The 72,089-nt window shown below is 30.6% G+C and overlaps 7 protein-coding genes, 1 non-coding gene and 1 pseudogene across 8 annotated transcripts; 5 read left to right on the forward strand and 4 right to left on the reverse strand.

The window, feature by feature from the left end:
• Positions 1-12,415: 12,415 nt before the first annotated feature.
• On the forward strand, positions 12,416-14,746 carry LOC124934981. The gene is made up of 4 exons (XM_047475458.1): positions 12,416-12,769; positions 12,906-13,116; positions 13,177-13,325; positions 14,543-14,746. The coding sequence occupies exons 1-4, from the start codon at positions 12,416-12,418 to the stop codon at positions 14,744-14,746; spliced, it is 918 nt and encodes a 305-aa protein (XP_047331414.1).
• Positions 14,747-20,810: 6,064 nt separating this feature from the next.
• Positions 20,811-29,403, forward strand: LOC124919153 (tobamovirus multiplication protein 1). The gene is made up of 13 exons (XM_047459320.1): positions 20,811-21,188; positions 23,113-23,163; positions 24,201-24,234; positions 25,668-25,754; positions 25,845-25,896; positions 26,300-26,474; positions 26,600-26,695; positions 27,297-27,357; positions 27,881-27,945; positions 28,152-28,226; positions 28,325-28,400; positions 28,747-28,910; positions 29,002-29,403. Exons 1-13 carry the CDS (start codon positions 21,078-21,080, stop codon positions 29,023-29,025), a joined length of 1,071 nt encoding a protein of 356 aa, XP_047315276.1. The 5' UTR covers positions 20,811-21,077; the 3' UTR covers positions 29,026-29,403.
• On the reverse strand, positions 29,393-30,125 carry LOC124919154 (glucan endo-1,3-beta-glucosidase-like). Its single transcript, XM_047459321.1, has 4 exons — positions 30,050-30,125; positions 29,943-29,983; positions 29,627-29,861; positions 29,393-29,552 (listed from the first exon to the last, which is right to left on the reverse strand). The coding sequence occupies exons 1-4, from the start codon at positions 30,108-30,110 to the stop codon at positions 29,512-29,514; spliced, it is 378 nt and encodes a 125-aa protein (XP_047315277.1). The 5' UTR covers positions 30,111-30,125; the 3' UTR covers positions 29,393-29,511.
• Positions 30,126-31,404: 1,279 nt separating this feature from the next.
• TRNAL-UAG lies at positions 31,405-31,484 on the forward strand. Its single transcript has one exon. It is a non-coding gene; the product is annotated as a tRNA-Leu (tRNA).
• A 189-nt stretch (positions 31,485-31,673) lies between these two features.
• Positions 31,674-32,650, reverse strand: LOC124919155 (chlorophyll a-b binding protein AB96). Its single transcript, XM_047459322.1, has one exon. It carries the CDS (start codon positions 32,585-32,587, stop codon positions 31,796-31,798), a length of 792 nt encoding a protein of 263 aa, XP_047315278.1. The 5' UTR covers positions 32,588-32,650; the 3' UTR covers positions 31,674-31,795.
• An 8,842-nt stretch (positions 32,651-41,492) lies between these two features.
• On the forward strand, positions 41,493-49,892 carry LOC124919156 (annotated as a pseudogene).
• A 2,155-nt stretch (positions 49,893-52,047) lies between these two features.
• Positions 52,048-53,349, reverse strand: LOC124934989 (uncharacterized mitochondrial protein AtMg00810-like). Its single transcript, XM_047475463.1, has one exon. It carries the CDS (start codon positions 53,347-53,349, stop codon positions 52,048-52,050), a length of 1,302 nt encoding a protein of 433 aa, XP_047331419.1.
• Positions 53,350-56,753: 3,404 nt separating this feature from the next.
• On the forward strand, positions 56,754-57,708 carry LOC124919158 (chlorophyll a-b binding protein of LHCII type 1-like). Its single transcript, XM_047459323.1, has one exon. It carries the CDS (start codon positions 56,821-56,823, stop codon positions 57,610-57,612), a length of 792 nt encoding a protein of 263 aa, XP_047315279.1. The 5' UTR covers positions 56,754-56,820; the 3' UTR covers positions 57,613-57,708.
• An 11,189-nt stretch (positions 57,709-68,897) lies between these two features.
• Positions 68,898-70,583, reverse strand: LOC124935018 (probable purine permease 10). The gene is made up of 2 exons (XM_047475485.1): positions 70,547-70,583; positions 68,898-70,006 (listed from the first exon to the last, which is right to left on the reverse strand). Exons 1-2 carry the CDS (start codon positions 70,581-70,583, stop codon positions 68,898-68,900), a joined length of 1,146 nt encoding a protein of 381 aa, XP_047331441.1.
• Positions 70,584-72,089: the final 1,506 nt, after the last annotated feature.

Below are 72,089 nucleotides of genomic sequence, written 5' to 3' on the forward strand. Positions count from 1 at the left end.
CTCCCAATGCTCCAACCTTTCTCTATTGAAAGCTTATTCAATGCGAGACCATAATCGGTCACTTGTTTGATTAATTCCAACAATTAGATCATCAAAAATTTCTATATAAACCCGACATAAGAGTATATCCTCATTTAGGTTATAGGTTGTTGATCGGACATACATTCTTAACAACAGATGAAGGTAATATGTATTTGACTGAATTCAAATGGTAAGATGTAGTGAATTATATGTTACCCTCCATGTCAATATATAAGTGAAATCCTAACACTTACCATACTTAATACACTGAATTGGAAATGACCACACACTATAAAGTTGGTCTTATTTCTCCACTCAAATTAATTGAAATGACCATACACTGAAAAGTTGGTCTAATTTCTCCACTCAAATTAATTGAAATGACCATACACTGAAAAGTTGATGTTATTTCTCCACCAAATTAATTGAAAATGACCACAAACTAAAAAGTTGGTCTTATTTCTCCACTCAAATTAATTAAAATGATCATACACTGAAAAGTTGGTCTCATTTCTCCATTCAAATGAATTGAAATGATCATACACTGAAAAGTTGGTCATATTTCTCCACACAAATTAATTGAAAATGACCATACACTAAAAAGTTGGTCATATTTCTCCACTCAAATTAATTTAAATGACCATATAATGAAAAGTTTGTCATATTTCTCCACCGATCTGGATTGTAAATGACTATATTACCATTCTATTGCAATTACACTACTATAAATACATAACATATTCTCATACCATTGTTAAGTCATTCAAAACTTATCACATATATTTTTTACTATCCATAACTATAAGTCTCCATAATAAATTTCAATGTTAGTGATTCATCATTATCATCATCTTCTTCTTCTTTAGATGATATTATGATTCATCAAAGACAACAAAATTTATGTTGTCTTCACAAAAATAACAACATGATCATCCAACAACTTCTTGAACAACAAAGCCAACAAATACTACATCGTGGTTCCGTTCATGGATATATTGTCATCAATCGTGATTGTGAAAATGCCAATTGTATGTTATACAATGATTATTTTTCAGATAATCCAATGTATAATGATACCATGTTTCGTCGGAAATATCGAATGTCTCGCTCATTGTTCTTTCGAATTGTTGACGCAGTGAAAGATCATGATCGCTACTTCCAACAAGAATCGGATAATGCAGACAGACTTGGATTATCTCAAATAGAAAAAATAACGATAGTTTTCCGTATATTGGCAATTGAAAGTATGAAAAAATTATGTCACACTATGGTTGAGATATTTAGCGAATACTATCTTAGAAGGCCAACCTGAAATGATATTTCTAGACTTCTCAATATTAGTCAGCAACGTGAATTTCCTAGAATGCTAGATAATTTAGATCGTATGCATTGGAGGTGGAAAAATTGTCCAACCGCGTGGTCAGGACAATACGCAGGCCGTAGTGGAAAGTCTATCATCATTCTCGAAGTTATCACAAATTATGATCTTTGGATATGGCATGCATATTTTGGTTTGTCAGGCACCAACAATGATATAAACGTGTTAGAGTCATCTCATATGTTCTCAGATCTAACTCAAGGTATTTCTCATCCATCTCATTATGTAATTCAAGAAAAAGAATATAATATAGATTATTATTTAGTTGATGGCATATATCCAAAATGACTTACTCTTGTGCAAACAATTCATGAGCCACGTGGTCGGAAGAAAAAAATAATTTGCAATGAAATAAGAAGCATATAGAAAAGACGTTGAACGTGTATTTGGAGTTTTTTAATCACGTTTTTCCATTATAGCAGGACCGATATAATATAGGAGAAAAAAAGTGTTGCATGATATAATGACTACGTGCATAATTTTTTATAACATAATTGTTGATAATGAACGAGACCTTAATGCACATATCGAAATTGAAATGGAAACGCATTCACCAGAGGTCGAGATGATGATAGATAAAAATACTCGATTTCAAGATTTCATATCTCGGTACGGATAAATAAGAAGAAATAACATCACATTGAACTTCGTAATGCATTAATCAATCATATGTGGAAATAGTACATCAATTATGAGAATTGATACATTGTTTATGTTATGTGTACGTGTACCAAGTGTTTTTTTATTAATAATGTTTGTTTATTTAAATGTATTATTGAATTATTTTGTTGTGTATAAATTATTGATATATAATTAATTTTATCTTAATTTTATTAAATAAATAAGAAAAGATTGGGGTTAAATATGTTTTTTTTAATTAAAGGAGAACTAGCATGACACCCCACAACCATGGCCCCCGCTTAAACTCAAAACACTTCCAGATGAAATCGAACACGTGACATTTTGGTCTCTTAAACAGACTCTTATCACTAGGTTACCTTGGTAGAGTAGATTGAGGTTAAATATGTAAAGTTGATAAATATATAGATAATGGTAATAAGGTTAAAAAGTTAGTATAAGAAAGGAATATTCTAAAAATATTATTTTGAGTTTGGAAATGTGTTTTTGGGTTGAAAATGAATTACTGTTTGATGTGACTTTTACTGCATTTTAGGTTTGAAAATGAATTTTTGGGTTGAAGATGGTCTTAGACGACATTCTCTTTTAACACGTAAACAAATGAATAAGTGTGTTTCTTCAAAACAAGAATCTTGTCAATCGAAGATCACATAATTGCAAATATAGTATTTGTAGGCACATAAATAGTGAGACATGTAACCTAAGTCATATGTTGAATGAATGTGAAGCTCATGTTACTTCCCTTATCTCTCTGTTTCTTATCCCTGTTCTCACATATGGCATCTGACAAACCTCCTTTCTAAACTTAGTTCGTCGTCTGATTTGTTGTAACAAATTCTCTCTAGAGAATGACAAAATTAGTAAATTTCTATTCATAAAGTTTCCATTGGTGCTAATGAGTTTCCAACTTACCAAAACGTAATCAAATAATGAAATAAAATACTTGGTAAGCTTTGCAATTGATGGATGTCTTCCATTCTATCAAGAACTTTAGAATGTAAGGCCACACACTTGCTGATATTAAGTAGCTAAGTTCCTTTTAGGATGATAAATTGACGCGATTTGAATGAGCATTAGCATTACCACATGCAACAACATGATTAAAAGTGGGAAGCCATAGAAATTCACAAGAGCCATATAAATTCACTTTGTGAACAGAAACTTGATCAGTTACTAGAATCACAAGATGTATTTATTAACCATGATTAAGTTATAATCCCTTCCTTTACTTACAATTTATAAGTTTTGTTTACAATTAATTTAAAGAGAATATAGCCAAAAGTTCAACCTGATTTCATCTCGATTTATTCAATTTAAATGAGCAAAAACAAACATAAAGCATAGATCAACACATTAATATCAACAACATAAGTAACTCGAGAATATATATTTTACTTCTAGTTCCTAATCACTTGATTCAACTTAATATCATTACTTCTACTAGTTAATCGCTCAATTTCATAAAAAAATCTAGCATAGGATGAGTTTAAAGAAATTGAGCTCAATGTATAAAAAAAACAGTGCATTCATTGTAAATCACCTTTGACAATTTCAAAAAGAAAATAGACTACTAGTTTTCGCAGATATCTAGACACTTGAAGTGTAAGATCGACAAACAAAATTAATGCACACCAACAAATATTATTAAGTTATAATTCAATAAATTGTGCATCATTTCAGCCTATTTTTGTTTCTACAAAATTCTATAGGAGAAGAATGAGAGAGACAAATGCTCATTGGATTATAATGCATGAACATCCTTTTAATATCTTAGAAGAAAATTTTAATATGATGTTAAAATTGGAAATATTGGTATTAAAAAAAACATCACGTATCACGTGTCACCCGAAAATTTGATTGTGTGGCTATATATGAACAAGATGAAAAACAATTGAAGAATAAACTAAGGTTGAAATGTGAGTTTGACAACTTATATGTGGAAGTGTAAAATTCAAAAGATTGAGTATATGGTGGTGACAGGACATTTGATTTGACGGATGTTGAAAAAATTAGTCAAACTTTATACACAATCCTTCTCCATCTTCAAATGTGTCAAAATTTTGACATTCAAAACAAAATCTATTCTATTTTCATTGACAATGTTTCAAACAATGACATATCCATCCAATAAAAGATATTAACCACAATCCAAATAAGCATTGTTAACTAAAATATAATAGATTTTGTTTTCAATCCTTATTCTTTTACACATTTGAAGATGGCATTTGATATTTGTAGACCTCTATGAGGGGAGGAATGTGTATGAAGTTGAGGACTCGTTTTTGCAATCTCTCGTCAGAATCGATCCAATATTTTGTCACCACCATATACTCAATCTTTTGATTTTTAAAATTACACATTATTTGTCAAATTCACATTTTTAAATTTGCTTAATTGATCCTTCAATTTTTTTCTCGTATTCATACACAGACCACCCAATCAAATTTTATACGGTGACCTGAGATATTTTTTCCATTCAGACATTCTCAACTTTAACATCATATTAAATCATTTTTCTTCTAAAATAGTGAAATGACTCATGCTAATGAGTAGTTGCCTCTATCATTCTTCTCGTATAGAACTTTATAGAAATAAAAATAGACTTGACATGATACAATTAAATTGAATTATAACTGAATAATATTTTATGTTGTGCATTTATTTTATTTGTTGATATAACCTTACACGTGTCTAAATATCTTTGAAAACTATTTTTAGAAATTAACAAATGTGATTTACAATTTTTTAAACTCTTCCCATACGTCAAATTTCTTAATTTTTTTGTGTGGAAATGAACTCTTATCAACCTCCTCCATTTTCATTATCTAAGTTTTTTCAACCTTTTAAATAACATCATTAGAATGGTAGAATTAAGTATCAAGTTAGAATTATCATATTTAAATTAGAAATATTTGTTAATCATAACAAATGAATTTAACTAGATTCAATAGGATTAGTATCATCTATAATATAATTTAAATTAATTCAGTTAAACATATTTTAAAAAAACCCAAAACAAAATATATAATTTCGTAATTTTAATAAAATTTTCAGGATTTTCTAATACGATCAATTTTAATACATGTGTAACACTAGTTTTTGTTTATTTTGACGTCCAAAAAACATTGTCCAGTCTCCGTATATCGAAATTCGGTCAGAACCCTATGACTTGCCTTTCCACTCAAATTGTTTTTGTCGAGGAGAAGACACGGGATTTAAAATGGTAGGCTCAACCTCAAGTACTATTTTAGAAAATGTTTACTCGTTCTAAAACAATTCATCGATTTTTCTAGCTCATTTAAGAGTTGTCACCCACTTAATTTGTTTCGAGAGAAACTAAGAATTTTTTTTATTTTGGCTCGGTGTTTAGGCCACAGACCCGTCCAGATGGACGGTCTCTACTACGAAATAATTGACATTTCAAAACATGAAGAATTATTACACTTTATTTTAATTCCAAATCTGAATTGTTCGTCTAAAAATATAACCTACGTATAATCATTCATAAAATTATGTCTAGGATGTTCATAATTTTTTGGACAAGACTATAAATTGAAATGACTCTACAAAGCGTTGATAACGAGAGGGCTGAATGGAATCACATATCTAAATTTATCCGAAATTAGAATTTTTAATTACAAAATTTTTGTTTAAATTATGAGGACATGGATTTTTCTCATAATTTTTGAATTGTAAAACTCAAGTAATGAGCATCGAAATTTGGGTAAATTGAGAAACATTTTAAATCGTATACTAAAAATTGGTGAATTGTTTTATTTTGGTTAAACTAATTATTTTTGACTATTTTTATATTTTTCAGTTTTTTAAAAATTAGTTTAGGCATTTGTGATAGTATTAGACCACATTCTACTTCATTTGGACGGAGCATCTCGCAACACAGGACAGGAAGAATCAAATCTTAAGGCCTACTATTTTAAGGAACGGAGCCTCACATTGGACAGTTCGTCGCCGCCGAAGAATTTGTATATTGAATTATATTGTTTATCTTTCTTCCTAATGATATGTTATTAGTTAGATTAATCTTTAGATAGTTGTTCTCGAGACTCAAGAACAAACCTCAACTAAAGTCTATCAAACTCTCTACCTAAATTGAAAATATTAATTGATGATTAAATTATAACATATGGTTAACCAATCAATCAACTAACATTTCTAAGGCAATAGTACAAACAACATACAAGTAAACACCGACGAAAACACAAATAGAATATGAACAGACAAATCAAGTTTAAAATAGAAATTAAGTTTTCAATGGATGAATTCAATACAATGTTCAAGAAGGAGTTTATGACCGGCACAAAATAAATTCTTTAGGCTAAGTGAGGATGATAAGCCGATGACACTTCGACGAGCTACCAAGTCTCCAATGTCATCTCTTCTTTCTTACTGATCTTCCTTAATCTCCTTCTATGAGAACAAATTACTAAACTAGAGAGGGCTAAGAAGCCAAAAATAACATCTATGTCTTCTCTCCCAAAAATCTTAGGTGTCTCTTTGTGAATATTGCTTATTCATTGACACTTGAGGTTTTTCTTCATTCCTACGTGGGACAAATGTTTTATATTTGTAAATGAAGTTAGAAAATATCTTAGGATCTTAACGTGGGACAATTGGCTAGGCTTCTTATTCATCAATCCTTCACACTTGATTTTAAAAAAAAAAATCGGATCATTTATTAAAAAAATAATATTAGTATTTATTTTATTATACATTCGCCACTTTGCCTTATTTATTTTATTATATTTGTTTTCACAATTTTAGTTTTATTAAAATTTTCGAATTTTAATTAATTTGCTTCCGACTAATACGACACCGTTTTCAATTTTTTTATTTTTATTTTTAATCTTGTGCAATGAGCCTTCGATTTTTTAAAAACAAGTTTTAAGGCTCAAGATCTATAAACTACAACTTGAAATTGATTGCATTTAGTCTTAAGATTAAGTTGTAAACCTCCCATTAAACTTTTTTGAATGACTGATTGATTACTAGCCTACAATAAGAAAAACAAATTCAAGTAAGTAAGTTTTATTTATAATGAAACTCAACAAATAAATAACTTTGATGTAAACTACAACAAAACAATAAGAAAATAGATATTCAGATTATAAAAGAGGATGAAGAAGATGATGATTGGAAGAAAATACTCACGTATAGAAAGGGAAAAAGTTAGAAAGAAAAAAAATATGAGAAATGTGTTTATGGTTTCTATTATATATATATTTATAATATTTATAAAAGTGAGTTACTCGAACGGGAAATATAATGCTCGAATTCGAGCTCGATTACAAAATTGAGCTATTCGAACTTGGTCAAACTGAGTTCGAGTCGAGTTTTGACCAAGTTTCTCACGAACAACTTGACTCGTTTACACCGTACAGTACAATGAGCCTTATAAAAATAAATTTTCAACTCAAAATTTGTAAAATTATAAATCAAAGAGGGGGATTAAAATGAGTATCTTAAAAAAAATGTCAATAAGTTATTCATTTGTGTTGACATGTATAAACAACTTATATAAGAATTACCACTTATAACTTATTGTTTAATTTAATTATGTTTATAATAATACAATGGATAGAGAAAAATAGAATTGCTTCTAATATTGTTAATTTGATACTTTAAATTCAAATAGTTGGAACTTAGATCCTATCCTATTTAACTTATAATGAGGTCAAGTTCGGAAGGAGATATTTTTCAAGATTGGATAAAGCACTCACAATGTTGAAGGGACTATTAGAAGAAGTCTAAGTTCTATCACTCATAAAAAGTTCCTTAACTTTTGAGTAATCTAATTAAAAATAATAACTTGACCTTAAATATAAGGAAATCAGAATGGTAATCAACTAACCAATTCATATTAAATATGAAGTGTTCTAACTTTTTTTTTTCTTTTTCTTTTATGCTAAAAAGTTAGCATTACACTTACCGTCGTCTGACCACATTTTAACTTAAATTGTTTTAAGGGTAAGTTGAACACATGACATTTAACCTCTTAAAAATCATTCTTACCCTCTTAAACTTGAACTACCTTAATTTCTAACTTATTATCATTTATTATCATTGCCATAAAAAAAATTAAGGATAAACTATTCATACCTTGCAAATCTACGATAATTGGATTTTAGGAAACATAAATACTAATATTTACATGAATACGTATTTAGGTTATCATACCAGTTAATTTTTTTTTATTATTTAGTTGAAGAGAAATCGTCGATGTTTCGATGAGCGTAATCGTTTGATACGTATCATTTATAGTGCTATTATTATGACGTTTTTTTATATTCGTTCCAGAAAACAAATGGAGTTGGTGGAGAAGTTATTCGTTCTTCTTGAGAATATACCAACTCGATAACATGTTGGATAACGTGTTTGTATTTTTTTTATAATGCTAACATTATTTTTAAACAAACCTTATCAGTTTTAATATACAGGGAGCATTTTTTTTAAATAAAATAAAATACTAATAATTAAGTGGGTTAATTTTGTCTAACTTTTTTTTATTTAAGTATGTTATAGCCCAACATGTGGGTAGACCCGACACCGAGTTTGGGCTGCCCAACCCCGATATAAAAGAAATGTGATTTTTTTTCACTATATATAGTTTAAAAAATTGTTTTTGGTGTGATTTGAACTCATCAAAAATAATAGCTAGCCTCTAAACATGTTTGAAAAAAAGGGTCATCAATTTTTTTTATATAACATGATCTAAAAATTTATAAAAAAATCTTCTTATTTAAACACATCTTTATTAAATATAAAAAAATCACTCATTTTTTACATTTTATAATTTTCAAAACTGATTATGATGGTAACAATTACTAATTTTAGTATAACTCTATCATAAAGTAAAGAAAAACTTAATACCATTGAAACTTCTTAATGAAAAAAGTAAGTCTCTAAGAAATTTCAATATCTGTATTTGAAAATTTGGGTTTTTAGAATCTGAATTTTTGAATAAATTTCAAATCGTAACATTTTAAAAATTGTTTTGTACTATGATTCTTTCTATGTTGGACAGTAAATAGTTTATTTTTATATAAGTATTTTAGTAAATATTAGAAATATAAATAATAGTTTATGTCTAATTTTTCTTTTATTTGAAATTAATAAAAAAAAGGGCCGGTGTGGTGCCGAAACGACTATAAAAAACATATTTTTCAATTGCTTTCTTTAAATTTGATGAATAAATTATAGTGATAATGAATGAGGGACATAATTATATTGATGCGGTTATCAGGACAGATCCAGAAAGCAGGGATGTGTTTGAAAAAAAATCGGAATAAACTTAAAAAAATAATGAGAAAATTGGAATAGTTTTGATTTTTTTTTTAATATTAGATAAAGAAATATTTAATTAAATTTAAAAAAAATTAAAAATTATGAAATAATCCGCCACATTTTAACAGTTAAATATATATATAATTTTTTTTTGGGCGGACTACATAGATCCTCCTGTGTTCCTATGACTCATGTGTTCCTATGGGGCTAAAATATAGTGGAAGAGCTAGTTTCATGCAGTTTTTTTAAGATTCTTGGTGGAATTTTACTTATTTTTTAAACATATATTATCTCCTTATTATATCACTATCATTCTTATTATTAAAACACTTATTTATATCAATTTAAATACTTCTACTATATCTTTAAAAATTTTAATTTTTTTTCTCGACAAAACCCCAAAAATTCTACAAAAACCAATATGGAACCAGCCTTAAAAATTATTATATACGGGCAGTTGAGTGGATAATCAAAATATTTGACTATTTCTAAAAAGATAAGAAATAAATAATGTTAGAAAGCCATAAATCTGAAAAATTTGAGAGAGGGTGAATCACAACCTATTATGCAATGGAGGTTGTGGTTGAGTGACTCTCTAAAGCAATGAATGATGATGAGGAAGAGTGATTCCTCGTTGGTAGAGGAGGGTGGTTGAGTGACTCTCCAAAGTAATGAATGATGATGATGAGGAATGAACTAGTAGGCAGACGTGGATAGCTAGTGAGTCACACCGACCATCGGTTTTCACTCGGATCTCCATGCAACCACTAAGGCCGTTTCTTGCGACAGGCTTGGAGAAGCACATCAAATAGGTGGAAGATGATACTAGAGTAGACGCGGTCAAAACATTGTTGAATGCTCAAGTCGGGATTCTATTGCTCAAAACCAAGGTGGAAGCACTGACTTTAATGATCAGCAAGGGAAAGACAGACTACGTCCAATTCCTTAGGCCAAGGGAAGTGGCGGGAGTGGGTCATCGATTGGAGTTGTTGCTGTAGTTTTAGGCGATACTCAAGTTATGGGTAATAGAGGAAGCATGTCAGCTAGGAGTTTTGTTGATGCTCCTAAAATTGGTTGTTTTCAGGTCGGGGACAAACGATGGTTGCGGGTCGTCGATGGGGGATATTGTTCAGGATGTAGCGGGACAGTCTGATCCTCAGAAGGTTGGATCTCCATCATATGCGGATAAGGTGAATAGCCAAAGGAGAGCAATTTGGTCAGATTGGTCCAAGATGGTGGTTACAAGTACGAAATCCTTTGAGTTTGGTACAATGGTTGATCGATTGAATGTGGTGACAATCTTTGAGATCAAGAACTGTAAGCGCAGGAAGATCGAGTTGGGATTGGGTCACTTAAAACTTCCACATCGTTACTTGTCCTCATCATCATGGAAGAAAAGGTGTCTTGGACCAGGTCCACTTCGTGGTGAATTTTGGTTCGAGTTCAACTCCCGTGGAAGGTATGTTGCTCTATGGGTTGATTACCAAACTGTATTCATTATGCCTAATGATAAGAGTATAATTCCATTAGTGGAAGAAAGAATTCGACACCTTGAGAATGATAAAAATAAGGACAATATTAGTGGCACAACGTTTAATAACTTGGCTGATGAGGAACTTAATACTGAATATAAGTGTTATGGTAAGGAGGAGCGAGATTGCATAGAAAGGCTACCCAAACACATGAGAGTTCCAATAGTACTTGGGTCTAGTTATTTGGGCTACCCACGACCTGTTGGAGCATTGAGTGCTTGAAAAAAGCGGATGAAAAATTAGGTAGATATGAGGAGATTGACGAAAATACCGAACTAAAATGTAAGGTCGGATGGGCAAGAATTCGTGTGGGTCTGGTGGAACAAATGCTGAATACTATTGTCCTGCAACATGGTATGTTTATGTATAAGGTTGTGGTGTGTCCTGAATGGACTTTGAGAATGTCAATGTCAAGTTCTAATTTTTGTCTAAATTGTGGGGAGAAAGATGTACCAGTTCAGACTTCTCCTATACGGAACCAAAAGAGAAAAATATATTGGGTTCAACTTCGCAACCAATTGATGTAGATAATTGTTCAAATTAGGGGATTAAATTCGATGAGGCTGTGGTGGGTGTGGCAGATATTCACCAAAACGATGAACCGGGTAGCACAATGGAGAAGGAGGGTCAGGATTGCGAGATCGAGTGTAAATCACCGGGATTAACCTTTGGGTTGGTACATGAATCATCACCTTCTTCGAATTCAATTTACTAGTGATGTCTAAGTAGTCCCCTCTAGTCCTTTTAGGTTCGAAAATAAGTGGTTAATCAGGGACGACTTTGTGACGCGTGTGCAAGAATGGTGGGGGTCTCAAGTTCCTTCCGATTCAGCATCATCAAAACTTTTTATGAATTTGAAGAACTTACGTAAGCTACTAAAAAGTTTGTATGTGGGTGAATGTGCAATATTTTGTGTAAAGGCCAATGATTTATGTACTAAGATCAGTGTTCTAAATGGACGCCACCTAGGCGGTAGGCGGTCCAACACCGCTCCGCCTATACATGAGGCGGTCAAATTATTTAATTATTAATTATTTTTAATTAATTAATTAATTACTAATATTTATATATATATATATATATATATAAATTTAATAAAAAACTCTTTATCTCCAACTATTTATTTAAATTTTGAAATGACTCTTTACATTCCAATTCATTTCTTTTCTTCTTTTCCGTTTCTTATCTCATTCACCTCACTTTGCTTGATCACATACATCTTCTTCGATCTTCTACCTCTTCTTCGGCTCGTCTACCTCTTCTTCAATTTGTCTACCTCTTTTTCAGCTCGTTTATCTCTTCTTCAGCTCGTCTACTTCTTCTTCAACTCGTCTATCTCTTCTTTAGGTCATCTATCTTTTCTTCAGTATATTAGGTTATTTGAATCTATGTGCAGTATACTTGTTTATTTAGATTTTTCTTATTTATATAATTATATTAAGTTATTTAGTAATTATTTATAGATTATAAGATATTTAGAGATAAGTAGAAATAATTGACCTATTTAGTCTCTTATCTAAATGATTAATATTAGGTTATTTGAATGACGGAAAAAGATAAACAGTTAAAAGTGATTCAAGTGGAATTGAAGAGAAAATCTAATGATATCATTTGGAGTTATGGGGTGTTATATTCCAAAGAGAAACGAGATTGGATCACTTGCAAGTTATGTAAGAAACTTATTAAAGGAGGTGTTCATAGAATGAAACACCATATTGTTGGTATTGTTGGACAAGTTGAAGCATGCCCTAAAGCATCCGATGAAGACAAAAGAAGAGTCAAAGATTTTCTTGAAAATATTTATGATAAAAAACGTGCAAATGCTGAAGAGCTAAAAGAAGAGAGAGCTGAAGTTAATATAGATGTTGAAGATGATTTGACAATTGAGACAAATTCTGTAAGAAAAAAGTCAAAGCACCTTGGCCTATTGATAAGTGGTCTTCCACCATTGATCCAACAAAAGTAAGGCAACAAAGTATAAATGATGCACTTAAGCTGAAATTTACAAATGATGTGCATGCATATCATGGCAGGTTCCCTTCCATGCAATTTACAATTCAAGTTTTCGACAATTTGTAGAAGCGATTGGACAATTTGACCCAAGCTACAAAACTCCAAGTCAATATCTTCTAAGAGAGCCACTTTTGAAGCAAGAAGTTGAGAAAACTAAGTTATCTCTAAAAATACATGAAGAAGAGTGGTTGAAAAATGGGTGTTCAATAATGACCGATGCATGGACGGACCGTAAGAGAAGAAGTATTATGAATTTATGTGTCAATTGAAAATTAAGCACTTTATTTCTAGGTTATATTGAAGAATCAATGGAAGCTCACACTAGGACTTACATATTCGAGTATGTGGAAAAATATATCAATAAAATTGGACCTCAACACGTTGTTCAAGTAGCAACGGACAACGCCACAAACAATATGGCAGCAACTGAGTTTTTGAAGGTTAAACAACCTCATATTTTTTGGACTTGTGCGACTCGTACAATTAATCTCATGCTTGAATCAATAGGAAAACTATCAAAGTTTAGTGGAGTGTTGGAGAAAGAAAAAGCCCTAACAATATTTATATATGCACACATAAAACTTTGGCAATTATGAGGAAATATACTAAGAAAAGAGATATTGTGAGGCTTGGGGTGACTAGATTTGCCACCTCCTTTTTGACATTGGAAAGTCTTCAAGGAAAGAAAGATCAATTGAGACTTATGTTTACATCTGATGAATGGAGCAAAACAAAATTACGGACTAGTGTGCAAGGTAAAGCGGCAGAGGCTATAGTAACAAACATTTCATTTTGGAATGGGGTTTCTTTGTCTTTGAATGTTTTTACCCCTTTAGTGAAAGTTCTACGTCTTGTTAATGGTGACAAAAAAACCCTCAATGGCATTGTTATTTGGAGAACTTAAACAAGCCAAGAGATAAAAAAAAACTTCAAAAAAGAAGAAAATGCCATCCCTCTTTTGAAGATTATTGATACAAAGTCCAATGGTAGACTTGATAACCCTTTGCATTACACTACTTATTTATTGAATCCATTTTCTTACTTCAAAGATTCAAGCATACATAAAGATGCCAATATTATGAATGAGTTCTTGAATTGTGTTGAGAAAGTTTTTTCCTATCGATACAAATATGCAATCTATCATTTCCAATGTAGAATTGTTGAATTATAAGAACAAATCTGGAAATTTTAGTAGGAAAATAGCGATTGGAGCATATGAGAAGGTGGATGTGTATCATGATTTTGATCCGGGTAAATTTCTTATCCTTATTTTTATCCGTTAACATTTAACATACAAGTCACTTTTACCATTTATTTTTTTTCCTCTTTATTTTTAAGTTGGATGGTGGTCCAATTATGGTAGTGACACTCCAAACTTATAAAGAATGACAATGAGATTTATTTCATTGTCTAGTAGTTCTTCGGGGTGTGAAAGAATTTGAAGGTGTATGTATTTTTTATAAATTATAGTTTTATTATCTATTAATTATTATTATTTTTATTTATAATTTAATAATTGATTAGATACATACTAAGAAGAGGAATAGACTTGAGACATCAAGGTTGAATGATCTAGTATATGTCAAATTCAACGCCAATCTTATGAAGAAGAAAAGTAAAAGAGAAACAAGTGGAGATTTGTTTTTATGTTCTCAAGATAGTGAAGCTCAAGATTGGCTTATTGAGGGTGGTGATGAAGATGAGGTCGAGCGAGGTTCAGGACTTACTTGGAAGATGGTGGCAGAGGCTTCAGGGGGAAGATGAAGTACTAAGACCAAGGAGGAGTGAAATGAGCATCACCATTAGAGAAATTGACGAGGATTTAAATACATCAGATGAGGAACATGAAGAAAAATGTTGATTTTGAGTCCAATGATTAGAGAATTATGAATGTGGCTGATGGTGCATACATAGATGATTTAGAAGATTAATTATGCTTACATACTTATTTTTGTTAAATGTTACTATGTTGGAGAATATTAATTTGACTTTTTGGTAAAATGATAATTATAGAACATCTTTATTATATTTGTATTTAAATTTATTTATATTTATATTCAACCGCTTAGGCACCCGAGGAAGTAGGCAGTCACTTACCGCCCCACCACCGCCATTTAGAAAATTGACTAAGATTAATGTTCTCGATAAGGTGAAAGAGGTTCGTAATATTTTAGTAGAAGAGGTTAGCTCTCATATTTTGCTAGTTAGTAATCTTCTTGAGCCGTGTAAAGAAGAAGAAATCGGGGCTAGACAACACATCAGAACTACTTGGCTGAGAGTTGTGGATAAAAATAAAAAATTCTTTCAAGGTGTCTCGAAGGCACATGCTAGGAACAATGCAATTATTTTAATTTCGGTGTAGGGTGTTACTCATGATTGTGAGCCTGCGATTTTAAATAATATTGTGCAATTATATAAAGATTTATTCAAGGAACCACATATGGTTAAAACAAAGTTGGATGGTGTGAATTTTTCTACTATTAGTGTGGAGCAAAAGGACACATTGGAAGCTCGTTTCACGGAAAAATAAGTGGAAGCAACGATAATGGGTTGTGGGAGTGATAAGGCCCCGAGAAGCGATGAATTTACTATAACCTTCTTTAAAAAAATGTGATTTTTTCTAAAAAATGATATCATAGAAGCGATCGAGCATTTTATAAATTCTCATCATTTGACAAGAGTTGGAACTCTTCGCTAATTTGTCTAATTCGCAAAGCGCCCGGAACTATTGATGTGAAATTTTTTTGGAGTGACAATAAGAATGAGTATTTGGAGTGGCATCGCTAATCGAACAATAGGAATGCAGTATTTGGAGTGGAATCTCATTAATGTGGAAGTCTTTTTGTGGACAATACAGATGTTTGGTTGGCAATGACTCTTCGATTAGTATTTGGGATGACGTATGGTCTAGTGTTAGAAGTCTTTCTGTATCGTACATGGCCCTTTCCTCGATTGCTATATTTAGAGATGTTATAGTCAAAAACATGTTTAACGTAAGTTCTAATGGTTTTGTAATGAGAATCATATATAGAAGAAGACTAAATGCTGAAGAGTTAGCTTCACATGATAGAGTGTTGAACTTGGTGGGGGTGTAAAAAGGCGAATCCTTCTTTGTGTGATATTTTGCGTTGACAAGATATTGATAATTTAAGTTTAGTCATTTTACTCTTTAATTACGGATAATGCTCCTTACAATCTCATATGGGAGAAGTTGTGGGACTCTAAGTTTCCATTGAAGAGCTCATTCTTTGGATGGAGTGTCATGCATGGAGGGATTTTGACAGATGATAAATGCATGAAAAATGGTGTATTATGGCAAGTCGTTGTAGAATGTGTCATAAAGAAGCGTAGTCGATGCCTCACTTGATATTACACTATGATGGAGTGATTGCGATTTGTAGTTTATTATGGAACACAATTGGTATTCAGTGGGTTATGCCAGAATCCATCGTTAGTTATTGAGAAGTGTGGATAAAGACGGTGAGTTCGGTTGGTCTGAGTTGTTGGACCCCTATCTCACTTATCTTCTGGTGGATAATTTGGCTTGAAAAAACCAAGTAATCGTTATTGACCAATACATTTAATTCATAATTATATTATTATGACAATCGGGGAGGTTTTATTGGGTAAACCAATTGAAACAGTTGGTGAACTCATTGATCTTCTTGAATATCTCTATGCTCGTTAAAATTTGTTCTTTTTATTATGATTATTGGTGAAATATTTTGTGTTGTGTTTTTTTTAAATGTTTTCTTTCGATTTTTGTAATGTTTTTGTCGTTGAGCCTAAACGACTCTCATTTATATAATTTTGCATAAAACCATTTAAAAAAAATCTGAAAAATTCAACGCAATAAAAAAAAATGATATTGTTCAATGTTATTTTGAGAGTTTCAAAAAGAAAGATAAGATAATATTCAAATTTTATATTGATTGCCTTTTTTTCATAAAAAGAAGTTTAATTATTTGAGTCCCTTTTTTTTATAATTGCATTCTCATTTGTATATTAGAAGTTCCTAATCGTCTCAAACTTTCTCAATAAATTCATCATTGAGAAAATTATGACATATAACTTGTTATCCAATGTTTTTAATTGGATTTTTGGTGTTACATTTACGAAATCTAAAAAGAAAGAAATGCAAGACCCCATTTAATTATTCAAAAGAAGTGATGATGAGATTTACAACACATCATAATAACTAAAATTGTAATTATTCACAATTAGATAATAAATGTATCTATTATATGATAGGTCTTGCTTTTCTTCAAAATGAAATAATAATAAGTTATTGAAATGACAAGTCTTTATATATTAAAAGTAAAAAGGCATTTGATTATATTTTGTCATTTCACAAAAAAAAAAATGATAGAGTAGTAGTTAGGTGGGTATAGTTTTCTTAATAATTTATAAATTTAAAAAATGTTGATTTGGTGTTATTTTGAAAAATATATATATATTTTTTAAATGATTTAAAAGGTATTATTATATATGATAAAATAATATATATTTTTATAATAATATACTTTAATAATTTAATTAATAAATAAAATAATATTCTTGAATAACAGAGTGGATAAAATATTTTATTTTAGTTATTTTTTTACACATACTATATAGTTGTAAGTGTCATTATTTATATCTAAATCGTCTTTCTAAATTTAACAAGTGACTTGGTTTATTAGGTTCTAATTATTTGAGCTATTAAGTATGTTAAAAATAAATTTAACAATTTTTATTATTAACTAAATTTATTTTTTAATAATAGTTTATTAGTTTATATATATAAAAAAAAGTTAACTTAGACGTATTTACACAACTAGCTCACTTAAATATATGTGATAATAAAAAAAGTCATTTAAACATTTAAACATATTTGTACTATCAAAAATTGGTTCATTTAACCTCTTTTAACTCAACCATAGTTAATTTTTATTTTTTTATTTATATATTTATTAATTAAATATTAATATATTTTATTTCTTTCTTTTTTATTAATTAAACCAGTTAAATTTATTTCATTTTAATTTTTTTTTATTATTTTTATATTATTTTCTCTTTTTTATTTTATTTTTTATCAGTTTTTATTTTTCATAATTCTTAAATTCTCATTTTTTTTTTAAAAATTTAATAATTTATTTATAAATTTTTTGTTTCACTGTTATATTTTTTTGAAGAATTTATTTTTTATTTAATTTAATATGAATAAAAATATAATTAATAGTATTTTATTCATAACTTATAATAGTATTAAGGAACATTATTTTATCTAATATTTAATTATTATTCTTTTGTTGTTTGATGAATGCGTTATTATTATTATCTAATTCTTGATTATTAATTTATTTATTTTTGTGTTGAAGAATTTTTATTGTTGAAAGGATAAGTAATTGTTATATTCAATCATTATGACCAAGTAATTTTAAAAAAATTAATAATTAATGTTAATATAAGAAGAAGAAAAAACATAAGAAAGTAGAAGAAATCTAAAATTAAAATAATTAATAATAAATATATATATATATATAATAAAATTAAAATAATCAATAAATATTCATATAAAAATAATAATTTTTTTTATGAAAAAATAAAAATAGAGAGTTAATTGATTAATGAAAAATAAGTAAAGAGAAAATATATTAATATTTAACTAATAAATATATAAATTAAGAAATAAAAATTAATTATGTTTATTAAGAGCTAAATGAGACAATTTTTGATAATATATTTTAAAATGATCTTTTATTATTATTAGTACATATGTTTAAGTGTTCTAATTATGTTTTTTTTTTATATATAATATTTTTTTTTATGAATTAATTAATTTTAATCTGTTTTTATCGAGCCAAATATTATATTGAAATTTCATTCAACAATTTATATTTTATATATCTTTCTATCTCAAATTTGCTTAACATAAATTATTCAAATATATTTTTTTATTTAAAATTGAATAAAAGAAGAGTAAAATTATTTTGATATTTTTATTAATAAGTTAAGTAATTTAATGATTAAAATAATAATAATGTGATAAAAAATTATTATAAAAAATCTTAAGAGAAATTCAAATAATCCTAACCCAACATCAATGGAGCCAAGGATAAAATTACTATTCTGGTAATGTTTTAATTGCATGCGTATTCTTATAATTATGTAAATGGTACGATATTATAAGCAACAATTCTGTATGAAAATTGTATAATCTTTTTATGCAACACTTTATAATTATATACAAAATGTAAAATATGTAAATATATGGTTTGATTATAACATCTTAATAAAGTATCCAAATCATTTAATGTTGGGTTGGGTTGGATTTGGTTTATAATTATAATTTTGATGAAATTTAAATAGATGTAATTTTAAAATTTATAATTTTCGATCCTACTCTTTTACATCAGAATTTTAATTTAAATATATTTTTTAATGTTTTTAAACAAAATATCTTATTATCTTATTATTTATAACACAATTAACATGTTATATATATTTTTTTGTTTAAATTAAAAAAATTAAAATATTAAATCTATATTTTTTTTGGAATTAGTAAGTTAACCTTTTGAAATATATATATATATATTAAGAAATTAACATTAGAATCTAATGATATTTTGTTTTTTTTATTAAAAAGTTAATATATTGTATTGATTTTTCTTTTTAAATTTTGAAAGTAAATACATGAAATCAATATTTTTTTCTTTAACGAGAATTGAAACCTAGACATATTCTTGACACTTAAAGTTAAGATATATGTTAAACAATTATTTTAATAATATATTTTAAATTACTTATTATATTTTTTTAATTATAATTAATTGCTTATTCATGTGGAATTAAAATTAAAATTTTAATATAATTCTAATTCGAAACCCATCCAAATACAAGAGATAATTTTTTTTTTATAAATTCTTACAATCTTATTTAAATATGATAAAAAGAATATTGTATCAAAATAATGAAATATAACCAAATAAATATTTAACTAAAAAATTAAACCGAGATCATGAAACATAATATTAAATAGTGTAAATATTCTTTATATATTATCTTGATGAATATCTTGATGAAATTGTAAATCAAGAATTAATTACAAGAAAATTCCAAAAAAAGAGTATTCCAATTCAAATGATTCATGAGCAAATAAATATACACTTTCCTCCTTTATGTAACATGTTTAATTAATTTTTTTTCCCCAAAAGAGCATATTTAATTAAATTAAAAAATTAAAAATTTTTATAAACAATAATAATAACGGTTAAAAATAAAAATAAAATCAAATTGTCAAATTAAAGACTCCTTATTGTGGATCATTTAGAATCTCATGTATCTTCTTTTAAACCTCACAATTTAAAACTTCTTATTATTAAAATTATAAAAAAAACAAGATTTTATTTTATTATTTACTTAACATTTATAAATAAATAAATAAAAAAGTTATATCACTAATTTAAACATATTTAAGTGAAATTCAGATAATCGATTTTCAAGAGTCAAACCCATGATAATTAAATTAGTGATATTAATATTTTATTTATTTAATTTTTTTGGAATTTGATAATTTGACGATTTTATTTAAGATTTTATTTAAGTCACTAATTTAAACATATTTAAGTGAAATTCAGATAATCAATTTTCAAGAGTCAAAACCATGGTTTCACGAAAAAATTTCGATAATTAAATTAGTGATATTAATATTTTATTTATGTAATCTTTTTGGAATTCGATAATTTAACGATTTTATTTAAGATTTTATTTAAGTTGTTGAAATGGTATATTATATTATTAATAATAAAATATTTTATTTTTTATATATAAAAAATGTGTGAATATGATTTAATAAATTGAATTTGCTAAAGGATAAAACTCATCTAGCAAATGGCCTTGTCTCTCTCCTTTATAAGGCTCCTTCTCCTCTCTCTCTCTCTAGAATCTCAATTTCTCTCTCGGTCTAAAGACATTTAGTCGAATCCTGAAGCAGATCTCTCGTGAAAGATACCCTTTTGGGACGGTGGTATATTACGGTATTCGAATCATAGACTTGGACCAAGACTTTCTCAGCATTTTGCTCGGTCAATCATTTCATTTTCATGAAGAGAGATACTCATTCCTATCTTATTACAATGTAAATAATGGAATTGGAAGCAGTGTAATGTGAGGAAGAAGAAGAAGAAGAGACAGCGAAAACTCTCGAAGATATGTTGATGCTCGAATTGAGAGACGGTGATTGTTATCCCAAGATCTTGGTTGCTGTCAATATAGTTCTTGCTTGTATCGATGCCTCAATAGCAGTTCTCGCCTTTTCTCAGGTTCTTCTTTCAATCTTCTACCGCTTTCACTTTTATGCTTATGGGTTGGGAAGAAAAGGGATGATATCTTTTATTTATTGGATGGATAGGTTAGAAATTCTGAACCTAGTCTTTTTCATCAGACGAATTCTGCTTGAACGAAGTGCAAATGCATTTGCATTTTGACTGTCGGTATGAAAACAATTACAAACTAGACCATCTTTCTATGAAATTTCTTGGTGTATGGTTTATCTATTGAACCCCTTTTATGTGAGGAGTCAAGTGTATAGTTTTCTGTTCGAATCGGTTGGTATGCTAGTCTTTGTCTTGTACCATTGTGTCTTTGCCCATAACCTCTATGTCACTTTTTATATTGGAAGAACACCTCCTTCTGGCATTATAGAGAGCTTTACCATATTTTGCTGAAAGTGTTTGGCTTTAAATCTGTCAAGAACACGTGGCATTCAGATAATAACCAGGATAAGTAATGACAGTCTCCACCTGGACACTGTCTGCTCTCATCTGACCTCCTCTCTGAAGAAAGGATAAGAAGTTAAGTGTTTGGATGCTGCTATCATAGGATAGTAAGTCTGTCAGAAACATGAATAGTATACAAGTCAATGCACTTTGTCCACTGTTTTGTTGTCTTTACCATCTCATTTCATTGAGAACACCTTTTAAATTTGTGATTACGAAATATGACCTCCCTTATGGGTACTAGAAGATTTTCTTGATGCATGTTTTTAGCTAGTTTTTGAGATGATACATGTAGAGAATACAAAGAGATAATGGGATGTATTTGGTTGGCAATATTTTGAATTGAGTACAGTGAGTTGCTAACTGAAGGTTCAGTTGCTCTATAAAACTTACTTGTATTCTGATTTAACTGCTGTTCTTGTCTCTTGACTGTATTAGCTTCTACTTTAGCATTTCTTTGACATCCAATATTTTATATTAAAATGCATTTATATTATTAATGAGAAAAATTGATTAGTAAACAGCTCTTAGGAATCAATCTATCTTCGATAACATTCAATTAGTCAAGGATATTAAGTTTGTGTTGTTTTTAGGTGAATTGGTATAAACCAAGATGTAACCCTTTGTTTCATTTTTGTTGCGATTCATTTTTTCTAGCTCTCTTAAGAAACTTCTGCATCAATTTTGTCATACAAGATGAACAATTGCACATGCAAGTTATCTTTGTTTTTGCTTTCCCCCATTATGCACAAACTTAATAGGTAGGTTGAACATATGTTGAAAATGTACATCACATATTTTATATGAAACAGATAGAATCATTATTTTTAGCAAAAAAGAATAAGAGAGAATCATTCCTTGGTGATAATTTGTTCTTAATAGTACTCTGGATAAGATCTTCACAGGTCTGTTTGGAGATACAATAACAAGGTTTGAGATTAAGGAAACTGTTTTCTTATAATCCGAGTACCTGTTGAGTGTGTTAAGAATATGCAATCTATCTGTACATCACTTTGAACTAAAGATAGCTCGTACATAAGAAATTTAACATCTCCATTGCCCCTTCAAGGCCTTTCAGAGAAACTGAAGCTATATTGACCCGAATCCATGATTTCTACTGGTACTTTATTTGTAAATTTCTATCAACCGTATATCTAGAAAGAGCATAAAAATCTACCAAAGAAGCAGGGTAAAGAGTGACGGAGGAAGTGCTCTTTATCCAAGATTACACATTTCTCAATGTGCTTGATAGGAAATCCATAAAGAAGAAATTAGAATTGGTGATGGAAAAACGTGATGTTTTTAACATCTCCTCTATTGCATGTTTTTAGTGTGCATTTTCTTGGGCTGAGGGGATAATATACTTTCTTTCTCTATAATTATTTTTTGTGTGGCTAAGTTAAGCGCTTAATCACTTTTATTTTGTTATTTCTGCTGAAATAATCTTATTTCTCTTTTGATGTACCAGTTGATAAGAATCCATTCAAGGAGTTCAAATCTTGGTTGGACTCGCCAAAAGGTAACTCCTAGATTCCTATCATACTCCTATTAAACTTATTCCTTCTCTTGTCTACATTCCCTTGGTATATACGAGCATTCAACATTGATATATGATAATACTCATATAGGGTACTTAGCTGCACAATTATATGAACGAATTAATACAGTCTTTAATTTTTATTTCTCCTCATATTCTAGAACATACTTCTTTTATATTAAATATCAAAGTTTGTTTTAACATAGTTACTTAAAATAATACAAACAATATCTATACCAAGTCTTGAACACGTGACCTCATTGAACATTACTGGTGCAAAAATTAAAGGTAATTTCCTTTTTGCTCTTCCTCTGTCATCGGTTTCGTTCATCTCGGTAAATTGGCAGGATGTATTCTTTGTTAAGAAGCAATGGCGTCAAAAGAGGAAAGCAAAAATCTTTCAAGCGTGAATATTTAAATGCATTTATTCCTTGCTAATGTCATTATTTATTGTATCTGGAAAATATATTTATTTTTTTGGCAATGATTAAGGCAAAAAATCTCTTTCCCTACTGTAGAATTGATACTGTCTTTTCCTTTTCAATTTTCCTTCTAAACTATTGTGCACATTTGCATTTATAACGTGTAAATTGTGCTTTTCATTCACTATTTGATTCGGTACATTCTGGAAAATATACACTTCAAGAAAAGGGTGGTCACTCTGCATTGGTTCATGTATTCTTGTTTTCATTTGTGTAGTTAATCTATTTTGATGAGGTACATCTAAATTAACATAACCGCCTTTGTAATGCATTTCAGCTATTAGAGAGTTTCCAAAGTTTATTTGATGGGATGTGAAGAATCATGTTAGTCAGAGCATCTACATTTGAAAAGCAATTTATAGAACGTAGTATTGTATTCTAATTGTTTAGGAAATGAAATGACATCAGAATAAAATCTTCATATTGCCATGGCTAAATTTAGAAACAATGTATCCACATTTAGTTAAAGGCATGACAATGTCAATATTTTATTGGCACATGTGGTTCATCTGATATCTATTGAGTCTCTTGGTGCAGGTGTTTCATCTGTTGATTGGAGCTTCTAATATTGGTAAGGAATTTTATATTTTGTTTGCACTTTCATTAGTTGTCTAGACTTCTGAGACGAGTAATCTCGAGAATTACTAGTATTGAGAGAGAGAATGTATCATACTCTAGAATTATATGAGAAAAAGAGACTCCCAACTTTATTCCACACCTTTACAGTACTAATCTTCTACTATTTATACTAATACTATCTAACTATCTTCTTGGCTTTCTTGGACTAATTCCATAACTAGCCCAATTACAATGTTCAGCCAACTAAAATACTAACATGTCTGGACCTGTTTTAGACAATCTATACCCTGGGACATCAACCCACTTAAACCCAACAAACAAAGACCTTGACATTGAACAATCTGAACCCCAATCAACCTGGTTCGTGTTCAAACATCCCACCATGTCATTAGGTTCTGAATTTTCACTCAGTGCTGGTCTCCCTTTGTTCTTGCGATCATAACTCATTGTGCATTCATTTGCTAGAAGTTTGTAACTGGTCCATTTTCCCCTACTTTTCTATTTGATCAAACAAACTGATTGGACTTTAATATCATCTATTTTTGTGAAATTATGTACATCTCTATAACAATCCCTAGGAGAGCCACACCTTAAAAGCGAGCTATTAAGGTGGGGGAGCCCAAGTGTTATTAAACCCCACATTAGAACTCTATAATTCCGATGTGTGATTCAAGTCCCATTCCTTAGCTATTAGATCGTAACAACCCACCACTCTCCCCACGCCACACTGTTCATTGGTGAGACGTAGGGACTGTTCTGATAACAAATGTAATAGTTAAAACCAGGAACCACCATAAAGCAAGAAGGAGATGGAGAAGACATAATGTAGACTGGGATGAGTAAGATTCGAATAGATTGATACAAGGTGAGGATACAGAGTTCATTCAGATATTCAGCATAACCCTATCAGGCTATCCCTAATTCATTACCCTTATATATCTACCCACTTTCATATCTAAGGGCTTACAATACCCCAAACCCAAAAGACATAAAATTATTACATTAAATGGCCCATTGCCATTGGTCTCGGAATTTGATCTTTCTCCAACTTTTTCTGAGGCAGAAAGCATTTTATTTGAAAAGAGCAGAAGGGCATGTATATAATCTGTGTAAGAGTATGAACTGAAAATCCAGACAAAGACCCCCGTCATTTTTAGACTCGGGTGAAAAAAAGTGAGATGCTTTTTCAAAAGAAATAATTTATTCTGTATATGTTCCAATATTCCATGTTCTGTTAGAAATAAAAGGAGATTTCTTGAGTTCGAACAAAGGTCATTTAATGTATTGCCTATGACCTTTCCACTATGGAGCAATGTGAGCCGCAATAGGGCCGGCTTTAATTCTACTAGTTCCTCACATTTTTGGAGTTATTGTCTGGTTGTGTTAATTTTTTTCTCCTTTCCTTTCCTTTCCACTATTTTTCAGGTTATCTTTTATATTTTGTTGTAACCCTTGTTGCTGCTTGTAATAATTGGGTATGCTGGTCTCATTCATGTGGCTTCATATTCATGGGTACGTCTTAATCTTTTTTTTTTTGACATACTAGACTGATGTTCTTTGAATCTATACATTGAATAACTGTACAAGAACTCCCTTTTGCAGCATGTCCCAAGATTCTGTTCCTTGCAGCATTCCTTTTACTTCTTTCATTCTGGTGTGTGATCTCTCTTCGAAAACATTTGGGGTTATATGATTTTCATTTCTCTCTCTCTCTCTCTCTATATATATATATTTATATGTAACTTATTTGTTCATGTGGATATTCATGCATATATATATATATGTATGTATGTATGTATGCGTGTTTGAACACAAGTGAAAGAAAGAAGAGAAAAGTAAAACTTCATATATGCATGTTAAATAATCATATCATGCAAGTGTTGAAGTATATAGATCTTGATGCTTCTGAAAAGGATCTTGTATACTGAGAATCAATATGAACTGAAATATCAAATTCTCAGCATAAGGTCTTGTAACTCTTGTCAAATTGATGAATTTAATATTTGTAATACATATCACTAGCTTATTCTATGTGCCTTGTGGGGACGTTTTTGTAGGATTGACCTTTGCCATCAGCCAAATGACGATGAGGATGAAGAGGAAGAGTATAGTTCTCAGGAAACTTTGTTGGAAGGGCGAAAGGATAAACCATATTCAAATGCTCACAGTTGGAGAAAGTGTTGTTCTTTCCGAGCCATCCATGTGGGAAGCCGCCAAAAAGTTGTTATCTTGGTATGGTAATTAATTATAAAGCTTTTTTGGAGCATTTGTTCATTTGAAAGTAAAAGTTTGTCCCATATACAAGCATAACATTCCTTATCAATTATTTGCCCATCTTAAAGTATATATTTTGCCAGGTCACAGTGGCTATTTTCATCTTCATGATTGTAGCTGCTGCGCTAATTTGGGTTGGAAGGGGAAAGAACCCTATTGAATCTTCAGTTGTAGCCAGGGTGAGCTCTTCTTCATGTTCTACATTTATAACCTGTGCTGTTAGCTATAAGGAAAGACTGTTCCTAAATCCGGACCACCAGAATTTCCTACTTCTATCTCAGGCTTACGTCCAAATGATATTTCCGGAGATAATTGATATTTTTCTCCTTTAACTTTGTTCTTATTTTGATTTGGCTCTCAAAACCCAACTTTGTTATCTCATATTCTGCATTCTCTCTTATTATCAGTTCTTTGGGACGTGTCTTCACATATGATCTAGGGTTTTTGATTGAAAATCTGTTTCTTTATTGTATTCATTTAGAGTTGGTTTTTTCTAGGCCCCATGATAGTTTCAATTTTTTTGTTCCATGCTTGATGTTGTATCTGGAGGTTTAGTTTTTTGAGCAAATTTATGGGTACTGTATATAAGTGAATCTAGTCTACAATCACATGCATTGCATACCAACTGGGTGTCAAAGTTATGCTACTTCCTTACATGGTTTGCATTTCAGTGGTGAAAAATTCTCCCACTAGAAGTATTGGTTATGGTTATTTCTTATTGAGATTTAGTATCATGCAATACTCAAGTGTTTCCTGTTTACAACTCCTGGAATAGTGCAGGTTTATGTAGATCTTTCTGCTATAGCAAGCGTTTTGTTAGGGGGAGCATTAGCTTGTTACGGTGAGCATATATCATCTTGAGCTACTAATTTCTATTATGATATTAGAACCTAAGAGTAAATTTTATTTTAAAGAATTCAGTAGTTACTGTCATCCTTGTACTAAATTTAATAGTTAAAATCAGCCTAATAGTTCAACTGTGAAGCTATATGTTCAACTTTTTTCAAGAAAATCAGCCTAATAGTTTCAATGGCCATTCATTAATTAGTATTAGAATCTCTCCTGTTTGTTTAAATTAAAATAACATTTCTCATTCGAAATCTTTCCATGAATGAAGAGATGAAAATTGGGTGGTTACAACCTGTCATATCAGAGTAATATGAGAAACAGAGATGGAACACATTCACTGAAAAATTGTGGTTAACTGGTTATCTTTTGATAATTTTACAGTCCTGAAAATCGTTTATTTTTGTTAAGCCATGTAGATTTTTATCAGAACTTGCTACTTCAACCTTTTCATCTTGAATTCCCTTCGATTTGATTTTTCTTTTCTTTCAGTTTAGATTAACGGAATGTTGTTTCAGGTCTCATCTTATTCTTGAAAATGAGAAGAGTGAGGTCCGAAAGAGCTTCATCTGAGATGTGGAAGGTACTTGTTCCACCACTTTTGTGGAGAGAAAAAAAATTGTGAAATAAATCATAACTACCCATTCCATGGGATAATATCGAGATGATATGTTCACAACTTGTATACATCACCATCATATTAAAAACAAGAATTCAGTTTTTTACTTTTGATTAGTCTATTATGTACATACATTATTGGTCTTTAGTTAGATAATATATTTGGCGCAGGTTGCTGGTTTGGCTGTTGTATCTGTTATATGTTTCACTTCAGGCGCACTGGTTGCTCTTTTCACTGACATACCTGTATGTTCTTATCTGTTGATTATATATGTTGATTTTGTTTTTAATGATTATTCTTTGATTCTTATTAAGAAATTCTTAACTCGTTTGTTTTGATGTAGATGCTGTATCACTGGCACAATCAGCATATTAATATTGCCGTCACATCTCTTCTGCTGATTTTATACTATTTCATAGGTATTTGTTTTTACTTTTGATTGAAGTTGGTTAATACGAGCATTTAGCATTGAGATGAAAAAATGACCAGACTAGAATTAATTTAGCAAAATGCCCCATTTAGGGAACACTTTATTTTTGTCTCTCAATCCAGATCCAGATAGAAAAACGTATGGAAACTAAACATTTTCAAAGACAATCAGATTTTATTTTTTTGTTTCCAAATGGGCCAATGAGTCTGCCAACTAACAAATCCAGTCTATACGAATTTATATCTACAGTTTATCTTTTATTGTTGCATTGGATTTGTTTTTCAAGCAATGACCATTAATGATTCTGAGGAAGATTAATTTGGTGTTATTGGCAGGTTCATCTGTACCATCGGCATTCGTACTATGGGTGATGAGAGAACTCCCACCTTCAGCTGTTGCTCATATACAAGCAGAAACAAGAACCATAGCTTTCATTCATGATCCTACAGCTCCGGTGCATCCTCAAAGATGGACAGCTGCTGCTAGTTCACAGAACCAGGTTTCCTTCATCCTCCTCTTCATTTGCTTAGAGTGCTCAAGGAAAGAAAAAAAAAAGAAAAAGATTGAAATCGAAATGTCTTGAATTGCAGGTGTCAAAAGCAAGCCCAATTTAATTCCTAATTCTTCATGGATTCCTCTCATATAAAGGCACTATCTCAGAAAAGCTTCAGAAACTATGCAGAAAAAAAATCCTCTGTGCTGTCTCAGAGAGTCTGGCTGAATCCCTCTTTTCTATACATGATTTGGTTATAGGTCAAAAAGTGCAAGCTGCAGCTGTAAGGCTTATGTTACCGTAAATTTTGACATATATAGTTATGTACATAACAAATTCCCCATTGGAAAAAAAAAATCTAGGGTGTTTTGAGGCTGTTCTTGACACGATGAATACATGATTGAATTCAATTTTAACATGCTTGTTTGATTTTGAAAGAAACTTTATCAACATTCTTTTTTCTTCTTCTTCTTTAATTTGCTGCATATTATTATTATTATATCATTCATTGGCTACATTCTGTCAAGATATGGTCATGATTTTGAAGTAGAATATGGTGAAAGATTTAGAGAAGATGTGTCTCAGCAGTTAAGTTGCTCTCCCCCTCTCATACATTGTGGGTATAAGCATATCTGCAATCTCCATAGCCTGCAAAAATGTTGCTGGTAAAAGAAAGAAAGAAAAATATATAATAAAATGTTTTTTTTTGTGGTAAACTTTACTTGGGTCGATGACGGTTATGAGACCAGAGTCATGGAAGTTACAGTTCCAGAAATGCCTGCCGTGTGCCTGATAGTAAAGGTTCATGGCAACTGAGGCATGGTTAAAGGTTGTGTTTGGGAAGAAACAGCTGCCTCCGTCAACTATAATGCTGCAATCAGTATATCTGCAGGCAAAAGAAAGATTTTCTCCTAACTCCTCCCCTGTTGATGATGGCTTTGCCACACACCATGCCCCCTGCCCAAATCACAAACCGAGAATTCTATTCAAACTTTTGTTTTTTTCGTAAAATAAAACCAGTATTGATTGGTGTTACACCTGTCCTTCTGCTTGTCCCATGGCAAAATTTAGAATTATGTCTGAAAAAAAAGAACTGGTTAAAGCATATGTTGAGCATGAATTACAGTAATTAGAAAAGAAACTACCTGAGTTTATGCAGAAGACCAGAAGGATATAGAAACGGGGAAGATGGGTCGATTTAGCCATGGCTGGCGAAGAGACCTGCTCGAAGAAAGGTTATAGTATGTATGAAGATGGAAGAAAACTTGTCAATAATTTATATAGATGAAATGGCTTCTACTTCATTGAGCATTCTTTGAAGGCATTTTAACAAACACTTTTAAAAGTGGTAGTACTTAAATAGGTTGTAAATTAGTTTGAAGAAGCTTTGATGAAATGCGAACCATCTTGATGCATACCAAAGAACGTGATATCACGTGGTTACTTTTTTTAGGAGTCATCAAAATGTGATTTACAATTGATTCCTTTCTTCTTGTTAATTTTTTTATTATTATTTATTTTATAATTTTTTAAGACTTAGTTTGATTAAACTACTAAACTTGTAATGATGAGTTGATGACCCGTTACCATATTTTTGTAAGGATAATTTTGGTTGGGTTGGTTAACGAGTTTGATTTAAATTTACATTTTACGAGTTCATAAATAATTTTGATTTACGATTCTAAGTAAATTATTAATTTTGATTGTGACAAATAATTTAGATTGTGTTGATTTAAATTTTGAGTCATTTTTAACTAAGTTAAATGATTAGCGCTATATTCTAACTCTATATCCGTTGTCCATTTTTTTTATATCTGGGAGAGAGTTTTCGTTCCTTTGTTTAACTCTAGAACATCTAATTTCTTCCGAGGTGTTGGAGTTCCTTCACTGTGGCGAGGCTACGCCTATCACAAATGCCTTTCTCAAAATCGTTTTTTCAAATTAACGCGTCCCTCTTTCTATTCCATCTCTTGGTTGAGAAAAATAACACATAATAAAATAAATAAAAGTAATTTTATTTTTGTGATCCGGGTTTGAGTTTGAGTGACTAACCCAACACAAATCACAAGTGATTTTATATAAAAAAATTAAATATATTTAAACTTTTACTTAACATGAAAACATCATGCCCAACCTAACAATAGCTAGAAGAATGTAAGTTAGATGAACAAGAACAAAAACATAGATGTCAATGAAATGGTAGGTTTACTATATTTAATATGCTTTGTCTCATTTACATGAACTTTTAATATTTGGGATGAATTAAGTTTAGATAGATTGTTTTCAAAATACATTAGAAAAAAAAGTTAATTTATCTTAAAAAAAGTGAATCACATTTTTTCAATTACTTACACTGGTAATCATAAATAAATATGTGATATTATTGAGAAACATTTATTATTTCTAATGATATTAGTATTAGGATTGAGAAGAAAATGCAATATGTTAGATAAAGAATTAGATAATTTATTATTAATGAAAGAGTACAAATCAAACATATGACAGTTTGGCCGAGCGGTCTAAGGTGCCAGATTTAGGCTCTGGTCCGAAAGGGCGTGGGTTCAAATCCCACAGCTGTCGATTTTTTATTTTTTACACTTTTCAGAAATTGGTGTTTTCTCTAATTGAATTTGGTTTTATTTCAGTAATTAACTAAAAGAATCTAATGTCACCAGCTTTTTATAAGGTATTTAATCTGTTAAAGAAGAAACCTTCAAATTAGTTGAAAATAGACCTAAGTTTGGAATATCAAAATATGATTTTGAGATATTAAACACTAATAAAACCATCTCAATTATATAGGGAAAACAAAGTTCTCATTTCTTTATAAACCACATAATAATAATTCACAATAACTTTACAATCACCAATGAACCAAATGGGAATAAATCTCATTTTCCAGGTGCGAAATTGGTGGCATAAGACCAAGCATTGTTGTTAACAGGGTCTGCAAGGTGATCAGCTAGGTTCTCCAATGGACCTTTTCCAGTTACTATGGCTTGAACAAAGAATCCAAACATAGAAAACATAGCTAGTCTACCATTCTTGAGCTCCTTTACTTTGAGCTCTGCAAAAGCCTCCGGGTCATCAGCTAAACCTAATGGGTCAAAGCTCCCACCCGGGTATAGTGGGTCAACGACCTCACCAAGTGGTCCACCAGCAATGCGGTATCCCTCAACGGCTCCCATCAAGATCACTTGGGTAGCCCAAATGGCCAAGATGCTCTGGGCATGGACCAAACTTGGGTTACCAAGATAGTCCAATCCACCATCACTAAAGATTTGAGATCCAGCTTTGAACCAGACGGCCTCGCCAAATTTAACACCGTTGCGAGCCAAAAGCTCGGGGAAGACACAACCCAATGCACCCAACATGGCCCATCTAGAGTGAATGACCTCTAGCTCACGGTTCTTGGAAAATGTCTCTGGGTCAGCTGAGAGTCCAGCAGTGTCCCACCCATAGTCACCAGGGAATTCTCCAGTGAGGTAGCTTGGGGCCTCACCTGAGAATGGTCCCAAGTACTTGACACGGTCTGGGCCATACCATGGGCTGCCTGAGGAGGCTACTTTCTTGGTCACGGTTTTCCTCATTGTGATACGTCCAGTGCCAATCACCTCAGGGGAGAGTTTAACCGCGGTTCCGGCGAAGGAAGGGGAAGAAAGAGCCATGGTGGAGGCAGCCATCTTATGTGGAAAATAAGATTTGTAAGCTAAATTGCTTAAAATAGTTAGTTAGGTTGATGAAATCGAGAGGATTTGTAGTATGTATTTATATGTCATGAAATGAACTTGGGTTCTTATCTACAATATATCTTATGATATCTCTATCTTTCTCCTCATTGGATATTTGGATTCTATTTTTGTTTGAATCTTTGTACATCCACCAGTTGGCATTTTCTAAGCCACCAGCTCCTTAGATTTTTTTCTTATGACTCTCATCCATCATTTATGGATTCTTTTTGTAGGCTTTGTGAGTGCATGTGAATAATTGGTTTAATCTCATGTCCGGCCAATCTAAATCTAAATTTTGTGGGCATTAAAATTGGAAATAATTTTTGTATTGAGAATTAATAATTAACAAAAAATAAAAAAAAATAAAAAAAAAATATTCGAATTAAATATATAATAATAATATTTCATATATAAAACATTTTATAATATATATAAAAATATTAATATAATAAGTTGTAAGTGAAAAAAATACAATAATTAAAGACTTTGAAAATATACTTTTTACATTTTTTAAGGCAAATATTTCAATTAAGTCATCATATTCTAAATATATTCTAAATGTTCTAAATATTTCTTTTCAATTAATATCATCGATAATCCATTTAATTTTTCTTATGACATTATACTTTGTAAGTAAGTACGGTTTATCAACTTCAACTTAGAAAAATTTATATATGCCGAAACAATAATAACCGGTATAGTTAACAAAATTCGATAAACGATCCTTACATTTTGAAAACAACATACTTCCCATAATGATTTTGTAAAATTAAGGATGGCAATCGGTCTTTTTACTTCTCCCAGTAACATTGTCTTTAAATTACTGAGCTTTTTAAATAATTCATCCCCATCAATGTCCATTTATTGGTTGTGTTTCAAGAAATTTTCTAATTTAGTGCAATCCTTCATCATTTGCTCTTCACTAACACTTTTGAATTTTCTATTGAACAAAATTCCAAAGAGTTTTTCAAAACGTTCAAATTGTTGAAACTGATCCCGAAGCGATGTAAGAGACTGGTCTATAATGCGGAAAAAAAAATGCAATTCTAAATTTATCCTCATGATTGATTAGCATTGGTATAATCATTCACACCCTCATCAAATTTCTTCGGTCTTTAAAAAACTCATTTTTGAATAAACACTAGATCAATACTCACTTTACGTGCAAATGATAGATACCTCCATCAAATCTTCAAAACCACATTCTCTAACATTTCCAAAATATAAAATGAGCTCTTTCATTCTTGTAATTGCATAATCAATTTCCATATCTTCTTGTTGAAGAAATTTACTAACACGATTAACTTTGTCTAAAAGTTTGTACAAAATACATAAACTAATCAAGAACTCAAAATCTTCTAAAGTATACATTCACAATCCTTTAGCTTCTACCCTCCTAATTTGATCATGCTTTTCTGTAATAGATAAATCAACCAAAGCATCTCTAAACTCGACTACTTAATTTTTTATTATTGCTCTAACGCTTTCAATACGGCTTTCCCAACGAGTCGTCGATAAGGGCTTTGTTGTCAAATTCTTCACAAATGTTTTAAGAAGATCTCACCGTTGTGTTGAACCCGAAAACAATGTATAAATCTTTCGTAAATATCCAAAACAATCTTTTGCTTGGTCACAAGATTTTGCAATATCACATATAACAAGGTTTAAACTATAATATCCACACATAATATAAAATGCTCTAGGATTTACATCAAGTAACCTTTTTTTTGTACACCTTGATGTTTACCTTTCATATTGGCCATTGTCATAACCTTGTCCGCTTATATCATCGATGTTGAGGTGAAGTTCAATCAAAACATCTTCTAGTCGTTTCAAAAGTCCAAGCCCCGACGTGTCTTCAACATTTATAAACCCAAGAAAGAACTCATGCACCTTGACAATAATATCATGATCAATATCCACACATCTTACAGCAATAGTCATTTGTTTTTGATGACTTATATTTGGGATACAGTCTATAATAATGGAAAAATATTTAACTTTTGAAATCTTCTTGAGAATTTTTTATCTCTTTCGCCAACAAACTTATCAATTCATTTTGAATTTTGTGGCTAAGATAATGATAGTGATTTTTTTATCTACCATTAATTGAAGGTGTTCTTTAATAGTAGAATCAAGTTCCGCGAAAAATTCAATAAGTTGATAAAAAAGTCCATAATAATCCTCATAAATCTTCTCACTAGTCCCACGAAAAGGCAAATTATTTTGTGAAAGATATTTCACACTCCCAATTATTCGAGTTAGTATCAACTTTTAACGATTTCTTTCTTTGTTGATTAGTTTTTCCCTCTTATTGTCCATTGTTGTAGCATTTTTCCAATTTATTACATCTTAAAACATTGATGAAGTGTTCTGAATTACTTTCATGGTCTTTAATCCTTGGAAAAGGTTGCTACAATCATTATTTTCATCTCCGGCCAAATCACTTGTCATAGTATTATGCTTAAATAATTTTCAATAAAAACAAAAGACATTATTCAACTCATTTGAATAAACACATCATTTTCTTTCTTGTTTTTCACTGTTGTGAGCGTGAATGATATTCATGGAGGTTTCTTCAAGAGTAAAAGGGAGTAAGGCAAGGAGACCTTATATCTCCTTACCTATTCGTCTTAACAATGAAAATTCTTGACTGCATTTTTAAAATGCTTATGAGAAGTTATCATTTCAAATTTCACCCGTACTACAAAGAATAAGCAATTACCCATATATGTTTTGTAGATGATCTATTTTTTTTGCCTTATGCGGATGTTGAATCTGTTAGTATAATCAAAAAAGCTCTAATAATCTTTTTGAGTATTACATGTTTATACATCGATGAGGACAAAAGTCAAGCTTTCTATGGAGGGGTTAATGAAGAAATGAAGGAAAACATATGTAATATTATGGGAATCAAGGAAGCTGAACTACTAGTGAAATACATTGGAGTAACCTTGTCATCAAAATAACTCTGATATAATCACTTCATACAATTGGTAGAAAATATTAGAAATTCTATCTTGGGCTGGACTACAAAAAAATTGTCTTATGCAGGTAGAATCGAGCTCGTTAAAAGAGTCATCTTTGAAATTATTGACTACTGGGCACAAAAGATAGTCATCCCCAAAAAAGTAATGGTTGAACTAGATAGAATCATGAGAGATTACGTCTGGGGAACACAAGGCAGATGGTGCAAAAATGTCAAATGGGAGGATGTTTACATTCCCATAGAAGAAGGCGGACTAGGAATAAAAAGTTGTGTTGAATGGAACAAAGCCCTCACCTTCAAGAACCTATGGGCGTTGGAGCAGAAAGCGGACTCTCTATGGGTCAAATGGGTGCATACAAGATTTATGAAAGAATAACAGAGGATTTGGACACGAAATATCAATGAAAGAATGACATGATCATTAAAGAAGATCCTAAAAAAAAAAGATGCCTCTCAAAATATTTTTATTATGTTCAAAGAAGAAATGCAAGGAAGTAGAGTTAGAAGAGAATGCATCAAGTGCTCATTTATAGACGTCTATGAAGGTAAATGTGATTCACTTTTGAGGCGCATTCTAGAAAATGATATAATCATAAACCTAATGAGGCAGGAGTAACCCAATGAAAGAAATGATGAATAATGTTGGAAAATAGAAAGCAACAAGAAGTTCATTATAGAAAAGGCATGAGAAATGGTTAAAACAAGTGGACATGAGCCAAATTGACATAATATGGTATGGTCTCCAAAGATTAATCCTCGTCACTAATTTATTCTCTAGCTGGTATATAGGAAAAAATTGACAATAAAAGACAGAATTTAAAAATACATAAACATTCCTGATATCAACTGTGTCCTATGTTCAGGAGTTGAGAAAAACATCAACCATTTATTTGGGGAATGATATTTTGTAATACAAATCTGGAGGAGGTATGCTGCAAACATGAAAACCATCAACTTTCCAGGCACATTAGAGAAGAAATCCAATAGTAGATGAAGAATAAAGCAAAAGGAAGATTCTTCTATGTAAGTATGCTGAAATGCTACTTTAAAACAGTAATCTATAATATCTGGAAAGAAAGAAATTCAAGAACTCACAGTGGAAGAAGTAAAACTGTTGAAGATATTTAGGGAGATAGAACTTCATATGGAAATGCACACATTCAATCCTAGAGAGGAATCGAAAGAAATGAAGATAATAGAAATCTCTACCAGATATGTGTTATTTCATTTGAGAAAGTCACAAGTGGAATCAAAGTAAAAACGTTATAGACGCTAATTGATTATTGTTGATGTTTGTAATTTAGTTCTTGTTTCACTGTCAAATCTAAAAATTATCTAGATCTGATCTTAATTTTTTTCCCTTTCTTGTTTTTTTTTAATGAAATGACACTAAGCTGTTTTCAAAAAAAAAGAAACATAAAAATTAGAGGAAAAACATCTCCCACTTATATTATCCTTAAAAAAAATTTCTTTTAAAATCTTAATAGGACCTCGTTGAATTAACATTATCCTTTTTAAATATTGATACTTCCCCCACAATCCTAGATCATAATTAACATCAACATCATTTTCAAATTCAAACATAGAGGTAAATTCTTCATTAACATATTTATCCCCAATATTAACATTCATAGTCATGTGTTTTTCAAGTATCTCATCTTCAATTCTATTATTTTCTTCATTATCCACTTCATCCTCAAAATTACTAATAAGTTGTTCCAATAATTCATCTACTACTCTTACAATATCATTTTCTTCATTTCCATATTGATTCAAAGGTAGAGAACTTTGATTTTTTGCATTGAACCCACTAATACTTCTGTAATTGCCTCGTGTCATTTCTTGATGTTTCTTTTACAAGCACACGACTCATATTTTCGAAACCTTATTCGATTTTTATCATTTATAATTTTCTTCATCATTTAAACCTAAAATATTTAAACTAATTTATAAATTCTAAAGTTAATAATAAATTAATGCATTAAGTAAGATTATTTAACTAGATCTAGACTTAAAAAAATGAAAAAAATACTTGGTGACAAGGTTAAATGATATGTTTTTCGTAATTTTAAAGTCTAATTTGATAATATTAGTGATATATAGTCTGATGTCTCTACAATAAGAAAAATATAATGATAGATGTTTTAAAAGTATTAAAAGATTAGGAAGATAAACATAAAAATATATTTTTTTTTAAATAAATAAGTGCATCAATAACATCATTACCTCAATTAGATGTTGTAAACTTGAAAATTGATATAAGAGAGAAGTTAAAAAATACGAAATATGTGGACAAACAATATTAGCATAGAAATTACGACCGTAATAGTAGGGATTTAGGGTTAGAAATTATTAGATTAGAAACTTATAATATAAATATAAAATTAAGGTCGAAATTGTAGGGTTTAGGATTAGAAAATTACGACAATAATATTATGTTAGAAAAGTGCGACAATATTACAAGAGAAAAGAGCGTGAAATATAATTAATTAATTATACAATTAATATTTATATATAATATAATATAAAATGAAATATAAATAGTTAATATATTATAATACAGAAAGAGATAAAAAAATTATATATATAAAAAAATTAATAATATAATATATAATTAATAATACTATTATATATATTAAAAAAATGGCGGCCATGAAAGTGGGGGCCTATGTAGTTAGGTTGCCTTATCTCCTTACCCTAGGGCCTATGCAACTGCTTAAGTTATCTTATCTGAGAGACTATGCAACTGCATCGTTTATCAAATTTTGTTGACTATACGGATTACTGTTGTTTCGATAGAGAGAAGTTTTTCTAAGTTAAAGTTGATAAAGAGTTACTTACGAAGTACAATATCATAAGAAAATAGAGGTGTTCAATATTTGGTCTGAACCGAATATCCGACCGAATTCGAATAAACCGAATTCGAATTTCATTTTCGGTTTTCGAATCGAATTTCAAACCAATTCGAATTCAAATACGGTTTTCGAATTGATTTTCGAGTTTGAGTTTTAACTCGAAAACCAAACTGAAAATCGAATTCATTTATTTATTATTTATTTTTCAAACTTAGTTTAAGAAAAAGTTCAAAATAATCAAATTAGAATATTTTGAACTAAAGATTTAATAATAAAAAAGAAGGTAACAAAAATACAAGTTGTTTAGTGGTAAAATAGTACCTTGCTATAGTACAGATTTGAGTTCAATTCTTGGCTGGTGCAATTTATTTTGAGTTATGCTAGTTTAAAAAATAAAAAAAACCGAATTCGGTTCGGTTTAATTAAAATTTATTTGAATTTGGTTCAGTTTTCGAATTTGCTAAAAAAAATAAAAATTCTAATAAACCGAACTGAGGAACTCGAATAACCCGAAAACTGAACCGATGAACACCCCTAGGGGTGTTCAATATTTGGTCTAAACCGAATATCCGACCGAATTCGAATAAATCGAATTCGAATTTCATTTTCGGTTTTCGAATCGAATTTCAAACAAATTCGAATTCAAATACGGTTTTCGAATTGGTTTCGAGTTTGAGTTTCAACTCAAAAACCAAACCGAAAACGAATTCATTTTTTATTTTTTTTATTTTTTATTTTTTATTATTTATTTTTCCAAACTTAGCTTAAGAAAAAGTTCAAAATAATCAAATTATAATTAAAGAAAAAGAAAATAAAAGTATCAATGGTCTAGTGGTAGAATAATACCATGCCACGGTATAAACTTGGGTTCGATTCTTGGCCAGTTCAATTTATTTTGAGTTATGCTAGTTCCAAAAATTAAAAAAAAACGAATTCAGTTCGGTTTAATTAAAATTTATTCGAATTCGGTTCGGTTTTCGAATTGGCTAAAAAAAATAAAAATTCAAATAAACCGAACCGAGAAACTCGAATAACCCGAAAACCGAACCGATGAATAAACACCCCTATAAGAAAGATTAAATGGATTATCGATGATATCAATTCAAGAGTGTTTAGAACAATTAAAATAAACCGAACCGAGGAACTCGAATAACTCGAAAACCGAACCGATGAACACCCTTAAACACCCCTATAAGAAAGATTAAATGGATTATCGATGATATCAATTCAAGAGTGTTTAGAACAATTAAAATATGATAACTTAATTGAGAGAAGTATATTTTCATAGTAGTTAATTATTATGGTATCTTTTTTCAAATACGAGAGATATTATTGTTATATATTTATTTTGAATATATATCTTGTTATTATAAATTTATAATTATTAATTCTAAAAAAAATTATAAAAATTATAAAAATTTTAGAGGCCACAAAATTTAAATTTGTATTAGGCCCCAATTCGTGCCGGCCCGGCAATGCAACATGTTTCAAGGCCCCCAAATTTTTAATTTTTAGTATATAATATTATTTATTATATATTATAAAGTACCTATTTTATATATTTATTTCCTTATAACACTCTAACTTTCTCTCAATATTATATATAAAAATATTTTTTTTCTTTTCATATTATATAATAATATATTACTTATTTCTCTATATATATATCATATATATATATATTAATTTTTTTTCTCTAAATATTATATCTAATATACTTCTTTCTATAAATAGATTTTATTATTTTTATAGCATTTTTTTATCCTTAATATTATGCTTATTTTCTATCTATCTCTATTATAACTCTTTCACGTCACTAATCCTAATTATATTATTTATATTGTATCAGTCTTTTCATCTCTAATATTTTAAAGTTTTTTATCATTATATTTTCATGTTTTTAAATTTTTTTATTTGTTCTTATTCTTATGTTTATCTTCATAATCTTTTCTCATTTTAAAATATCTATCATATTTTTTTCATTATAGAAACATCATACACAATATATCACAAATATGATTAAAGAAGGCTTCAAAATTATCAAAAGCATATAAATATCTACCACCATATGTATATTTTTCTTTTTTTTAAATCATTAATCTAGTTATATATATATTTTAATTTGTATATTTAATATACTTTTTTTTTATAAAATGTACAACTATTATTTTAATTTTGGGGGCCACAACATTTGAATTTGCATTGGACCTCCCAACCCTCGGGGCCGGCCTGCGGGGCTGCGGGCACCCCACGGTCATGGACCTCCGATTCCATTCAGAGTTCTTCCAGTGAGAATCGAAATCGTGACATTTTGATTTCCTAAGTCGACTATTTCTTCTTGACTGCCTTGTTGTGTTACTAATATACAAGTTCTACATCCATATGTGCCCTAACATTCTTATGTGGGTTGTTTGATGTGAAGTATTGAATCCATAACCTTGTAAACATAAATTTATGTGCTCTATCATTGAGTTATGAGTCTTTACTTTTTTTTTTTCCCTAAAACTAAATGGGGGGTTTTAATGGGTGTCTTTGATCCTCAAATAAGCAACTTATGAACTTGATTACATAACCAAAAGAAGTTAGATCGCCTATATTTCAAAATCTCAGTCATTTTGAAATTTTAACCATTGTGTTTTAAGAACAATCTTAATATTTATGTACAAATTACACTAATTATAGCTTTAAAGGTAAATTTGATATGTAGTTCAGAAATATTTGGTTTTCATATAGTGTCATGATTGATGTTAAGGACTTCCTTTAGTTCTGAAATTATTGTTTATTCTTTGTGAAAGGAATAATGTAGACCACAAAAATAAAATTAAAATGTAGACCACAAAACTAGATATTTTGTCTATATTCTAGATGAAGAATCCAATATAGTGGTGCAGAAATTTCCATATAGATATGCAATTCCATTACAAAGCTCACAGGATATCATCGTCCAATAAGAATGAAGATAAGGATACTCTAAGATAAGATCGATTTTACCTATATAACCATTACAACTGAACCAGTTCAATATCATCTAAAACCAATCCATATCTCCTTGAATTCACTTGCTAGCTATTACACCTTTCAACTCATCAATGGCTGCCTCCACCATGGCTCTTTCTTCCCCTTCCTTCGCTGGAACGGCGATTAAACTCTCCCCTGACGTGGTTGGCACTGGACGTATCACAATGAGGAAAACCGTGACCAAGAAAGTAGCCTCTTCAAGCAGCCCATGGTATGGCCCAGACCGTGTCAAGTACTTGGGACCATTCTCAGGTGAGGCTCCAAGCTACCTCACTGGAGAATTCCCTGGTGATTATGGGTGGGACACTGCTGGACTATCAGCTGACCCAGAAACATTTGCCAAGAACCGTGAGCTAGAGGTCATTCACTCCAGATGGGCCATGTTGGGCGCACTCGGGTGCGTTTTCCCTGAGCTTTTGGCTCGCAACGGTGTTAAATTCGGTGAGGCTGTCTGGTTCAAGGCCGGATCTCAAATCTTTAGTGAAGGTGGTTTGGACTATCTTGGAAACCCAAGTTTGGTCCATGCCCAGAGCATCTTAGCCATTTGGGCTACCCAAGTCATCTTGATGGGAGCCGTTGAGGGCTACCGCATTGCTGGTGGACCACTTGGTGAGATTGTTGACCCGTTATACCCAGGTGGGAGCTTCGACCCATTAGGTTTGGCAGAAGATCCAGAGGCCTTTGCAGAGCTCAAAGTGAAGGAGCTCAAAAATGGTAGACTTGCTATGTTTTCTATGTTTGGATTCTTTGTTCAAGCCATAGTAACTGGAAAAGGTCCATTGGAGAACCTAGCTGATCACCTTGCAGACCCTGTTAACAACAATGCTTGGTCATACGCCACCAACTTTGCTCCAGGAAAATGAGATTTGTTTGTATTTGTCTAATTTTATGGTTGATGTAAAGTTATTGCAAATTACTATTTTAATCTAGTTATAAAGAAATGTGAGTTGTGTTTTCCTTCTATAATTTGAGATGGTTCCATCTACTAATTCCTTTTTCTAAATCATATTATGATGGTGATGATTCCAAATTGATCCAGGCCCTGCAAATTTCAGCAAAGATAATCAAACATCAAATGCACAACACAAATTCTTCAATTCTATTGCATAAAGGTCAGATCTTGGATTCATGTACTGTTCTTCTATTGCATAAAGGGCAAATATTGTATTCATGTTAAGCATTGGTTATGAACGAAATACCAAAAAAAGAAACAGAGATTTGAAATCAGGCCAAATCTTGGATTCAAAAATGGGCAAAATAGACACTCTTCTGGGATGAATAATTATAGAGCTCTGAAAATTATGATTTCACAACAAATTTCTTTCATTACATATTTACATGTACCATCCTTCACGATGCACCAAATGCGGAGGTACAAACTTTGCTAGTTATTGATGTTTTTGTTCTATTATTTGAGAGAATCTGTTAACAATTTTTTTTTTTTTTTTAAAAAAAAGTGTGATTTCTTAATTAAAATATGAAATTGGGTGTTTACAGTTCTTGGAATTTATAGAATTGTATTGGGATTTCTTTCTCGGATGAGTTGTAAGTGGTAACACTAGGGAATGAGAGAAACATTAAGAACATCATGCTTTGCATTCCAGATTTTAAACCTTGAGTTGCCTAAATTCAAATTAAAAGGTTCATCCTTTTTTAAGATTCAATTAATAAAATTTGTTGTTCTCGTATTAATCTCTATTCAAATTGGATAAGCCGTTGTAAGTCTTGCTAGCACAAGATTTAAGATTTTTTTAAGATTTTTTTTTTAATAATGATTAATTTCAATAAGTGTTACATTTTAAAAAATAAAATTACAAAATCAAAACAAATAAATATGAATCAAAATATTAAATAATATAACAAATTTGCAATAATTAAAATTCTAATAAAAAAAATTTTTAACAATCTTACAATTTCACTACGGCGACTTCAAAGATTTGTAACAATAAGTGATGACGTAGTGTAAGTCGAACAAATCAATCAAATAATGTTTGAAGAATCTCTAACAAATATTCTGAGCGACATTAGAAATTATCGTTTTACTAAGTAATAATTGACCATTTACATTCATAGTAAAAGAAATGAGAAACTCATAAAAATAATGAGAGAATAGGTCTCTAAATGAAAGATTTGTTTTAAGTTACTCTTCATTGAAAAAATAAAAAAGCACATTTAAATCTAGTAACTTTGGTGATTTCAGAAACTTATTTTGTTTAAGGTTAAAACTTTTCAAATTAACCTAATATAATGATCGAACTCAGTTATTTATTTATTTTTTAAATTTATATTTAAGCAATTAAAATTCATTATTAAATATATATTTATATATTTTTTTCAATATAATTAAATTATTATTTTAATTAATTATATTTTGATATATATTTAAATTACTTTTGTTTTATAAATTTAATTATTAATATTTTAATATATATATATATATATATATATTTATACATTTAAATTAGTATTTTTATAATTTTTTGTTTAGCTTTATATATATATATATATATATATATATATATATATATATTTAAATTATTTTTATAAATTTAATTATTTATATTTTAATATATATATATGTATACATTTCAATAATTTGAAACGACCGTCAACTAGCCTGGGTTCTTACGCAACCTTCATAAGTTTTAAGAAAAGATAAATTGAGAGAGTGCATAATTTTAGATCCGAATGTTAAAATCATTGAAACAAAATTATCCGACTCAAGTATCAATTTACTCTCATATCAAATTAACCACAACTCTCAACCCTATAATTCAGACACTTTAAAATTAAGCATTATTATATATATATATATAGAATAGTTAATTAAAAAGTTGAACTTATATTGTTAAAATGTTCCGTGTTCATCAAATTTGGTGTTGAATTTAAAATATAAAGTCTTATTAGGTTGCAAATTCGAAACATACATAAATATTTGTAATTTTATTTTTAACCGTTTTAAGTTTATAAGCAGGTCAACCCACAATTCGACTCAAGTATTCATTTATTCTCACATATATATTTAAATTAACTACAACTCTTAACCCGACAGATATTTTAAAATTAAACACACACATATATATATATATATTAGTTAGTTAAAAATTTGAACTTATATTGTTAAGAATGTATCGCGTTCATCAAATTTGTGTTGAATTTTAAATAAAAAGTTTTATTAGTCTAATTGATTAAAATGTTGTACTTGTTTTGCTAAGTTGTAAGTTTGAAACATACATATAGATTTTTTAATTTTATTTTTAACTGTTTTAAATTTATGGCGGGTCAAACCACAATCTAACTCATGTATCCAGTTACTCTCACATATATATCTAAATAAACCACAATTTTCGACCTGACAATACAGTGACTTTTTAAAAAAATTAAGTATCATTATATATATATATATATATATATATTAGGTAGTTAAAATTTGAACTTATATCCTCTGCATCAACCTTGATATCATCTACTTCAACTTGATTAGTCTTAATATCTTCCTCTACTACAACTTAACTTATTTGAGAATTAACTTCATTTTTCTTCCTCAACCTCTGTTTAATTACAACATTTATTCTCTTTTTAATTAAAATCTCATTTATCCTCTTTTCTTCAATCACAATATTTTCTTCCTTTTTAGAGTCCTCATTGGTTTCAACTTCCTACTCTTCCTCCACATTTTTCTCTTTATTGTTAAATTCCTCTATTTATTTATTTTTGCATTTTTTCTTCCCGGTCTTTCAATATTCTTTGCTCTTCTTCCTTAGCTTAAGAACATTTTGTACTGACATGTTGAAAAATATTACAGAATGAACACATGTGTGGCCTCCACTCATAAATGATTCACACGACAATAGATTTTCATTTTTTGTCAACCACTATCATTTTATCTGGCAATGTGTGCTTCGATGATGCACCTCAATGCTAATTCTAGTAAAATAAATATGTTCTCATTCTTCAGTAATTGTGTCCATATATAATGGTCTACCAAATAAATCTGCAAAATGACTAAGAACTTCTACATTATTCATATGTACATGATATTCCAAAGTTTGATCCATATATATCTGAGCTATTTTCTTAAGTTTGCTTAATATGTTCAAATCTTTAGACCATCTTTCTAATTTCATGTAGTTAGATCCAATATATGCATGTCTATTTTTTCAGAATTTCATCCAGATTTGACTTTTTTTTTTAATTTCAAAAAGTTGAGATCATGTACATTTGCTGAAATTTTCTCAAGTCCCTTTTCCTCCAATTGCTTCATAAGTGCCTTTTTGCTGACTATGAAGGAAACTCTATTGTTTCCTATGTAGTTTCCCACCACTACATTTTTCATTCTCTAACACAATTTTTTCTTCTACTATAGTAGGTAATTTAAATTCAAAAGGAGAATTCAGTACCTTCATTTTTGTCTTTATATTGCCTAAGTAGATTTTTTCTTTATATACATGATCTTCATCCTTTTTCCCAATGTTGTTTTTCTAGATTTCATTGATTTTCCATGTAGAATTACTTCTGATAGTATAGATCTTCGATTTAAGAACCTTCATTAACTCTCTCATTGTTGCAACAGACCGTTTTACTATCACTTCATATTCATCATTCTTGAGTAAATTCCAATCTTGGAGATAGTGAATGTTAAGCTGAACTATTGTGTTTTGTATTTAGTCCTTACTAAATACAATCTCTCCTTTCTTAGCATGCATTAGGAGTTTGGTGATTTGTTTTTTAGTCCAAATAAATTGGTCATTTGATTATACCTTATCATCCAAACTCATTCTTTATTCTCTTTAATCCCTGCATTATTTTCCAAAGACTTTTGGGTAGCAATTGGGTCTTGCTGCTTTCTTGCACTTTTTTGTTAATTATTTTTTAGTTATTCTGTTCATTTCTTTCTCTGCAATTTTTTTTTGACAACTTTAAGAACAAAGTCCTGCACTTCTTCCGCCTTGTTATTTTTCCTTTTACTCATATTTCAATATATAAGGCTTTAGAACATGGATTAAAGTTAGAGTAATAATCTTGAAACGACCTTATTCAAACCCTAAACGATTTTTCTCCGATGTGTCAAACGTGTTAGACGTACATGTCGTGCCAAACGTTCCAGATGCACCGACGATCTTTACTCCGACCACGTTTCCCGAAACCGACTACCAAATCAACCGAACTGCGCGACCGTGTAACTGTATCGAACGTGCCGACCGTGTCGATTGTGCTGATTGTGCCGAACATGTCGACGATCTTGATTCCAAAGTAATTTTTGTTAAATATGAGAATGTGCATGTTTTAGGGTAAGAAATTCAAAATTTTATCGCCGGAAATCTTCAGAGTTTTTCTCTCTAGAATTTTTAAAAATGATTCAAATATAAAGAAAGGTAAATCATATAATTCAAGTAGAGGACAATAAAGATAAGAATTTTAAAGTCCTGAAAAAGAAACTATTTCTATCAGATTAGCACGAGTTCGTACAAATAAATATTACACAATGAGAATAAGCAAGCCTCATCATCTTCTTTAATTCAATCTCCTTTCATCGCAAGAAGAAAGAAGGGTCGAAGGGGAAGAAGGTCTTATGAAGCAACATGTTTATATGGAAATAAATACCCTGATTGGGGTAGTTATAATCTGTTTTGATTGTATTATTTTCATTTGTAATCTCTGTTGTTTGTTTTTGCGAAAGCTACTAATTACTTTCTTTATGGTATTTTGATTGTCATAATTTAATTATAACTAGGGTTTGTCTAGCTTTAATTTTTGACCCTCCCACTTTTGGGATTTTCAATGAAATGGTAATAACCGTTTCCCAAAAAAATAAACTTATATTGTTAAGAATGTCATATGTTTATCAAATTTGGTGTTGAATTTAAAATATAAAGTCTTATTAGCCTATTTGGTTAAAAGGTTGTACTTGTTTTGTTATGTTGCAAATTTTAAACATACATATAACATTTTTAATTTTATTTTTAACCGTTTTAAGTTTATGGGCGGGACAATCTATAATCCGACACAATTATACATTTGCTCTCATATATTCAAATTAACCACAACTCTCGACCAGACAATCCAGACACTTTAAAATTAAGCATCATTTTATATATATATATATATATATATATATATATATATATATATATATATATATATATATATATATATATATATATATATATATATATATTAGTTAATTAAAAAGTTGAACTTATATTTTTAGGAATGTTCCGCGTTAATCAAATTTGGTGTTGATTTTTAAAATATAAAGTCTTATTAACCTAGATGGTTAAAAGATTGTATTTGTTTGGTTATGTTGCAAGTTCAAAAAGACATATAATATTTTTTATTTTATTTCTAATCGTTTTAAGTTTATGAGCGGGTCAATCAACAATCTAACAAAAATATACATTTACTCTCACATATATATCTAAATTAACCACAACTATCAACCCGACAATCCGAACACTTTAAAATTAAGCATCATTATATATATATATATATATATATATATATATATATATATATATATATATATATATATATATATATATTAGTTAGTTAAAAAATTGAACTTATATTGTTAATAAATATCTCGTGTTCATCAAATTTGGTGTTGAATTTAAAATATAAAGTTTTATTAGTCTAGTTGGTTAAAAGGTTGTTCTTGTTTTGTTATGTTGCAAGTTCGAAACATACATGTTTCAGTTTTAATTTTATCTTTAACCGGTTTAAGTTTATGGGCGGGTCAACCCATAATCCGACCAAAGTATCAATTTACTATCACATATATATTCAAATTAACCACAACTCTCAATCCGGCAATCCAAATACTTTGGTATTAAACATTATTATATATATATATATATATTAGTTAGTTAAAAATTTGAATTTTTATTGTTAAGAATGTCCCGCGTTTATCAAATTTGGTGTTAACTTTAAAATATAAAGTTTTATTAGTCTAATTGGTTAAAGGATTGTACTTGTTTTTGTTAGGTTTAAGTTTGAAACATACATATAAATTTTTTAATTTTATTTTTAACCATTTTAAATTTATGTGCGGATTAACCCACAATTCAACTCAAGTATCCATTTACTCGTCAATCTCTTCCAGATATAATTGAACATGTGATATTTTGCTATCTTAATACAACTTTTACAACTAGACTACATACATTAATAAAAATAAATAACATATAATCCACATTACTATATCTTGGATTTTCATCACAAAATTGTCTACTGCAAGGCATTGCGACTAATCATATGCTGCCACCTGTAATATCAGATTGTATGATATCTTGGTTTTGTGGTTACTCTATAACATAAAATCTAGCTAGAAAACTGGTGGCGTAGTAAATGGCTGATACAAGCAAGAAAAAAATCCATATAACCAATTAGGAGAAAGATAAAGATAGAAGTATTGATAGTTGATAAGGACCCAATTTCCAATTCAAAACCTATAAATAAAGACTACCCACTTCCCCAACATCTTCACCCAATCTAGTTCAAACACTTTATCTTACAAATCTTATTCAACTTATATCCCTTACAATGGCTGCCTCAACTATGGCTCTTTCATCACCTTCTTTAGCTGGAACTGCAGTCAAAATCTCCCCTGATGTAGTTGGAACTGGAAGAGTCACAATGAGAAAAACTGTGACTAAGAAAGCAACTCCTTCTAGCAGTCCATGGTATGGCCCAGACCGCGTCAAGTACTTGGGCCCTTTCTCAGGAGAGGCACCGAGCTATCTCACTGGAGAATTCCCTGGTGACTATGGATGGGACACTGCTGGACTCTCTGCTGATCCAGAGACATTTTCCAAAAACCGTGAGCTAGAGGTTATCCACTCAAGATGGGCCATGTTGGGTGCATTGGGTTGTGTCTTCCCCGAGCTTTTGGCTCGCAACGGTGTTAAATTTGGCGAGGCGGTTTGGTTCAAGGCTGGGTCTCAAATATTTAGTGAAGGTGGATTGGATTATCTTGGCAACCCGAGTTTGGTCCATGCCCAGAGTATCTTGGCCATTTGGGCCACCCAAGTTGTCTTGATGGGAGCTGTTGAGGGCTATCGCATTGCTGGTGGGCCACTTGGTGAGGTCGTTGACCCGTTATACCCGGGTGGGAGTTTCGACCCATTAGGTTTGGCTGAAGATCCAGAGGCCTTTGCTGAACTCAAGGTGAAGGAACTTAAGAATGGGAGATTGGCTATGTTCTCCATGTTTGGATTCTTTGTTCAAGCCATAGTAACTGGGAAAGGTCCATTGGAAAACCTTGCCGATCACCTTGCAGACCCTGTTAACAATAATGCTTGGTCTTATGCCACAAACTTTGCTCCTGGAAAGTGAATCATTAGTGGATGTAAAATTATTGTTCTCTATATATAAATGCAGTGCTGTTTGTCTACTACTTTAATTGAGTCATTGAGATATAACATTCGTAATAACATCTTAATAATAAAATTAATATGTGTATATATATCTTACAAAAAGAAAACGCAATTAGTCTCATAGAAAACACTCTCATTCCAGTCAAACTCATTAACTAGGTGGTGGCCGCATTAGACACTCAATTCTTGTGTTCCCTGTTTATATTTTAGAGAATCTTAGAGAATACGATTTTTCACTTTTTTTTACCTAGTTAAAACAATATGTTATCTCCACATTAAATCAATGTTATCTTTTACTATGACAGATACAATTGTTATATATGTAACTAGTCTTCGTATCTTTTATATAGTTAACAATGTAAAAGTAGCTATGAATGATCTTTGCAAAAATAAAAGGGGGAGATATATCAAATTATGTTCACAATGAAACACATATGAAGCATTACATTTTTTAATAAAGTTAAAGGTAAGATGTATCAAAGTGGCTAGGCGATATTTTGTTATATCTATACAAATTGAACATCTTCATTTCAAGTCATGTAATTCTCAGTTTGAATTTGGATTTCAACGTTCAAAAGGTCTTGAGATTATTAGATTATTTCCTAAATAGATGCAATTGGTAGAGCTAGAACTAGAACTTTAAAATAAAATCATAAAGACATCTTGTTTGTATTTAAAATTTTACATATCCAAAATCCGAATCTTTAGATCCAAAAAAAGATACCCATCTTTTTTCACCTATCATTTAATATATTTTATTGTGAAGAAATCTTTGTTTAAACATGTTTATTTATCTTTATGTTTTATATCTTTATAAACTTAATTTGGTATCAATTATTTTCTTCTATTAAAATATTGGATGTTTAATAAAAATGAATTTGTTTAAGAGATGTTATATTCACACACTTTAATAATTAGATAATTCCAAAAATCTGACCACACTCTATTTCTTAAATAAAAACTTTAATCTCAATTACACTTTTATACTGAATGTGCATGTTTATAAATAAATTTGACATTAGATTTTGGTAAAAGAATATTTAGACATTTTCCAGTGCAATCAAATCAACATATCTTGGATAATTACCCATTTAATAAGTAAAATAATACTCATAGCTAACATAAGTACCACAAGACTGTTCATTTAATATTGTGTTTTTAGAATTTATCTTTGTTTGAATTTTATAAAAAAAAAAATCTAGTTTGATAAAAATAAGTTGAGATTTTTTTAGAAAAAATATTAAAATATTTTTTATTTCAAATATAAATTTAATAAAAGTAAAGTAAAACATTTTAATAATAAAATTAGAGTGATGATTATATAATTAAAATTATAGTCATGTAATGTTAAGAGAATTTAAAAAAAAGTTAAAAGAAAAACTAATTGAAAAAAAATAAGATCAGACAAGCCCTATATATCTTGCAAATTCACATCATTGTACTAGTGCAAGATGCTAAGGCCAATCACATGCTGACACTTGTAGTATCAGATTTTATGATATCTTGGTTTGTGGTCTACTTTATTCCTTATACAATGAACAAATTAAATTAAAATTTGGTATAATGTGGTGAAAAGATAATTTGAGAATTAAATAATAACAGTAACATATATCATTACCCTAATTAAACCATTTAGATAATTATATAGTTGCATATATTGTCAGTCTCGATTCCCGAGAATTGAGCTGTCCCAGTTCCAGGGTAAAAGTTCCAGGGTAAAAGGTGAAAATAATTTGGTTTCCTAATTTTGTTATTTTTTAAATTGTTAAAAAATGATTTTTTAGATTTTAACCATTAACTAAATATAAAATTTATTTTTCATCCTAAATTACTATTCTATATATTTTAGGTTAAAATAATTAATAAATTTAACTAAATAATTTATTTTTATATTAAATGGACTGACCTATCCCGTGAGTTTTTCGGCTGCCCGAATGTATAGAAGTAATATTATGAGCAATTATATTATAGAAACAAATATAAGAATATCGACTATTACAAATAAATCAAATGTTGTTTGATAGAAAACAGAGAAAAGAGAAACTAAGGTTTTATTATACATTGAATATGTTAAAATAGAAAAACAATAAAAGACTTATTTATAAGCCAACAAAGAGACTAAATAATAAAATATATAAAAGTAAAGGTCTAAAATACTAATATCCCCCGTCAAACTCATGATGCAGCAACAATGAGCATTGAGAGTTTGGTAACAAAAAAACGAAAACGAGAAGAGGATAGAGCTTTGGTGAACAAGTCGGCGATCTGCACAGAGGAAGAAACAAATGGCAATGTGATGGTATCGATTGCAAAGTGATGTCGAACAACATGACAATCAATCTCAATGTGTTTCGTCCTCTCATGGAACACCGAATTACGAGCAATCTGGATGGCACTCTTATTATCACAGAACAATGGACTAGGCTCATGAAGAAAGACTCCCATGTCGGCAAGTAACCATCGTAACCAAACAGTCTCACAGGTCGTAGAGGCCATAACACGATACTCAGCTTCCGTGGAAGATCTAGAGATCACATCTTGTTTCTTGATCTTCCATAAAATCAATGAATCACCAAGAAAGATACAAAACCCTGTGGTGGACTTTTGATCGGAGGGATCACCAGCCCAATCATCATCAGAGAACGCTCGAAGATCCAAGGAAGAAGAGGAAGAAAGGAGAAGGCTCTGAAATTGAGTTCCCCGAAGATACCGGAGAATACGAAGGACAACACTCCAATGAACTGTATTAGGCGCAGTAACAAACTGACTAACAATGTGTACAGCATGAGCAATATCAGGACGGGTGATGGTGAGGTAAACCAAGCTGCCAACAATAGTACGATACAAGGCTGGATCTGGCAAAGGTGAGCCATCGGTTAGAGAATATCGAGCATTGGTTTCAATTGGAGTATCCACAATCTTATTTTCAGTAAGACGAGCACGATCAAATATATCACCTATATATTTTGACTGAGATAAAATATATCCCTTTGGAGATGAAGCAACCTCAATCCCAAGGAAATAACGTAACATCCCCAAATCTTTCATCGCAAAACTACGAGCCAACTCGGATTTCAAGAGCCCAATCCCGTCAATATCATCACCTGTAATAATCATATCATCAACGTATAAAGATAGAAGAATACGGCCTCGATCTGTACACTTGATGAACAATGCCGAATCATGATGACTACGATGAAATCCTATTGAAGTGATCACAAAAGAGAATTTATCAAACAAAGCACGTGGTGCTTGTTTAAGCCCATAGAGAGCTTTCCGGAGCTTACAAACTTCACCAGGTTTGTGAGGGACCCTAGGTGGAGGAACCATAAAAACCTCTTCTTGAAGATCTCCATTGAGGAAAGCATTTTTAACATCCATCTGAGTTATATTCCACTTACGAACGGAAGCAACGGCAATAAGAGTGCGAACTGTTGTCATTTTCGCAACTGGGGCAAAAGTTTCCTCGTAATCCATGCCATATTCCTGAGAAAAACCCCTCGCAACGACTCGGGCTTTATATCTCTCAATAGACCCATCAGACTTGGTTTTGATTTTGTATACCCATCGAGAACCAATAGGTCATTTTCCTGATGGTAAAGAAACCAAATTCCAAGTATGTGTTTGATGTAGTGCTGCAAGTTCCTCAGCCATAGCAAACTGCCAAAGAGGATCAATAACAGCTTCTCGATAGGACGATGGCTCATACAAACAATGAATAGATGCTAAAAAGGAAGCAAAATATGTAGAGTAACACGAATAAGAAAAATCAGGAAGTTTGGTTGACTTACGTATACGGGTTGACTGACGAGGTGGAGGAGATTGAGAGACTGTGGAGGGAGGAAGATATGTGTCAGGAACTGCAGTACTAGAGTCTGTAGTAGGAGGTGTCACCTCTGTAGTAGGAGGTGTCACCTCATCATCAACCGTAAAAGGATCAATTCTAACAAAGTCTAAGTGAGTCATATCATGAGAATTTTTAGGAATGGAAAAAAATGGAATATGCTCAAGAAACGAAACATGACGGGAGACATATAATTTTTGACTAACGGGATCAAAACAACGATAACCTTTCTGTCCTATCCCGTACCCCAAGAAAACACACATTACAGATCGTGAAGTCAATTTGCTCCGCTCAACGTGTGGACGTAATACAAAACAAGCGGAACCAAAGACACGTAATGAGGAATAAGTAGGAGCATATCCTTGAAGCTTTTCAAACGGTGACAAACCTGAGTTGTGAGATGTTAGAATCATATTAATAAGATGTACAGCAGTGAGGATGGCTTCACCCCAAAAGACACTAGGAACATTGGCAGACAATAAGAGAGAGCGAGCTGTTTCAACAATATGTCGATGTTTTCTTTCTGCAACGCCATTTTGTTGAGGGGTGTCTGAACAAGAACTCTGATGAAGAGTTCTGTCAGAAGCAAGTAACCTAGAGAAATCATTAGAGGTGTATTCCCCACCCAAATCACAACGAAAACATTTAATGAAAGACGAATACTGAGTTTTGACAAGAGCTCTAAAAGTATGAAATATACCTAAAAATTCAGAACGACGTTTCATAAGAAAAACCCAAGTATAACGAGTACAATCATCAATAAACGAAACATAATAGCGGGAACCCCCTTTTGTATGTAAAGGAGAAGGTCCCCACACATCAGAATGAATTAGATCAAATGGAACAAAAGATGAAGATAAACTTGTTTTAAAAGGCAAAGCTGAAAACTTAGCAAGTTTACAACCACTACAATCAGAAACATCATCAGTTTTCAAATCACCTAAAACTCCAGTAGAAGCCAAAAAATTTAAACGGGATCCCGAAATATGTCCTAAACGAGAATTCCATAAATAAAAGGTAGAAGAAGAGCGACTCAAATGAAAAGATGTTAAATCCACAGTAGAAGCAGCACTAGTAGCTATTTTTGGTACTTCAAGTTCATCCAACACATATAATCCTCCTCTCCTATGGCCTGTCCCAATTAGCTTCTGAGAATGTGGATCCTGCACATAACAAGTGGAATTAGAAAAGAAGACGGAATATCCCAAGTCACACAATTGACTAACCGGGACAAGATTTAAGGTAAGACTTGGAATATAATAGACATCTGAAAGAGTTAAATTGTGTGTATTAATAGAACCGACTCCTACTAATGGCATATGGGTACCATCAGCTGTTGCAACCGAGATAGACGAGTTTGGTGACAAAGAATCAAAAGAAGAAAATTCAGGAGAAATATGATGAGAGGCCCCAGAGTCTAGAACCCAAACAAAAGAATATATACCTGAGGGAGCAGAGGTATTGGAAGAAGACAAACCGACATGAGAAGACACTGACATGGCATGAGGTTGCGAAGCGAGAAACCTTTGGAACTGCTCAATCATCGATGGATCTATAGGAGGTGGAGTCAATACACTACTAGCTTGGAATGCTTGACTTGTAGGTTTCCATGGGGGCAAATGAGATGATGATTGTGGAGGGCGTCTTTGTGATTACTGTTGTGGTTGCGATTGTTGTTGTTGGTGCGGTTGTTTACCTTTATTGATTAACAAAGGACATTGGCCTTTCCAGTGACCCTTCTTCTTACAGAAAGCACATTCATCCATAGCCACTCGTGAGTTCAATCGATTCGGATGATTACTAGAGGGATTATGTGGAGTTGCAAGAACGAATGAAGTAGATGTTGGGTTATGCTCTTTGTCAAGTCGAGTCTTGATTCGTATCTCCTCAGCTATCAACTCATGGACAACCGAATCAACTGAAGGCAAAGGGTTCCGATGCAAGATTGATCCACGCAAAGTCTCAAAATCAGATCGAAGAGCAACCAAAAATTGAACTAAGCGTTGTTGCTCTCAATGTGTGATGTAAGGTGCCAATACCCGTAACTCTTCAGACTCGGTAAGAGCCAACTGATCCCACAAATCAGACATGGCGGAATAAAAATCTTGGATACACAAATCATTCTGCTTGAGTGCACGAATGTCCGTTTCCAACTGAAATTGTCGGGCAAAATTAGACTGTGTATAAAGACGAGTAAGATGGTCCCAAACGTGCTTGGATGTATCGTACTTTGCCAACTGAACCCCAATCGAATGTGTGACAGAATTGTTTATCCACGTGATGATCTTCGAGTTATCGGCCTCCCAAACATCGAGCATTGTTGCATAAGTCTCTGCAGCCTTATCGGTAGGTGGCATTTTCGTACCCGTAACATAACCCCACATCGATTTTCCCTTCAAAAAAATTTTCATCACATAGCTCCAATACGAATAATTTTTCCCATCCAACTGTACACTAATAGACTGAAGATAATTGTCTTTACGAACAGCCATAACGAACAAGCAAATGAGATCCAAGCAACAAAGGAACCAAACAAACAAAATCCCCAATTCACAAGCCAACAAACAAACCCTAGGAGCTGCAATCAATCAGTGCGGAAGCAAAACAAGAGGCATACCGTAACAGATTAATCCTTCGGTGTAGAAGCATAAGAATCGTTGCAAAAACCCTCGATCCCAACAAATCAAGCCCTATAAATGAATGGTGGCTCTGATACCATGATAGAAAAGAAAGAAAAGAAAAACTAGGGTTTTATTATACATTGAATATGTTAAAATAGAAAAACAATAAAAGACTTATTTATAAGCCAACAAAGAGACTAAATAATAAAATATATAAAAGTAAAGGTCTAAAATACTAATATTGTTCACTTGCAAAAACATTAAAAATAAAAATAAAATGACTGGCTACTAAAGATAAGTGAAACAAGAAAATAAAAATTCAAAGGTCCAATAAGTAAGGAGAAAGATAAAGATATCACTAGATAGTTGATAAGCACCCAAAATTCATTTCACAACCTATAAATTCCGACTACCCATTTCCCCAAGTTAGATTAATTAAACACTTTTATCTTACAAATCTTATTATTCAACTTATCCCTTACAATGGCTGCCTCAACCATGGCTCTTTCTTCACCTTCATTAGCTGGAACTGCGGTGAAAATCTCAACCGAGGTGGTTGGCACTGGACGTGTCACAATGAGGAAAACTGTGACCAAGAAATCAACTCCCTCTAGCAGCCCATGGTATGGTCCAGACCGTGTCAAGTACTTGGGACCATTTTCAGGTGAGGCCCCAAGCTACCTAACTGGAGAATTTCCCGGTGATTATGGATGGGATACTGCTGGACTCTCAGCTGACCCAGAAACATTTTCCAAGAACCGTGAGCTAGAGGTCATCCACTCCAGATGGGCCATGTTGGGTGCACTCGGTTGTGTTTTCCCTGAACTTTTGGCTCGCAACGGTGTTAAATTCGGTGAAGCCGTTTGGTTCAAGGCTGGATCTCAAATCTTTAGTGAAGGTGGATTGGACTATCTTGGCAATCCAAGTTTGGTTCATGCCCAGAGCATCTTGGCCATTTGGGCCACCCAAGTCGTCTTGATGGGAGCCGTTGAAGGCTATCGCATTGCTGGAGGACCACTTGGTGAGGTCGGTGATCCGATATACCCAGGTGGGAGTTTCGACCCATTAGGTTTGGCTGAAGATCCAGAGGCCTTTGCGGAACTCAAAGTGAAGGAACTAAAGAATGGGAGGTTGGCTATGTTTTCAATGTTTGGATTCTTTGTTCAAGCCATAGTTACTGGAAAAGGCCCATTAGAAAACCTTGCAGATCACCTTGCTGACCCTGTTAACAACAATGCTTGGTCGTATGCCACAAACTTTGCCCCGGGAAAGTGAGATTTGTTCGTATTTAACTTGTTGGTGGATGTAAAATTATTGTGAATTACTATTTTTATCTTGGTATATAAAAATGAGATTGTTGTTTACCTTCTATAATTGAAATGGTTTTATTAAGTTTTCTTCCTTTCTTAACGGTGATTATGAATTGATGAAATCTATTCTCATTTAAATAAGTTGCTAATAAGGTTAAACTTTATCTATAAAAAAAAGTGAAGCTTAGTAAGAATATATATTAATCAACCAGATTATGGCAATCATATATATATTTTAACATTAAATTAATAACAAAAATAATTTAGCTTAATTTTAGTTAGTTATCTTCTATACAAGTTTAGTAGTATAGGTCATTGCTCATTTGTTCAAACTTGGAGAAACTAAATATAAAAAATGATTTATGTGGCTTTATGAGGGTGGTGACCCTATTCGAATGCATGAGTTGTATTATCCTATGTGGGGTACTAGCCAATATTGTGGCACAGTCTCTAATAACCCACCTACTAAACTTGACCTAATAATATAAATAGATATTATTCTCTTGGTAGGAGACATATCTCATATCTCATATTGATTGCTTTAATTTGTTTGATAGCATGTCTGGTGTTAATCAATATGGTATGGTTTCGTTTGACGGAAAAACTGATTTCAGCATTTGGAAACAAAAAATGAAATGTGTTTTAATTCAGAAAAAATATTTTAAAGTTGTTAGTCAGGCTTATGCTGTTACTGATACCATTGAGAATAAAAGTGAAATGGATGAAAATGCTTGTGCCTCTATATATACTTGAACTTATCTAATTCTGTGATGAGAAAAATTGGTAATTTAGAGTGTGCAAAAACTTTGTGGAATAAATTGTCTAAACTTTATACTGAAACTTCTTTGCCTAATAAATTGTTCTTACTTGAAAAGTTTTTCAAATTTAGATTGGATATATCCAAGGACATTGAAGATAATCTAGATATTTATACTAAACTTATTTCTGATATTAAGTTGTATGGTGATAAGAACATTGATGAGTATGCTCCCATTATCTTGTTGAATGCTATTCCTGATTCTTTTAATTATGATGTGAAGTCTGTCATTAAGTATGGTAAAGACAGTATCACTCTTAATATTGTTGTTACTGGTCTTAAGAGTAAAGAGTTAGATTTGAGACACTCTAAGAGGAGTAAATAGTCTGGAGGGGAAAGTCATGCATGTGAGGGGTAGATCTCAGGGTAGGTCAAATGTCCAAAAGAATGTCAGTAATGAGAGTTCTGGTAAAAAAAATCAACCTTCTAGTAAAAACATATCTAAGTCTAGGTCTAGTGCTAGAAAGTGTTATAATTGTCATGAGTCTGATTATTTTATCAATGATTGTCCTAAGCCTAAGAGAAATCAGCATGTTGAAAATGCTAATGTGGCTATTTGTGAGGGCAATATGTGTGATATTTTTATGATTAATAATCTATGTTATTATGCTAATTTAACTCTGTGTTATCTAATTCTTTGTACAAATTTGATTGGCTACTTGACTCTGGTTATACTTTCCATATGACTCCATTTAAATATTTTTTTCTAACTATAAAGAGATTGAACATGGTTTTGTGTCTATGGCAAATTCGAAAAATTACAATGTGTTAGGAATAAGTGATGTATGCTTAAGGTTCTCTTGTGGTTCTATGTTTACTTTGAAGAATGTGAGGTATGTTCTTGATTTGCATTATAACTTGTTGTCTTGTGCATCTCTTGAGAATGATGGTTTGGAGGGAAAGTGGGAGAAATGTGTTATGAAAATTTTCTGTAGGTCTCTTGTTATCTTTACTGCTAAAAAGATGAACAATCTCTATGTGTGTCATGGTGATATTGCTTGGGACTCTGTGAACTTTGTGATTGGTGATAAATCTGTTCTTTGTCATAATAGATTATGTCACATGAGTAACAAAGATCTATAAATTTTGCCTAAAGGTGGTCACTTTGGTAGTGATAAATTGTCCCACATCCTTTTTTGTGAATCACGTGTGCTAGGAAAACATCGTAAGATGAGTTTTCCCATCTCCTCCTACCCAAACGTGTCTAAGTGTACTGATATCCTTGAATATTTGCATGCTGATGTGTGGGGTCCCTCTAGTGTTTCTACACATGGGCGAACCAATATTTTATCATTGATAATTATTCAAGGAAAGTTTGGGTGTTACTTTTGAAACATAAGTATGATGTTTTTGAAAAGTTTAAGGAGTGAAATATTTTGATTGAGAATCAAAACTCTTAGGACAGATAATGGTCTTGAGTTCTTTAATAAACAGATGAATGATTTATGTGTTACCTGGGGTATTAAAAGACATAGGTCTGTGTCGTACACACCACATCAGAATGGTGTTGCTGAGAGGATGAATAAGAGACTTTTAAAGAGGGTGAGAGCTATGTTGGCATCATCTGGGTTGTCTAAGAAGTTTTGGGGGATGCTTTGCACACTTCTGCTTATTTAATAAATAGGTCCCCTAGTGTTCCCTTAGGAGGGATATGTCATGAATCTGTGTTTTCAGGTAAACCTCTTGATTTGAGCAACTTAAAAGTTTTTGGCTGTGTTGGTTATGTGCATCAAAAGTTTGAGCCTAAGTCCAAGAAATGTGTGTTCTTAGGCTACCCTAAGGGGGTAAAAGGTTATAGGTTTTGAGATAAGAGTGAACTTGGGCTTAGGATTGTGATAAGTAGAGATGTTGTCTTTAATGAGAATGGCTTTCCTTCCTTGTCTATGTCCCTCACTCTTGTTAATGATGTTCCTAAATAAGGTGGAGCATGTGCCTGTAGTTTTTGATCAACTTGTTGAACATGATGTGAATGTTCTCAATGAGGTGGAGCATAATAATGTGCATAATATTAATGATTTGCATGATTCAAATTTTTTGTATGATTCACATGATTTTTTTGATGATTTGAATGATTCAAATGTGTTGTCTAATTCACATGATTTGTCTGATGATTTGCATGACTATCAACTTGCTAGGGATAAAAGTAGAAAACTATTAAAATGTCTGCTAAATTTAGGGATGATAATTTGAATAATTGTAATATGTCTGAATTTGTTTTTAACATGTTTGAATCCCTAGACTGTAATGAGTCTATCTCTTACAAAGAAACTTTAAGGTCTAAGTTTTTTCTACTAAATGGATTGTTGCAATGAATAATGAGATAAATTCCCTAAGAATCAATGATACTTGGAAACTTGTTCTTAAACCTCATAATTTCTCCTTAGTGGATTGTAAGTGATTGTATAAGGTGAAACAAGAGTCTGAAAAAGTTAGGTTAGTAGACAATGGATTTACTTAAAAGGAGGGAATAAATTATACTGAAATTTTCGCTCTTGTTGTCAAATTCACTATTGTTAAAATAATTCTTGCTTTAGTTGCTCACTTTGATTAAGAATTGAAGAAAATGGATGTTACCAGTGCTTTCTTACATGGTGAACTTGATAAGAATATTTATATGCATCAACATGCGGGGTTTGTTGACCCCAAGTCGCCTTACCATGTTTGTTTGTTAAAAAAAGCCTTGTATGGTTTAAAACAATCTCCTAGACAATGGAATATAAAGTTCGATAAGTGCATGCAATATTTGATGTTTAAAAGAAGTTCTTCCGAACATTGCCTTACTTCAAGAATATAGACTCTGTGCCTGTATTTCTTTTGTTGTATGTGAATGACATGTTGATTGTTAGCCCATGTGTGAAGTCTATTATGTAGGTGCAAAAATTGCTTTGTGAAAATTTTGACATGAAAGACTTAGGTGATGCTAAGAAGATTTTGGGCATGATTATCATTAGAGATAGAACAAAATTTTCTCTTGTGTTGAATCAAAGTGCATATGTTGCTAAAATTTTGAGTGAATTTTTTATGGCTGATGCTAAATCTGTGAATGTGTCTCTCGATTCCCACTTTGTGTTAAGTAAGTATTAGTATTCTAAGACTGAAACTGAAATAACTGAAATGAAGAATGTGTCTTATTTTATTTCAATGCTATAAGATATGTTATATATCTCATGATTAACATTATGCCTGATATAGCATATGTAATTAGTTGTTTGAGTAGATATATGTCTAACCCTGGAATGCCTCATTGGAATGTTTTGAAATGACTTTTGAGATATTTGAAAACCATCATTCATGTTGGCTTGACTTTCTCTAAGTGTTCTGTAGGTACTAAGATAGTTCGTTATGTGGATTCAAATTATGCTAATGATAGAGATAATAAAAAGTCTACTATTTCCTATGTGTTTACTTTGTGTGACTCTTGCATAAGTTGGAAGTCTCAACTTCAACCCATTGTTGTTTTATCTACTACAGAATCTGAGTATGTAGCTGCCACTAAAGATCTTAAGAAAGCAATTTGGCTTAGGACTGTTTTTGTCTGAAATTGGTTTTCTTGACAAAAATGTGGTTGTATTTTCTGATAGTCAACATGTTATTCAACTGTGTATAAAATCCTGTTTTTAATTATAGAAATAAGCACATTGATGTTATGTTTTATTACATTCGGGATATTATTGAAAAGGGCATTGTTAAGTTAGAGAAAATTCTTTCGAAATTTAATCCTGCTGATATGGGTACTAAGTGTTTACCTGCTGAAAAATTTATTTAATGTCAATGAATTTTAAACTTTGACTTAGGGAAAGCTCTTTGAGGTTCGTCCTTTGTGGACATGTCATATTTTGTGATTTTGCCTTCAATCTTTGTGATTTTCGCATATTTTGTGCTGTTACGTTCGATCTTTGTGATTTTCGCATGCTTTGTGCTATTGCGTTCGATCTTTGTGATCTTTTGACATGATTTGTGTTCTTACCGTGGTCTTTGTGACACGAGTTTACCTTGGGTATTATCTTTGTTGTCTCGGTGGTAATAAATTGGCGATGATATATCTTGTGATTCCGTGATTGTGTGTTGTACTACTTTGGGTCAAAGGTGGAGATTGTTGGGTATTGGTTGACCCAACATTGTGACCCAATCACTAGTAACCCACTTACTGAATTTGACCTAAATATAACTAGATACTACTTTCTTTGTGGGAGGTAGATGTTAAGCTTCTTTGTGGTGTTTGAAGACTAGAGAAAGAGTTGCCTTCTTGAATTAGGTTGTAATGCAACCGAATCTATAAACAAGAAAAACTGAGCACCCAACATCCTATAGCTGACCCTGATTTCAACATTAATTTTAGAAACTAGTCGTTATCTTTAAGTGTCTTTCTACAATACTTTATGACTTGCATTTGCCGGGATCTAGCTAGCTAATGCTTCTCAAATGTTTAATTTTTTTTACCAACTGATGTCTCTGTAAATTGAAACAAGGCTTTTTGCCGAATGATATCCTTACAGACATATCAAGATGCCATCGTCGGTAATTGCGTATATCCATATCAAGATGCCATCACTTTTCACTAATATTAGTAATTAATAAAATTGCTTGTAATTGATTCTTGGTTTAATGCATGTTTTTATTTATTTTATATTTCTAGCTTCTATTTGTCTTTCTTGTACTAATTTAATGCATGTCCTTCCTAATATCAATATTTTTAAATGAGGCAAAAAGTTTGCAAATCATTCAATTTAATATATATATATATATATATATATATATATATATATATATATATATATATATATATATATATATATATATATATATATATATATATATATATATATATATATATATATATAAACTTAACAACTAAGGTCTAGTTTGAATATTCAACTTAATCTCAACTTATTAACTTATTAAGGTCAGTTTCTGTATGTTTGATTTAGCTTATACTCTCAACTTATCTATTTTTATATTTATAATATTATTTAATAATTAGTATTATATATATATATATATATATATAATGTTATATATTTATTAATTTAATTATAAATATTAATAAATGATTTAAATTAGAGAATAATATATTTAAAAATAAATTATATTAATATATTATTTTTATAATTTTTTTGTTAATATATAATTTTAAATATTAATAAATGATTTAAATTAAAAAATAATATATTTTAAAATAAATGATATGAATATATTAATTTTTATAAATATATAATTTTAAATATATTTAATATAAATATGATATAAAAATATAGAGATATATATAAAATAATTTAATAATATTTTAATTTAAAATACTTAAGATAATATAATTAAATATATATATATAAAAATAAAAATAAATGAAAAATAATAAATAAAATGATTAAAAATATATGAAATAAATGTGAGAATTAATAAAATGATTAGAATAGATTGAACAAATTAGAGAAAATGAATAAAATGATTGAGTAATGAGAAAGAATAAATAAAAAAATATTTAAAAGTGATGAGATTAATATAAGAGCCTGAGATTATAAGTTTGAGAGCGTGAGATTATAAGTTTAAACGCTTGAACAATGATAGAAAGAAAGTTTAAAGGCTGAGATTATAAGTTTAAACTTAAAATATATTTAATTATATTTTTTTGTGTTTAAACTTATTGTGCAAAATCAATTAACAGCTTTATAACGCAATCCCCTAATTATAGGCTATATTAGATAAAGCAAACTAGGTCTAACTCAATAAGATAGTCAAAGTTGTAAGATAGTTATTAAGAAATAAAAAAAAAAGCTATCTATTCTTATTTACGACGTCCCAGGAAGTAATAGTTATGGATAATACTATTTTTTAACATTAAAAAAATAATAAATAAACCTAATAATAGATAATATACTAAACTCAAATTTAGGCATAATACTTTATTTTTAATAATATTTAGTTAATTTGTGAATTATTACAATTGAAAAATTACGGCTATTTGAATAAATAATAAAATTCTAATAGCATAAAGAACATGTTTGGAATGCGTTATTTAGAAGGAGAAAAATATAATAATGGTTGATGATTCTGAGTAATTAAAGATTTTTTTTTAATAAAAAGACATAAGAGGGTGATATATATAAATAAATAATAATAATAATTTAAAATATAAGATATTTTAGTATTTTAATTAATGAATTAAGTGATATGATTAATGAGATGAGAGTGAAATAATGTTTAATTTCGTTTGAGTTATTAAAATAATCCAAATTGAACAAGACAATAGGGAATGACAATGAGGTGGTTTGGAGCGGGGAATGAGGAATGCATTTATCATCTCCGCTCCGTTTTTATTTCGAAGAGTTTTTTACTACCATCTATACCTATACCCGTGTATAGGGTAATGCAACCAATACAATTGTATAAGGTCCCATCTTTTAGGACCTAAATTTTAAATTCTTAATATATATAATATTATTAATTATATATTATATATTATAAAATATTTATTTTACCTTATAATATTATATTTATTTCTTTATAATATATAATAAGCAAACTTTTTCTTTTTATATATATAATAATATATATTTTTTCTCACTCAATATTATATAATAATATATATTACTTATTTATCTTTAGTTATTATATATAATATATTAATTTTTTCTCTTCCCACTTTATATCTAATATAATAATATATTAATTTTTTCTCTCTCTTCATAACTTTTTAATTCATTAATTCTATTTATCTTTTATATCATTAACTTTAATTATATTGTGTTTATATTGTATCAGCTTTTCCATATCTAATATTAATTTTTTTATAACCTAATTGTGAAATTCATCTATGAGGTTATAATGCTTTTAAATTTATTTTTTTATTTATTCTTAATCTTATATTTATCTTCCTAATCTCTTTTCATTTTAAAATAATATTATTTTTTTCATTATAGAAACATCATATACAATATATCACAAATAATATTAAAGGAGGTTTCAAAACTAAAGCATATCATTAAGACCACAAGTATTTTTTACCTTGTTTTTGTAATCAATGATCAAGTTATATATATTTAATTTGTATATTTAATATGTTTTTGATTAAATGTACAAATATCATATTTATTTTAATTTTTGAGGGCCACAAAATTTGAATTTGCATTGGGCCTCCCAACTCTCGGGGCCGGCTCTGCTACCATCCCTGCCTCCATTCGGTTTAGGGGATTCCCCATCCCTGCCTCCATTCGATTTCGGAGATTCCCCGCGGGACACCGTTTAAACCATATTTTTAAAAATAAATAAATTTTTATATAAACATATTTTTTAATAAAATATATATTATATTTAGAGCGGTCAGACGGGCTAACCCATGGCGGGGTGGGCCTACTGACCCTACTCATCAAAACCCATTGTTTGACGGGTCGATGGTGGGCCGGCCCTCCATCCCGGCGGGATGAAAATCTCCAACCCAACCTAACCCAAGGTGAATTGCGGGTTAGGCGGGCCAGCTTGCGGGTTGTCTCACTAAATATAAAAATAAATAAAAATCATTAATAGTTCTAGAAAACAAGAGTTCAAAAATATGATCAAATAGTCATAATACACACCACATTTATACTGTTCTTTGCGTCCATTACATTCAGCTTTTTCTATATTATCAATAACCTTCATTTTCTTAAAATACATCCAAATATCATAATATTCCCTAGACTTTTTAGATGACCCTTCATCATGTTTAGCACTTTCAAATTCATGAACATCCAAATTAGTACATTGATTTTGAGAGGAGTCCATTTCGAAAATGAATCTGTTATTTAACGGAATATTAAGTTTCAGACTTTCAGTGTGAAGCTTCTAGAACTGGAACCAAGTTTGAATTCAAGAACCCTTAAAGGCGAGAACGAAGAGAAGAAAGACAGAACAAATAAGTAGCCGACGATCAATGAGCGAAGTATTGATTGCTGTAGTTTGGAATCAAGTTTGAATCCACGAACCCTTGAATGCAAGAACGAAGAGAAGAAATGGGAAACAAATAAGTAGCCGGCAGACGATGGGCGAAGTATTAAGTATTGAATGATGCAGTGCTGTTTGGGAGAGAAAAAAACTAGGGATATGCGGCATATGCCTATAAGGCTATAAATCAGATTAGATTTTTTTTGCCAACTCGCGGGCCCACCCAAGCTCGACCCGCCTAGGCCCGCGACCCGAACGAGATGGCCCGTGTAGGCTCACTTCCAAATGAGTTGCTAATATTTCAACCCAACCCGCCTAAATTGTTTGGCGGGGCGGACCAACTCAACGGGCCTAACCAAATTGACGACTCTAATTGTAATATATATTAAAAAATTATATTATTATAAAAATAAACTTAAAACTCTTATAAAATATAATGAAAAATAAATATTAATGATTTTATATATTTAATTGTGTTTTTAGTATTCAGACATAATCAGGACAGTTCAGGATGGGAGAGACAAATATCATCCTCACCCCGATCAACTACCAATCAAACCGGAGAAAAACCGCTCCAAACGGGGCAATTCAGTTCAGTTACCGCGGGGTAAAATCAAATTAACAATTCAATGAGATATAAAATATATTATAATTTTTTTTTAGAATTTATAATATTTATGTGATCAAAATTTTGGAATAATAGGTATAATACTTCATGTACATTTAGTTAAGTTTGAAATATCTCCTTATAAATGATTTTATTTTATATTGTTCACCTTACATTTATTTTTGTTTAGAATGGTTCCTTATACAATTATTTTTATTTGAAATTATTCCTTATATATTTTTTTTTTGAAATTGCTTTTTATACATTTATTTTTGTTTGAATTTACATACTAAATAACTAAAATTATTTAAAATATTATAAAACTGTTAATTTATGTTGAAAATTGATACAAAATTTTCTTATATATAATATATATAAAAAAATTCTAAGTTTTATTTAAACGATTTAATATTATTTAATTAAAAAAAAACCCAAAAAAGAAAGAAAACAAATGTTCAAATTAAACCAAACAAGCCTTACCTTGATTTTTTAGAACATAAAGCAAAATAAGAAACAAGCAACAAAACAAAGTTCAACACAAAAAGATTACTAGAAACATCTAAAATTAAAGTCTACAACACCTCAACTTTGACAAAGTCTCCAATTTCCTTCATATTTCAAGATGCTTCTCCAAGTATGAATGAATGGGCTCCCATTAATAAGCACTACTATCTATTGACTCTTGTGAAATCTTTGCATTTCTTTACATCCCCATACATTATAAAGCAAAGCACTAAAGACACACTTGAATACGTATTAGTTTAGTAGAATCTATTCCCCTTTGCTCTGGCAATTGCAATGTTTTTAATACCATTTCAAGAACAAGGGGAATTAAAGATATTCATATTCTTTGAGAAGTTTTTTAGAAGGCTGGGTTTCACTTATTCTTCAGAGTACGACTAATCCCTGCGGGTTAAACACATAGTCCGCAAATCTACTCAACCAATTTAACTAAACGAGTTGAACGTGTCGTCTGACGGGGTTCGAACTCAGATAGGTTGGGGACTTGGGGTGTACACCTCCTTTTATTGCTAAGTTAGAAGAGATGATGCTTTTGTTTTTGAGAAATTACCTATAAAGAACTATTAAATAAGTTAGTGGCGTTTAAAATCATTAAAAAATCTCATTTTTATAATTTTAACACTAAAAAAACTAAAATATAGTTAGATACAAAAAAAATTCTGAATTTTTAATTATGCTCAATTTAATTGTTCATCTTTAAAAGAGCAAACAATCTAATCAGCCTTATTTGTTTTTTTTTTTAAAATTATAATCAATTAAGTAAAATACTAAAATTTTATCTCCTTAAAAAAATTATATTATCATTATATATTAATATTTTTAAATCTAGCTTTTTTTACTAAATAAAACTCAAATCTTCACAATCAACATAAATTAAGATTTTTTTTTTTTTTATAATACAACATTTATTTTGAACACTCTACTAAACAAGCTTTTAGACTAAGTTGACAAAATGAAATAAGTCCCAACTATATAAAAACACACGGCATTTGGCTTACAAAGCCAACACATTATTACTAACATAGAGAGGAAGATATGCATTACAAGTAATGCAATTTTTAAAGTTTTGCAGGGAGTACCTCTTGAATATTAAAATGAAAAATTGGGACAGAGGTTAGACTAAATAACGTCTGAAATCTGGTACGGTTAACTACGAAGAAATTAAACTACAAATAATTCCAACTAAATCATTCTACTACGTACACAACTCAAAAGATATTCATTGATCGATGTCTATAATCAATTAGACTCATTATAAACAATCTATATATTTATTATTAGACATAATCACAATATTTGTTTACATTGTTCATTGATATTATGCCACAAAAGGCCTAACAGACACAAATTGAAGGATATATAATAATTTCATTCAAATGATCATAAATTAGTCTACTCTTTCAACTAAGGAAACCCGATGATCATCATTAACTAGTCTTTTCCCTAAAATCTTCATCTTCAAGTCATCAATATAATGCTGATAAACATATGAAACAAAACCCCAAACTGCCAGCACCAAAGAAACCACTTTCACTCCATCCATCTTATCATGAAAAACAAAAACCGCCATCACCGGAATTATAGGCAAACCGAGTGTGCCTATCACATTCGAGAACAATGACGACACCTCAAAGATCAGTCCAACCGATCCGACCACACACAGTTGCCAACAAAGCGCGGTAAAAACCAAGGTCATCACATACCCAACCTTCCCCATCTCAAACTCAACAATTTCCTTCCCAAACAACTTCCATTCCCCACTAAGGAAAACCCCTAGGGTCACCACAGACGTTGCGATCAACGATTGGTAAACGATCATTTCAATCATCACGTTAAAACTCGCCTTCTTGAGAATCTTCCTGCAAGAGAACTGCATCATGGAGAGCCACAACGCGCTACCGGCTGATCCTCCTACGGTTGACAAGAACCCGATGATGTATTTCCCTCTCGAGACATGATTCGACGTGGACGTGTCGGGTTGGAAAATGAGAAGAACAGAGGATAAGGTTAGAAGGATTAGGGAATTGACAATGAAAGGCGTGATCTTTTGAGAGTTTAGGAAGAAGGAGAAAAAAGTGTTGAATCCCAATTGGGTGGCTGAAATGAGAGAGTAAGTTGAAACGGGTAGATAAGCCAACCCAATTGAAAAGAGCATGCAATAAGAAGCAATCAATATCCCAAGGCAAACATAAAGCGATATTTTGACCGCAAAAGCTGGCTGTGGCGGTGGTGGTGGTGGCGGCGTTAATGGGGTTGAAGTTGAATGAATTTGGAATTTAATGAAGAGAAAAGGGATAAGAATAGGAAACCCACTAGTTTGAACCAATGTTGCGATCCATTTGCTATGACCGCCTTTGTCAAAGTATAATCTTCCAAGAAGGACGGCAATTGCTTGTCCGACAAGGACCAAGATTGTATATATGGCCATCCTTAGCCACCATACATAATTAATGGATCCTTCAAACGGGGACGACGACGTTTTAGTATCATCCTGCACTGTTAAGAGCAAGATATTCTAGAGTTGTTAGACCAAAGTTTTCTTCTTTCTTCTCTCTTCTCTCTTCTCTTCTATTTTTTTACTGTTTTTTAGGGTTGAAGCATGTTGTTAATTAAAATGAAGAGTTTATTTAAAAATGTTGACTAGTTAAAAATTTTAAATCAATTACGGTCACTATATATATATCCAGATCTATGGACTGCCAAGCCTAAACAAACTTAATTTTTGAACCTAAAAAAATTGAACAAAATAAAAGTCCTAAATTTTAATTCTGAACAATTAGGTTAGATTATAAAAGCCTATGGACTTGTTGAGTTTAATGTTAACATGAAAGGTAAGATATACATATCTATTTTCATGTTTAAGACATTAATTTTAGTTTATTGAATTAATATTATGGTTTCCCTAAAAAAATGTTGATGTGATATGAGGATAAACATAGGTTTTTGGGTTTTTTTTTTTTTTTTTTTTCATTGTGCATGGTAAAATAGAAATAGTAAAAGGTAAATTAATCCGAGAAATAAATATAATTAAGAGACCTGTAATTTGTGATTGATCAACAGCTTCTTCATCCATGACAAAACTTGAGAGATAGAGAGATATTAGACTGTGTCTTCTGTCTTGATTTGATGGAAATCAAGTTGTGTTCATTCCCTTTTTATTGTTAAATATAATCTACTAACAAAAAAAATGATTAATAAAGTGGCTTAACTTTATAATATAACAAACAAAAGGATTAATTCAAAATCCAAAAATACTCCTTTGAATTGGATTGAATTAAGTTTGGATCAAATTCAGATTGAATTTGGATCATGTTAAATACGAATAGGTTAGAATTATCAAAACTATCTAAACAATTTTTTTTTTAAAATTTTAACTTAATATAATATAACTTTCTTATTTTTCATCACTTAGTCAACTTTTTATTTTATTTTTATTTTAAGATTCAAATTTTTTAATTAATTATTTAATAAATTAGAGAGTAACTAATTAAATATTTTAGCAAAAATAAAAATACTATTTAAATAAATAAAAAGTAATTATAATATTAAAATTTTAATAATTTTTTTTAAAATTAAACATAATAAACATTAAATAATAAAATAAATCGGAAATTAAGTAATTAAATAAAAACATATTTAATTGAATTATCTTAGAGGCTAGCATTTGACTGATTAATCTGAATCAAATCCGAATTACAAAATTTGATTAACGGTCTGAAATAAATTTGAATAATCCAAAATAATTTGAATTACATAACTTTCTTAATTCACTTTATCATTTTTTAATTACAAATAAAATAAAAGAATTAATTATAAAAAAGTATTATTTAATAAATTTAAGTTGACACTTTAAAAAAAATATATAAATATTTTTAGTTTGGATTGTTCAAACCATATTCAATCCAATCCATATTCGGATCCGTATTAATTAATAATATAGTTTGATTATGAATTGATAATTTAGTTTGAATTTAATATATATCGATTTTACGAGTATATTCACCCCTAATAAGGAGAGAGAAGAGAAATTTATTTTATTTTGTTTCATTCAATCAAATTGTGTCACATTCTTTACTCTCTCATTTTCTCTTCAAAAATTTTTCTCCCTATCCTTTATATATCACTAGTGAAAAATGGACATTTACCGATAGAATTTACCGAGAGTTTTATAAAAATCTCGGTAATGGTCTCGAGAGAAAGAAATATTTTGTTATTAAAAATAGATTCTGAGAGATGTGCAAAACCTTCGGTGATATGAGTTTTCATCGAAAGTTTTTCAAATAACCTTCAAGTTTGACTATCCAAAAAACACAGAAAATAATTCTAAGTGTTGGGTTGGGGGTAATTGCAAGGGTTATTAAAAAAATCCTCGGTTTTAACTCTCCCCAAATGGGTAATTGCAAAGGTTTTTCAAAAAACCTTCGATTTTGACTCTTTCCAAAAAAACTGAAAATAATTCTAAGTGTTGAGAAAGGGGTAATTGCGAAGGTTTTTCAATAAGCCTTCGGTTTTGACTCTTCCCAAAAAAATATAAAATAATTCTAAGTGTTAGGAAGGGGGTAATTGCAAAGTTTTTTCA

Source organism: Impatiens glandulifera, chromosome 1 (assembly GCF_907164915.1).
Source record: "Impatiens glandulifera chromosome 1, dImpGla2.1, whole genome shotgun sequence".
Lineage (NCBI taxonomy): Eukaryota > Viridiplantae > Streptophyta > Magnoliopsida > Ericales > Balsaminaceae > Impatiens > Impatiens glandulifera.

Excerpts from the sequence above, each read along its gene's own strand:
- LOC124934981 (XM_047475458.1), top strand. The coding sequence starts at position 12,416 with ATGACGGAAAAAGATAAACAGTTAAAAGTGATTCAAGTGGAATTGAAG. Across the intron at positions 12,770-12,905 it reads TGACAATTGAGACAAATTCT|GTTCCCTTCCATGCAATTTA; the intron begins GTAAGAAAAAAG and ends ATATCATGGCAG. Across the intron at positions 13,117-13,176 it reads GACCGATGCATGGACGGACC|GTTATATTGAAGAATCAATG; the intron begins GTAAGAGAAGAA and ends CTTTATTTCTAG.
- LOC124919153 (XM_047459320.1), top strand. The coding sequence starts at position 21,078 with ATGTTGATGCTCGAATTGAGAGACGGTGATTGTTATCCCAAGATCTTG. Across the intron at positions 24,235-25,667 it reads GATTGGAGCTTCTAATATTG|GTTATCTTTTATATTTTGTT; the intron begins GTAAGGAATTTT and ends ACTATTTTTCAG. Across the intron at positions 28,911-29,001 it reads CTGCTAGTTCACAGAACCAG|GTGTCAAAAGCAAGCCCAAT; the intron begins GTTTCCTTCATC and ends CTTGAATTGCAG.
- LOC124919154 (XM_047459321.1), bottom strand. The coding sequence starts at position 30,110 with ATGGCTAAATCGACCCATCTTCCCCGTTTCTATATCCTTCTGGTCTTC. Across the intron at positions 29,862-29,942 it reads TGGGACAAGCAGAAGGACAG|GGGGCATGGTGTGTGGCAAA; the intron begins GTGTAACACCAA and ends TGATTTGGGCAG. Across the intron at positions 29,553-29,626 it reads CATAACCGTCATCGACCCAA|GCTATGGAGATTGCAGATAT; the intron begins GTAAAGTTTACC and ends ACATTTTTGCAG.
- LOC124919155 (XM_047459322.1), bottom strand. The coding sequence starts at position 32,587 with ATGGCTGCCTCCACCATGGCTCTTTCTTCCCCTTCCTTCGCCGGAACC.
- LOC124934989 (XM_047475463.1), bottom strand. The coding sequence starts at position 53,349 with ATGGATTACGAGGAAACTTTTGCCCCAGTTGCGAAAATGACAACAGTT.
- LOC124919158 (XM_047459323.1), top strand. The coding sequence starts at position 56,821 with ATGGCTGCCTCAACCATGGCTCTTTCTTCACCTTCATTAGCTGGAACT.
- LOC124935018 (XM_047475485.1), bottom strand. The coding sequence starts at position 70,583 with ATGGATGAAGAAGCTGTTGATCAATCACAAATTACAG. Across the intron at positions 70,007-70,546 it reads TGATCAATCACAAATTACAG|TGCAGGATGATACTAAAACG; the intron begins GTCTCTTAATTA and ends TGCTCTTAACAG.